General features: G+C 45.8%; 1 protein-coding gene across 1 annotated transcript; it reads right to left on the reverse strand.

The window, feature by feature from the left end:
- Positions 1–22,726: 22,726 nt before the first annotated feature.
- Positions 22,727–54,285, reverse strand: LOC115078604 (eotaxin-like). Its single transcript, XM_029581538.1, has 4 exons — positions 54,166–54,285; positions 35,259–35,379; positions 30,552–30,740; positions 22,727–24,165 (listed from the first exon to the last, which is right to left on the reverse strand). The coding sequence occupies exons 1-4, from the start codon at positions 54,221–54,223 to the stop codon at positions 24,156–24,158; spliced, it is 378 nt and encodes a 125-aa protein (XP_029437398.1). The 5' UTR covers positions 54,224–54,285; the 3' UTR covers positions 22,727–24,155.
- Between the last annotated feature and the right edge of the window lie 17,804 nt (positions 54,286–72,089).

Here is a 72,089-nt window from a genome sequence, read left to right on the forward strand (position 1 = left end):
ATGGTAGTGAGTAGGATTTCCTTCCCTTCACCCTAGGAAAAAACAAAGGGGACTGTGAACAAGGCTGGCAGTATCTACAAATATAAGAACATAAGAACATGCCATGCTGGGTCAGACCAAGGGTCCATCAAGCCCAGCATCCTGTTTCCAACAGAGGCCAATCCAAGTCACAGGTACCTGGCAATTACCCAAACACTAAGAAGATCCCATGCTACTGATGCAATTAATAACAGTGGCTATTCCCTATGTCAACTTGATTAATAGCCATTAATGGACTTCTCCTCCATGAACTTATCCAAACCTTTTTTGAACCCAGCTACACTAACTGCACTAACCACATCCTCTGGCAACAAATTCCAGAGCTTATGTGTGCGCTGAGTGAAAAAGAATTTTCTCCGATTAGTCTTAAATGTGCTACTTGCTAACTTCATGGAATGCCCCCTAGTCAATCTATTATTTAAAAGTGTAAATAACCAATTCACATCTACTCGTTCAAGACCTCTCATGATCTTAAAGACCTCTATCATATCCCCCTCAGCCGTCTCTTCTCCAAGCTGAAAAGTCCTAACCTCTTCAGCCTTTCCTCATAGGGGAGCTGTTCCATTCCCCTTATCATTTTGGTTGCCCTTCTCTGTACCTTCTCCAGTGCAACTATATCTTTTTTGAGATGCAGCGACCAGAATTCTACACAATATTCCAGGTGCGGTCTCACCATGGAGCGATATAGAGGCATTATGACATTTTCCGTTTTATTAACCATTCCCTTCCTAATAATTCCTAACTGTGTTAATTAGCTTTATTAAAAAAAAAAAATCAATGCACCCTATTCTGTGAGAAGGAATAGAATCTATATTCATTCATTCTGAAACCTTGCTTCACTTATAACTTACAAAGTTGCTATTACTTTGCTATTTAAAGATTTCACTGCTCACAGACGAGTGCTTCTCTGTTGCCTTAAATTTCAATTTGGCAACTTTGTTTGTCATGAAGGGATGTATCATGAAAGTAACTGTCACTTTCTTTTGTTTCTGGTCAGCTTTCATTTATAAGTTAATCATTAATCAAACCTCTTTTGCAGAGCTGACTCAGAGATATTTGGGCTGTGACAGTTCATTTGTCCCTTAAATCTTCCTTTGCTCACTGTGTGTGAGTTTTCCTTCGGACATATGTTTCAGTCTTACACCTGTTGATCTAAGCTGCTCAGAATCCCGCAGTGCAGCATTAACTTTATCAGTAACTCTGCTCTATTCTTCCCCTTACCTTCATAGAAACCATTGTTCTAAACACACTCAGGAGTAGAGAGATCGGTAAACAGATCGGTAAAAGGAAAAACATTCTTTATTATCACAGTATGAAGGCCAATCTCTCTACTCCTGGTTGCTACATTGCCATATTGGATCGGCTTCCGTTTTGTTTTCTGGGACCATTCTAAACACACTCATACATTCTTCCCAGTCATGCTCTATTTTTATTTTTACCATTCCTTCTCTTTGTTTTTTTTTTTAATATATTTGTTTGAAACTTTTACTAGGCCTGGGGAGCCGAGCACTACATCAGCACTCCTCCTCAAACAGCAGTCAGGATTTTGGGGGTTTTTTTTTTCCTTGATTCTAAACTGTCAAGTAGCTTTATTAGTGAGCTGGGATACCCGCCTGCGATGACATCACAGCTCTGGGAACTCTGTGGCTTCCTGATGCTTCCACTTCCACCCGTCAGCCCACTCCTGCCTTGCCAGACCCGGGACCCAGATAACCTTCATGTCTCTTATAACTTTGGGCACCCTATTTACTTCTTCCCATTTTTACTTAAAGGGGACACACGGTAAACCACCTAGTGCACATTCCCAAATGACCTTCCCATTAGTTAACTTATTCCTAGAAGTTAAATGACATTCTGAGTAATAAGATTCCAAAATACCAAGACATTTTAAGTTATTTTAGCTGCCACTCTTCATTTGATTTAGTTCTCTTTATAATGATTTTAGTATTACACTATTCATGCCACTATATGCACACTAGCTATTTCTTGTTCTGGATGAATATTACCACCTGACATCTCATTTGAGGATAGGTTGTTCTACTATAATGTTAAGGTAACTGCATCAGTCCTTTTTCTGAAAGCCAGACCCTTCCTAATCATATGTTCCAAAACATCCACACTCTATCCAGCTGTGACTTCGGAGAAAAAGCTCAGGCTAGCTGCTACTGACTACAAGGAGATGTAGGAACATTTAATGATACCGAATTTATTTCATTGGTACAGAAATTCACCAGTGTCTAGGCAACTTTCAAAATGTTTGATGTCAACCAAGCGCAAACCAGTTTTGAAATGCTCAATGACATCACAGTGTGCCCTGAGCCAATGGATGTGTTTCAGGCCACAGGTTAGGGCAAGGGTGACCAATTTCAGTCCTCGAGAACCACAAACAGGCCAAGTTTTCAGGATATCCACAACGAATATGCATGAGAAAGATTTACAAACAATGGAGGAGGCAGTGCAGGCAAATCTTTCTCATGCATATTCGTTGTGGATATTCTGAAATCCTGGCCTGTTTGTGGCTCTCGAGGGCCGACGTTGATTGCCCACAGATTATATAGAAACATAGAAATGATGGCAGAAGAAGACCAAACGGTCCATCCAGTCTGCCCAGCAAGCTTTCACTTTTTTTTTTTTTCCCCATACTTATCTGTTACTCTTGTCCCTTGTAAGTGACTTTTTTGTTCTATTTCCCTTCCCCCCCCGCCAAATATCTATTTCCCTTCCACCCCCGCCATCGATGTAGTTATCAGTGCTGGAGCTGCATCTAAGTGAAGTATCTAGCTAATTGGTTAGGGGTATCAGTGCTGGAACTGCATCTAAGTGAAGTATCTAGCTAATTGTTTAGGGGTAGTAACCGCCGTCATAGCAAGCTACTCCCATGCATGTTTATCCAGCCTGTGCAACTCAGTCCTTGTTGGTTGTTGTCTGAATATAAATCATCTTTTCATCATTCCCCCTGCCATTGAAGCATAGATCTTTTCATCATTCCCCCTGCTGTTGAAGCAGAGAGCTATGCTGGATATCATTGAAAGTGAAGTATCAGGCTTATTTGGTTTGGGGTAGTAACCGCCATATCAAGCAAGCTGCTCCCCTGCTTTTTTGTGGATGCAGATCCTTTTTTTCCCCCACATTTCCTCTTCCCGTTGAAGCATAGAGCAATGTTGGAGTCGCATTAACCATGTATGTGTTTATTGAATAAGGATATTAATCTCCAGGTAGTAGCCGTCATTCCCGCAAGCTGCCCCCATGCCTCTTCACTTCATTCACATCCTCTAGACTTTATGGATCCACAGTGTTTATCCCACGCCTCTTTGAACTCCTTCACAGTTTTGGTTTGATTAGGGCAACCTCTGGAAAGAGAGTGCGCAGAGTCAGATTAAAGACTGCAATTTCCATAGCCCACTTTCAAGCTGGAAACTCCTTTCCTCTTCTTGACATCATGGAGCTAGATGTAAATATAAATAGGGATTTGGGATCAGTTCTTCCTGCTACTCAGACCAGACTTTGCAATTATTCTATTGTGGTCGCTTCAGTTTACACCACAGATATGAACTGAGTAAACAGTTATTATATTGGTAATTATAGTTTTATTAAGCTCACGCACACACATATATATACTAAGGGGTATTCTGGAATGCTTTAGGCTTTCTAAACATGCCGTCAGGATGATGCCCCACAATAAGGGTCATCTGGAGGTGCACAGAGTAAACTGGATTAGCAACGAAGAGCAGAACCTGACACGGAAGGGTTTAGAAAGCTTGTGGACATGGTTTTAAGGGGATCCCTCAGCAGGGCTGAAAGCAACAGATACACCTTCACACTCAAGAGACTTTCAGGACCATATTAAATGGTTTGTCCAGCTAAGTTCTGGATTTAGCTGGACGAAAGACAGGTTTTACAACTTCTGCCAGTTTTTCCAGATAAGCCAGTGGCGTTCTGGGAGCAGAATAAAGTTAGCTGGCTAACTAAGCTGGATAACGCCAGTATTCAGCATTATCTGACTTAGGGGGTCATTTACTAAAGGTTTTCTCCCATTCTCTGTCTATGGGGAAAATGCTTAGAAAATGACCCCCTAACTTAGCCAGATAACAATAGGACTGCCTCAGAAGTCTGTTTTGCCTGTGGAACTGAAGTGAAGTTTCCTGCTAATATGTGGATTCTGTGTAGAATGGAACAAGGCATAGGATAAGCACAGAAGAGCCTTCATTATGAAGGAGCGACTAGGAAGACACAGATCAACTGAGGCCTCCAGCAATACAACAGGAATTAGAAACTGGGCAAACTAGATGGGCCTCCCAGTCCTTATCTGCTGTCGTAGTCTACGTTTCTGACATCTGATTCTGTAACAGTCCAACTTGTTGTGTTTTCCAGTAGGGGCTCCCTGCAGTATTTGCGGTGTTGCCTTTTGATAGCGAAGGTTGCTGCTGTTTGAGTTCTGGCAGTTAGTGCTGTTAGGGTACGGCATGTTTGCTGTACAGCGTTACATCACAAAATGCCCAATAATGGAAGGAGTTTGCCTTGCTATTACTGAGGTGACAACAGAGTATGATTTTTTTAAAATTTTTATTTAGGTATGATAAGCAGTAAGGTAGAATGTCCTAGTTCTGCTCTGCACACATTGTTGGCATGTGGATGGGGGCATTTGTTTGCTGCACTGCAAGTGCTGGGTTTCTCTAGGGGGGTTCTATAGATTTTGGGCTTAAAGACAGACTTGGTTGAGGGATGATTATACAATGAGGGCAATTTTTCAGAGCCATTTCCCTGGCTCGCTCAGTCCAGCTGAAAGCATGCACGGGAGGTCCACAGTGACAGGACTCTGCGGTGAACTGAGCTTCCAGGGGCGTGTTTTGAGCAGAATCAGAAAATAGATACTCGTAGATCATAATTCCCAATCTGTGCCCATTAATTCGCTACTCCGCTAGCCATATACATGGACAGTTTTGTGATAAAGAAACCCGCGGAGGTGTTGAATTGTTTGAAAAGAGCAGGAACTGAAAAAACAGCAGTGCCCTGGCCTAGCTCACGAAGGTGGATTGGGGAACCTCTCGCAGGAGCTCCCAAAAGCAGCGGCGAATGACAAAACTCAGAAACAGCAATCATCCTTGGCTGAGCTTCATAACAAGTTGGAAAATCAAAAAACCCTGATCACTGCCATCGATCTGAAACTGTGCCGACACAAGGAGCGGCCAGACTTGCTCAATGAGACAGTGGTGCAACCTTCAGAATCACAACCAGCAGCTAGAGGAGAAAATGGACGACTTGGAGAATTGCAGCAGATGGAACAAAGTTGCACGTTCTCGGCTTCCCTGAGTCACTGCAGAGTGAAGCCTTGCTTAAGTGGTGTGAAACGAGCCTCCCCCATCGGTCGGGGGTGGATATTTCAGAGCCACCAGATAATAATTGAATGGGCGCACTGTTTGGGGCTCCTCTCTACTGTCCGCTCAAAAATCCTGACAGTTCATCCTGAAATTTCTCAACTTTATGAAGGTTCTGAGCGCAGACTGCAAGAAGGAAGAGGTTCTCTTTGACAACTCCAAGACATTGCTGTTCCCAGCTTGTGTTGCTGCGGTCATGGAGAAAAATAACGCCATATTGTTCTCACTTGTATCGTAAAGGTGTCAGACTTGCACCCCAGTATCCGGTGCACCTGAAGGTGTATCACAACGGGGAGGTCAACATGTCAACAGAAAAGAAGAAATCCAAGCCTTCATGAACACTGTTGGTTGAATTTGTTGAGCCCACGATATTGACCGTTTTTTATGTTTCCTTCGAGACCATCCTGCTGATTTTGAGTGTTTTTTGTTGATTCCCAGAGCCCTCCCCTTCATGATCTGAGGAACGCATGGTATGTAAAAGAAACACCAACGGAGCAGGAGAATGAGGAGTGGCGAAATAAGTCGGTGTAGCGAGGAAGGGAAACTGAAATCTTCTGAATGACACGCTGGGGGAGAAAATTGTGGTTTGAGGAGTATGGATGTGCAGGGTGTGCACGTGTTTGGGCTGTGTCTGTGTGGATGTGCATGGCTCTGGCTAGTCATGTTCAGGCAGGCTGGTCTCCCGTATTGAATCTGAAATCTGAAGAGGGGAGCCTAGGCTAGGAGGAGGCACCCCTAAGTCTAAAATGAATTGAATGTCCGGAATGGGTTGGGCAACGTCTGCATGCTTTTGTTCATAAAGTATGCAGCACAGACTCAAGTACATACACGTTATTAATAAAGGTTTTCCCAATGTGTGACATCGTGGCATTGCTGAACCCCTGATGCAGAGCTGCCGTGCCTCGAAACATAACGTTGTGTCAGGATGTCTACAGCAGCTGGACCCAAGAATCACTTATCAAGAAACGTGCTGGTTTTATTTGCAACAGTACCTGAATGCGATCTGCTCTGAAGCGCTGAAAAAAGTGTGAAAAGCAGAATATAAAAATCTCTAATTAAAAAAACAATTAAAAAATGTTTGAATTTAAACAAAAGGGCTGTGATGGTGGATCAGTGATTATATATGACCCACCAGATAGGTGAGATTGTTTCCACCAGTATGGATGTTATGATGGTCCTTGCTTGAAATTTGCTTCACTAATACTCGTTGTATTGATTTTGGATGTCATTGTTTTTTATCAAGAAATTCTAAAACGTGCTTTGAATGCTTGAACTGTAAGATATATACTGGTCAACATATATGCCCCTAACCAGTATTCTCATGGGTATTTTACCCATTTGCTAGCCATAATGAATCACTGGGAGGGATTTTCATTGATTGCCAGCGGAGATTTTAATATTACTGACAACCCCAGAGGTGGACTGCAAGCAGTCCACCTCTGGGATTGGAAAGAAATATGCCCCCCCAAAATGCGAAGAAAATGCCCCCCCAAAAATGCGGGGAATATGGACTTGGATTTTTGTCAAAAGAACTGTGCTTATTTGACTTCTGGCGTACTTTACTTGGATTCTCTTCTTCCTCCCAAGTGCACAGTGTCTATTCTGGTATAGACTCAATGCTATCATTGACTGATGAGTTATTTAACAGACTCCTGGGCAGTGATATGCATGGGGTGTCTTTTTCAGATCAGGCCTTGCTGGTGGTGCACTTGTCTATACTTGATGGGGGCACTGAGTATTTTGCTTGGAAAATGGCACCATGGTTATAGGAGGACAAGGATTTTGTTAAGTTTTTAAAGGACAAATGGGAGGAATATGTGCAGTTTATCCATTTTCCAGAGATCAAACCAGCGACATTTTGGAATGCTGCTAAGGTGGTTCTGCCTGGTCCATATTCTCTCCTACAAGCCCGCAAGCGCAGAGAAAGTAATTTAAAATATCCAGAACTAACTAGGAGACTGGCTTTTTTTGAGGCGACCGCATTCTCAGACCCTGACAACTTTTATTGGGCAGCAGATGATTGAGATGAAAAGCTAGATCCATCAAAAGCTAGATCCAATCTCAGAGGTCGATTCTAAAACGAACGCATGCATCCATATCCGGGCTGGTGCTAGCTTTTTTGCTGCCCTGCCCTGTGCCTGTCCCCGGGCTTATCAAATAAAGCCCAGCTCCGACCTGCAATCTATGTTTTTAAAAACTGACAAGCTCCCCCCGCCCAGAACCCATGGATAAGGAAGTGTATTAGGTACCCTAGGCAAACCTTACAGCCTTGCACACATGCCACACACCCCCACACATCCCCCCCACACACACCCTTTACAGACAGACATAATATGCATTTATAATGCATTTAACATGAAAAAGAACATTCAAAAGTACAGTCTGCTGAAGGAAAAATAACACACCATGCATATTCCATTTACATGCACTCCTGTGGTGCCACCCAGAAAAGTTTTAAGGTTTATTCGGTTTTCTATACCGTCATATCAGTTGGGACCTTCATAACCGTTTACAAACATTTAGCAAGGAAAGTACAATAATGTTATAGGAGATATAGCTCCTATAGAATTAGACTTTTTGTAATGCGTATTGGGTGTGAGCTTGGCCCTCAGAAAGCCAGGAACAAACATTACAATATAGTAGGGATGTGAATCGTTTTTCTAATGAATTAAAATATCGTACGATATTTCTAAATTCGTTAATATATTGGGTAAAAAAGAAACGATCACTTTTCCGCCCAAATTTTCGTAAAAATCGGTTTTCGGGTTAGTGCGCGCTGAGTTAGTGTGCACTAACTCCCGTTAGCAAACTGTTAATTTTGTTAATTTTTGTTACTTTTTGCTATTTTTGTTAGTGCGCCCTAACATGAGTTAGGGCGCACTAACCCGAAAAACGATTCTTCACTAAAAAAAAAAGGGGGATCTGCGGGAAAACGAGATTTTCCCACAGCCAGACGATCCCGAAATCGAGAACGATCGGGCACCCGATTCACATCCCTACAATATAGTAAACCTCCCATACCAAAACAACTCTAACAACCTTATCTTGAAAAGGCAGCACTGCACACATTACACCAGGCCCTAGAACAGCAATAAAACTCTTATTAGGAAACCAGGCTGCTACAGATCCCTACACAGAAATTACATGCCAGCAAAATACCTCACCTCGGTTACATATGCAGAACACAGAGAGACCCTGACCAAATACAGAATAAAGAGATCAGAAAGTATAAACAGAAAGGCGCTGAGAAGAACTGAACTGGAACCCGCAACAAGCCACAGCAACAATGGAAAAACAGAAACATTACCATCAACCTAATAAACGAAGGTTGACCGACGTGCCGCAAATGCGCAGTAGAGAGCAGCTCTACCGCGCATGCGAGCACGTCGGTCAGAGTGTGCCTCTTAAAAATAAAAATGGCGCTGTAGGAGCGGCGGCGGCGGCAGCACACCAGGAGTGGCAGGAGCGGCGGCGGCACCGGCCCGAAGAGCAGGAGCGCGCAAGGGAGGGAGGGACAGACGGACGGAAGGAACACCCCAGAGATCTACTGAGGGGAGGAGGGACTGAGGGGAGGAGGGAGGGAGGAGGGAGGAGTGACTGAGGGGAGGAGGAGGGGGGAGGGCGGGGGGAGTGACTGAGGGGAGGAGGAGGGAGGAGGGAGGAGTGACTGAGGGGAGGATGGGAGGGGGGGAGGGGGGAGGAGTGACTGAGGGGAGGGGGAGGAGTGACTGGGGGGAGGGGGGAGAGAGGAGTGACTGGGGGAGGGGGAGAGAGGAGTGACTGGGGGAGGAGGAGGGGGAGTGACTGAGGGGAGGAGGGAGGGGGGGGAGAGAGAGGAGGGACTGGGGGGAGAGAGGAGAGAGTGGGGGGAGGTGGGAGGGAGAATGAGGGGGAAGGAAATGATCCAAAAAAATGTTAATGTAGCCCGTTTTAACGGGCTTAACGGCTTGTTCTTCATAAAACATTAAATAATAAAATCAAGAAATACAAAACATCAATCTTAATAGTAAAATCATATTCACGAAAATAATATTTCAAACCAGTTAATGAATAGAATATCAAAAATTTCCCAAACACCAAAAACAATTTAAATGTTCTTTTCCAACCCCCAAAAATAAATAGTTAAAAAAAAGCAGAATCATCCAATTACAGTCACCAATGCAAGTAATAAGGATTTAAAAATCTGCTCTCCATACTTGGGATCTGATTTCCAGTCACCCTGAGATTGTCGTGGATTGGGGGAGATAGGGCCGCACACATTTTATCTTCTCTCTCACACACACGCACAATAACACATTCACTCTCTCGCATACTCCCTCTCTCTAACATACACAGCCTGCCTCTCCCTCACCCTCACAGATATGTTATTTGTGTGTGCGTGTGTGTGTGTGCATGCCTGTGAGAGCCTATAAGTCTCACAGGCACATTCACAGACATATTCACAGGCACACAGGTTCTCACACAGACACACACCTAGGCTCTTACACAGTCACAGATGCACACACACCTATAGGATCTCACACAGATACACATGCATACAGGCTCGCACTCGTTCACACATGCATACAAGCTCACACACGTCACGGTCTCCAGTTGACTTCGGGCGGAGGTGGGATGAGCTCCACCATGGCCCCGAGGACCTCCTGCTATCTTCGGGCCGTACGGCCCACCGATCTTCCTGCTTGGCGGGGGAGGGGGGGGAGGTAGTGGAATGTGTGCGCGGGCGCACCGTCAGCAGCAACTTTCTGCGCTTTTATTGGCGGCGGCAGTGGATACGACGCCCTTATTCTCCTATTTTATGGCACCGTGTCAGAGCTGATAACAAGAGTTTTTCTTCTTATGTGTTTTGTATTTTGCTATGGTCATTCTGGTTTTTTTATCATGTGAAGGATTTTACGATTGTAATTGACTGAAATCCACCCTGAACGTAATTTGGCCTGAGAAAGTGCGGAACGTGCATTTTTAATACATTCAAATTGAGGAGTCAGTGCTCAGGGTGATTACGTGAGAAATAAAGGGACTGGATCAGTGGTGAGTATGGGGAGGGGAGGAATCGGGGATGGTGGGAATGGGGTGGGGGATGGGGATGATGTGCCAATCTTCCTTCCACCTTGCCTCAAATCCCTCCCCCTGTTCCCAGTGACCTCTCCCTTCCCCACCATGCTTTTCCCCAGTCTGTCCCCCACACTGTATCCCCTTAGTCCATCCCTACCAATCTCTATCTTCCCCACCACTCTCTCCCCACAGCCCATCCTCACCAGTCTCTCTCATCACCTCGCACTGATCTCTCCTCCAGCCCATCCTCACCAGTCTCTCTCACACCCCCCACTGATCTCTCCTCCAGCCCATCCTCCCCAGTCTCTCTCATCACCCCCCACTGATCTCTCCCCACAGCCCATCCTCACCAGTCTCTCTCATCACCCCCCACTGATCTCTCCTCCATCCCATCCCCACCAGTCTCTCTCATCACCCCCCACTGATATCTCCTCCAGTCCATCCTCACCAGTCTCTCTCATCACCCCCCACTGATATCTCCTCCAGTCCATCCTCACCAGTCTCTCTCATCACCCCCCACTGATCTCTCCTCCATCCCATCCCCACCAGTCTTTCTCATCACCTCTCACTGATCTCTCCTCCATCCCATCCCCACCAGTCTCTCTCATCACCCCCACTGATCTCTCCTCCATCCCATCCTCACCAGTCTCTCTCATCACCCCCCACTGATCTCTCCTCCATCCCATCCCCACCAGTCTCTCTCATCACCCCCCACTGATCTCTCCTCCATCCCATCCTCACCAGTCTCTCTCATCACCCCCCCACTGATCTCTCCTCCATCCCATCCCCACCAGTCTCTCTCATCACCCCCCACTGATCTCTCCTCCATCCCATCCCCACCAGTCTCTCTCATCACCCCCACTGATATCTCCTCCAGTCCATCCTCACCAGTCTCTCTCATCACCCCCCACTGATATCTCCTCCAGTCCATCCTCACCAGTCTCTCTCATCACCCCCACTGATATCTCCTCCAGTCCATCCTCACCAGTCTCTCTCATCACCCCCCACTGATATCTCCTCCAGTCCATCCTCACCAGTCTCTCTCATCACCCCCCACTGATCTCTCCTCCATCCCATCCCACCAGTCTTTCTCATCACCTCTCACTGATCTCTCCTCCATCCCATCCCCACCAGTCTCTCTCATCACCCCCCACTGATCTCTCCTCCATCCCATCCTCACCAGTCTCTCTCATCACCCCCCACTGATCTCTCCTCCATCCCATCCCCACCAGTCTCTCTCATCACCCCCCACTGATCTCTCCTCCATCCCATCCCCACCAGTCTCTCTCATCACCTCTCACTGATCTCTCCTCCATCCCATCCCCACCAGTCTCTCTCATCACCCCCCACTGATCTCTCCTCCATCCCATCCCCACCAGTCTCTCTCATCACTTCTCACTGATCTCTCCTCCATCCCATCCCCACCAGTCTCTCTCATCACCCCCCACTGATCTCTCCTCCATCCCATCCCCACCAGTCTCTCTCATCACCTCTCACTGATCTCTCCTCCAGTCCATCCTCACCAGTCTCTCTCATCACCTCTCACTGATCTCTCCTCCATCCCATCCTCACCAGTCTCTCTCATCACCCCCCACTGATCTCTCCTCCAGCCCATCCCCACCAGTCTCTCTCATCACCCCCCACTGATCTCTCCTCCAGCCCATCCCCACCAGTCTCTCTCATCACCCCCCACTGATCTCTCCTCCAGTCCATCCCCACCAGTCTCTCTCATCACCCCCCACTGATCTCTCCTCCAGCCCATCCCCACCAGTCTCTCTCATCACCCCCACTGATCTCTCCTCCAGCCCATCCTCACCAGTCTCTCTCATCACCCCCCCACTGATCTCTCCTCCAGCCCATCCTCACCAGTCTCTCTCATCACCCCCCACTGATCTCTCCTCCAGTCTATCCTCACCAGTCTCTCTCATCACCCTTCACTGATCTCTCCTCTATCCCATCCCCACCAGTCTCTCTCATCACCCCCCACTGATCTCTCCTCCAGCCCATCCTCACCAGTCTCTCTCATCACCCCCCACTGATCTCTCCTCCAGTCCATCCTCACCAGTCTCTCTCATCACCCTTCACTGATCTCTCCTCTATCCCATCCCCACCAGTCTCTCTCATCACCTCGCACTGATCTCTCCTCCAGCCCATCCTCACCAGTCTCTCTCATCACCCCCCACTGATCTCTCCTCGAGTCCATCCTCACCAGTCTCTCTCATCACCCTTCACTGATCTCTCCTCTATCCCATCCCCACCAGTCTCTCTCATCACCTCGCACTGATCTCTCCTCCAGCCCATCCTCACCAGTCTCTATCATCACCCTCCACTGATCTCTCCTCCAGCCCATCCTCACCAGTCTCTCTCATCACCCCCACTGATCTCTCCTCCAGCCCATCCCCACCAGTCTCTCTCATCACCCCCACTGATCTCTCCTCCAGCCCATCCTCACCAGTCTCTCTCATCACCCCCCACTGATCTCTCCTCCAGCCCATCCTCACCAGTCTCTCTCATCACCCTTCACTGATCTCTCCTCTATCCCATCCCCACCAGTCTCTCTAATCACCCCCCACTGATCTCTCCTCCAGCCCATCCTCACCAGTCTCTCTCATCACCCCCCCACTGATCTCTCCTCCAGTCCATCCTCACCAGTCTCTCTCATCACCCTTCACTGATCTCTCCTCTATCCATCCCCACCAGTCTCTCTCATCACCTCGCACTGATCTCTCCTCCAGCCCATCCTCACCAGTCTCTCTCATCACCCCCCACTGATCTCTCCTCCAGCCCATCCTCACCAGTCTCTCTCATCACCCCCACTGATCTCTCCTCCAGCCCATCCTCACCAGTCTCTCTCATCACCCCCCACTGATCTCTCCTCCAGTCCATCCTCACCAGTCTCTCTCATCACCCCCCACTGATCTCTCCTCCATCCCATTCCCACCAGTCTCTCTTATCACCCCCACTGATCTCTCCTCCAGCCCATCCTCCCCAGTCTCTCTCATCACCCCCCACTGATGTCTCCTCCAGTCCATCCTCACCAGTCTCTCTCATCACCCCCCACTGATCTCTCCTCCAGCCCATCCCCACCAGTCTCTCTCATCACCCCCCCACTGATCTCTCCTCCAACCCATCCTCCACAGTCTCTCTCATCACCCCCCACTGATCTGTCCTCCATCCCATCCCCACCAGTCTCTCTCATCACCCCCACTGATCTCTCCTCCAGCCCATCCTCACCAGTCTCTCTCATCACCCCCACTGATCTCTCCTCCAGTCCATCCTCACCAGTCTCTCTCATCACCCTTCACTGATCTCTCCTCTATCCCATCCCCACCAGTCTCTCTCATCACCCCCCACTGATCTCTCCTCCATCCCATTCCCACCAGTCTCTCTTATCACCCCCCACTGATCTCTCCTCCAGCCCATCCTCACCAGTCTCTCTCATCACCCCCCACTGATCTCTCCCTCCATCCCATTCCCACCAGTCTCTCTCATCACCTCCCACTGATCTCTCCTCCATCCCATCCTCACCAGTCTCTCTTATCACCCCCCACTGATCTCTCCTCCATCCCATCCCCACCAGTCTCTCTCATCACCCCCCCACTGATCTCTCCTCCATCCCATCCCCACCAGTCTCTCTCATCACCCCCCACTGATCTCTCCTCCATCCCATTCCCACCAGTCTCTCTCATCACCCCCCACTGATCTCTCCTCCATCCCATCCCCACCAGTCTCTCTCATCACCCCCACTGATCTCTCCTCCATCCCATCCCCACCAGTCTCTCTCTTCATCCCCACTGATCTCTCCTCCATCCCATCCCCACCAGTCTCTCTCATCACCCCCCACTGATCTCTCCTCCATCCCATCCCCACCAGTCTCTCTCATCACCCCCACTGATCTCTCCTCCATCCCCATCCCCACCAGTCTCTCTCATCACCCCCCACTGATCTCTCCCCCATCCCATCCCCACCAGTCTCTCTCATCTCCTCCCACTGATCTCTCCTCCATCCCATCCTCACCAGTCTCTCTTATCACCCCCCACTGATCTCTCCTCCAGCCCATCCCCACCAGTCTCTCTCATCATCCCCCACTGATCTCTCCTCCATCCCATCCCCACCAGTCTCTCTCATCACCCCCACTGCTCTCCCCCATCCCATCTCATCCCCACCATTCTCTCTCATCACCCCCCCACTGATCTCTCCTCCATCCCATCCCCACCAGTCTCTCTCATCACCCCCACTGATCTCTCCTCCAGTCCATCCCCCACCAGTCTCTCTCATCCCCCCCCCACTGATCTCTCCTCCAGCCCATCCCCATCAGTCTCTCTCATCACCCCCCCACTGATCTCTCCTCCAGCCCATCCTCACCAGTCTCTCTCATCACCCCCCACTGATCTCTCCTCCATCCCATCCCCACCAGTCTTTCTCATCACCCCCCACTGATCTCTCCTCCAGCCCATCCCCATCAGTCTCTTTCATCACCCCCCACTGATCTCTCCTCCAGCCCATCCTCACAAGTCTCTCTCATCACCCCCCACTGATCTCTCCTCCAGCCCATCCCCATCAGTCTCTCTCATCACCCCCCACTGATCTCTCCTCCAGCCCATCCTCACCAGTCTCTCTCATCACCCCCCCACTGATCTCTCCTCCATCCCATCCCCACCAGTCTCTCTCATCACCCTCCACTGATCTCTCCTCCATCCCATCCCCACCAGTCTTTCTCATCACCCCCCACTGATCTCTCCTCCATCCCATCCCCACCAGTCTCTCTCATCACCCCCACTGATCTCTCCTCCATCCCATCCCCACCAGTCTTTCTCATCACCCCCCACTGATCTCTCCTCCATCCCATCCCCACCAGTCTCTCTCATCACCTCCACTGATCTCTCCTCCATCCCATCCCCACCAGTCTCTCTCATCACCTCCACTGATCTCTCCTCCATCCCATCCCCACCAGTCTTTCTCATCACCTCCACTGATCTCTCCTCCATCCCATCCCCACCATTCTCTCTCATCACCTCCCACTGATCTCTCCTCCATCCCATCCCCACCAGTCTCTCTCATCACCCCCACTGATCTCTCCTCCATCCCATCCCCACCAGTCTCTCTCATCACCCCCCACTGATCTCTCCTCCAGTCCATCTCCATTTGTCTCTTTCATATGACTGAGCAAAGGCTGAACACACTTTCAGTTGGGTTAAAAAGAGGTATTCCCGGAGTGGGGGGGGGGGGGGGGTTTAGATCGGAGGAGTAAATGGCACAATTGCGTGTGATTTTCCAAACGTACCCGTCGCTGTTTTAACCCCATCAGCTACCCGCAGCTAATTTTCAGAGAGAAACGAGCCGGGTGGGCTCTCTTTGCAATGTATCTGGAAGGTGTGTTATGTACAAAAGAACACGTGTACCTTATGTAGAGATCCCCTGCATCTCCACTAGATGCCCATAACTGGGACCTCTCAGGGAATTTGCATCAGTCGCAGGGTCTCAGGGCCTCTCTGTATACAGCTCAGCCACTCCCCTTCCTCAGTAAGCCTGTGGGGCGAGCCTGGAGAGAGGCTGCCATACTCGCAAACCTCAGGCCGCGGCTGTGATTTCAGAACTCGGGACTCACTCCGCTAAGGGTAGAGTGGGGATGCACAAGTCATGGAGCTGAGACTTATAGGGGGGGGAGGGAGCAAAGAGAGTGCCGGGGTCAGGGAGAGAGGAAGGGGAAGCTTGCTGGATCATCTTGGGAGGGGGGACAGGTGATGGTGATGGGTGGGAGAAAAAGTTTGTATTAGTTGGGTGAGGTGGGGGGGGGGGGGGCAGTGGATGAGAGAAAGCTGATGCATATTATTCCCACCCTCTGCTAATCAGGGTGACCACCACTCAAAAGTTCCCAGGTCTGTAGATGTCCCTAGCTCAGGCTTTGAGTAGGGAGTGAAGAGGGGGCGTTCCCTGAAGATGCTGAGGATGGCGTCTCCCACCTGCTTAACTGCAGGAGGTGGTTGAGTTTGGAGGAGGAGCAGTCAGTGGAGTATAACTGCCCGATACGAGGGAGAGATGCAGAGGCAGCTCCCTGGCCCAGTACCCAACCGGTCTGGCAGAGTTGTCTCAGTTTGGAGCAATTTTGAAACCTTTTATTTTTGAAGGGGTTTTTTTTTTTTTTTAGTGGATTCCTGTTCCTGTCTCGGGAGGGGAGGGGGGGGGATTTTCCCCCTTAGTTGTAAGAGGGTTGAAAAAAGAGGATCTGAGCTTCTGGTTCTTCAGTTCAGGAAGGGAAAGCTGTTTCCTTGTTGTTGGGAAGGAGATTTTTGTTCCATTTTGGTCGGGAGGAATTTTTGTCACCGTTCCTGTCCGGGAGAAGGCGTAAGGATTGTATTTTGCTGCAGTGTGGACTTTCTAACTGAAAGGTCCAGTAATGACCGCAGGAGAACAGGAGAGCCCAGTATCCACACTAGGAGCCTGTTTTCCACCACTTGGTGTTGCGGTCTCGGTCGCGACCGGTCCCTCACCTAGTTCCGGCGACGGACGCGCCGGTCGGGCCCCGAATCCTCTGGCCCTGCCTGGGCCTACCTTGCGGCGCTCCCGCGAGGGAGACGCCACCAAACGCCGTGGTAGCCCCGCCCCTTAGACTCACGCGCGTGCAGAGGGAATACTTTTAAAGGGCCTCTGGCGCGAAGAGCAGAGCCGGCCCCTCGACTAACGTCAGACGACGAGGGAGATTTAAACTCGGCGTCTGACTCCTGTTCCTGGCCTTGCAACGCGGTCAGCTCGTTCGAGTGAAGAGTTGCTACCTGCCTGATCCTGCCTGCCTGATCCTGTCTGCCGTCCCTGTCTGCCTGAACCTGCCTGCCTGATCCAGCCTGCCTTGATCCTGGTCCGTCTCATCGTTCATGTCTTCAGCCGCCTGCCTTGATCCTGGTCCGTCTCATCGTTCACGTCTTCAGCCGCCTGCCTTGATCCTGGTCCGTCTCATCGTCCACGTCTCTAGCCGCTCTCCTAAGTCCCAGCGGCCCGGGTCCCTACGGGCTCCTCCCAGGGGGACCACAGGCTTCCAGGGCGAAGCCACTTAAGTCCCAGTGGTCCGGGCCTCCACAGGATTCGCCTGGAGGGGCCGTGGACTTCCAGGGTGAAGACCATCGACCTTCTGCTGCGGCCTGCCTTCCGACCTCTTCCATCTGCGGGGAACCTCTTCTCCACCAGTTGGACTAAGGATCCACTTCCGGACTCGTAACACTTGGAGGGCTGGGTTTTTTTTTTTTTCCTAACGCCTGCCATCTTGAGGGACACTCACTCAGATGAGCAGGACTGAGACCGAAAATGCACTCGGATTGTTTGGAAAGTGACTTTTAGAGTACCAGCTGATTGAGTTTGAAAATGCTGTTACAGTAAAATTTGAGTTTGGAATACCCAGTTCAAGTGTCCGGTGTATTTTTGGGGTTGCAGGTGGTCCCTGCAGCAAGGTCATCTAACTGTGAGTTCAACCATGTGATAAAGAGAGTGCGAGATGTTTCCCCCATACACCTTGGGCCTGGAGTTCAGGCTTCACTCCCCACCCACTCACACTCACACGTACACTCGAAGAATCCAAGCCCTAAGGTTGAAAGCAATGGAGACAGTAAACTTTGAATATTGTGCACAATTTTGGTCATTGCATTTCCAAAAAGATTTAGCAGAATTAGAGAAGGTACAGGGAGGAGTGACCAAAATGATAAAGGGGATGGAACAGCTCCCCTATGAGGAAAGGCTGAAGAGGTTAGGACTTTTCAGCTTGGAGAAGAGACGGCTGAGGGGGGATATGATAGAGGTCTTTAAGATCATGAGTGCCAAGGTCAGACCTATTTTGAAAAAAACGAACTTAGATCCTGATGTTTTAGATAATTACAGACCTATCTCCAACCTTCCGACTTTCTCTAATATTATTGAGAAGGTCGCCTTGAATTAGCTCCTTGACTATCTTAACAAGACCTTTGTTTTTCATCCTAAACAACCAGGTTTCAGGGAAGGTTTTAGTACAGAAACAGCACTCGCTGCCTTTTTAAATGAGATTAGTCTAAATTTGGACAAACCTAGAGGAAACTTAAAACAAGTGCGCAAGCGCCCATCTATGCAGCTGTATGGACACAAGTGACATGCACATATATTTTATATTGCGAGCACATGATATAGAATACACTTAAATCTACCCAACAACGTTTGCATATTTAAAAGATACGCTGCGTGTATTTTAAACATTAGCTGGATAAATCTTAAACAATGCAACTTATCCGGTTAATATAGGTGGATAAGTAAAAGAAAAGCGCTACTTAGCCGGATAAGTAAGATAGCCGGATAGCTAGCATTTGAACACTTATCCGGTTATCATACTTATCTGGCTAAGTATTGCTTTTGAAGACGTATCCAGATAATTCAAAATGTATCCGGATAAGTGGTGCACATCTGCTCTGCACACTAATTTTAATCATTTACCCAAGGAATTTTAACGCGTGTATCTTTCTTAGCACTTATTTATTTATTTATTTATTTTTATACACCGAGGTTCTTGTATGAAATACAAATCACTCCGGTTTACATAAAACATTGAAATGCCCAAAAGGGAGGGGCATATACATACATATTACATGTAACAATATGTTACATGTAACATGTATGTCACTTGTCACTTGTCAGCTTTTACACCTGTAAACCATCAGATTTTGTAATATGCACGCAAGAAGGAAATTTCCAGTTCTGCCAATTAGTCCACCAGGTTGCCCAGTCTATCTATGTGAGCAAATTTATTCGCGCACCTTTACTTGCATGTGTTTGAGGTTTATAAAATAGATCTTACGTGAATATTTGCTATCTGCGTGCGTATGTGTTCATTCTTATGTGCGCAACTCTTTTAAAATTCACCTTAATGTTTTAGTTGTCATTCTTGACATGTCATCTGCATTCGATACCATCAATCATCTTCTAATTCAACATCTGGCTGACACTGGTATTAATAAGGGTATGTTTTTAAATTGGTTTGTTTCATTTTTTTCCAATAGAACTTCTCATGTTGTCTGGGACTCTGAACGGTCTTCGGTGCATCATTTAGCCTATGTTGCCCTACAAGGAGCTATTTTATCTCCCATGCTTTTTAATATCTGTATCGCCTTTTTAGATCCATTTGTTCTAAAGACTTTGACCCATGCTCTTGGCCTTAGCAGGATCCACTACTGCAAGGCTCTTTTTCATGGCCTCACCTCACATTCAATCCAGTGCCTCAAATAATTGCAAAATGCAGCGGCCAATTTTATATTTGGTAAACCCAAGCATGACCACGTGTCTCCCCTGCTATAGGATGCTCGCTGGCTCACCATTGCCTCTGGGACCCAGTTTAAAAGTCTTTTTTTTAAAACATTTTCAAACACCTGCTTTTCTCTTCAACTTAATTACTTCTTATTAACCAATGAGATCCCTTCATTCATCTCAGCTACACTTGCTAAAGTTCCCTTATCCTAAGGAAGATATCCTGGAACATGCGTGTGAAATATCATTTACATTTCTTGCCCCCTTGCTCTTGTAGTCTCTACCTCTGCCCTTATGGCTCGAGTTTGATTATTAGAAGTTCAGGAAACATCTCAAGATCTGGCTGTTTTCAAAGCTTTTCTTGTAATGTTTTCATTGATTTACAAATGTTAAGCTGTTTATACTCATCATTTTCTTGGTTGTATTGTTTTAGTTGATGTACAAATTTTAAGCTGTTGTATATTTTGTTTTATGTTGGTTTGTCTTTTCTTTTCAACAATTATTATCTGGCTTCTTTATTATTAAAACTTTTTGTTATTTCAATTTTTATTGTTTTTTCAGAGTGTTATATTGTTTCTTTTATTATGTTTTTATTATATTTTATGTACATTGCATTGATATGAGGTATGAAATGGGATTCATCAAATAAATAAACTAATGGGTAAACATGATTCAGTTATTTACTCTTTCAAAAAGTACAAAGACTAGGGGACATTCAATGAACATAGGAACATAAGAAATTGCCATGCTGGGTCAGACCAAGGACACATCAAGCCCAGCATCCTGTTTCCAACAGAGGCCAAAACCAGGCCACAAGAACCTGGCAATTACCCAAACACCAAGAAGATCCCATGCTACTGATGCAATTAATAGCAGTGGCTATTCCCTAAGTAAAATTGATTAATAGCCGTTAATGGACTTCTCCTCCAAGAACTTATCCAAACCTTTTTTGAACCCAGCTACACTAACTGCACTAACCACATCCTCTGGCAACAAATTCCAGAGCTTTATTGTGCATTGAGTGAAAAAGAATTTTCTCCGATTAGTCTTAAATGTGCTACTTGCTAACTTCATGGAATGCCCCCTAGTCCTTCTATTATTTGAAAGTGTAAATAACCAAGTCACATCTACTCGTTCAAGACCTTTCATGATCTTAAAGACCTCTATCGTATCCCCCCCTCAGCCGTCTCTTCTCCAAGCTGAACAGCCCTAACCTCTTCAGCCTTTCCTCATAGGGGACCTGTTCCATCCCCTTTATCATTTTGGTTGCCCTTTTCTGTACCTTCTCCATCGCAACTATATCTTTTTTGAGCTGCGGCGACCAGAATTGTACACAGTATTCAAGGTGCAGTCTCACCATGGAGCGATATAGAGGCATTATTACATTTTCCGTTTTATTAACTATTCCCTTCCTAATAATTCCTAACATTCTGTTTGCTTTTTTGACTGCTGCAGCACACTGAGCCGACGATTTTAAAGTATTATCCACTATGATGCCTAGATCTTTTTCCTGGGTGGTAGCTCCTAATATAGAACCTAACATTGTGTAACTACAGCAAGGGTTATTTTTCCCTATATGCAACACCTTGCACTTGTCCGCATTAAATTTCATCTGCCATTTGGATGCCCAATCTTCCAGTCTTGCAAGGTTCTCCTGTAATGTATCACAGTCCGCTTGTGATTTAACTATGAATAATTTAATATCATCCGCAAATTTAATAACCTCACTCGTCGTGTTACTTTCCAAATCATTTATATATGAAATTACTAGGTGATACATTTAAGACAAATAGGAGAAAATATTTTTTACTCAATGCATAATTAAGCTATGGAATTCATTACCAAAGGATATGGTAAACGCTGTTGGTGTAGCTGAATTTAAAAAAGATTTGAACAAGTTCCTGGAAGAAAAGTCCATAAACCATTATTAAGGTCAACTTGGGAAAATTCACTGCTTTATCCCTGGGATAAGCAGCATGGAATCTATCGACTTTTTGGGATCCTACCAGGTACTTGTGTCCTGGATGGATCACTGTTGTAAACAGGATACTGGGCTTGATGAACCTTTGGTCTGACCCAGTATGGAAAATCTTATGTTCTCATATTCTAAACTGGGACTTAATCCCGGGACTGAACGTGTCCTCTGCAACCAGTTCATCCCTGAACACTAAAATAGGAGGCTACACTTAACACTAGATGGGCTAGTGAAAATTGTCTCCTCAGTGCCCACCTGGCCGGGCAACCTATGCCAGGACACTTTCTCAGAGCTCCCCCACTGAAGTCTGGGCCTGAACTGACTTGGGGAGGATTCAGAGACAACAAGTCCTCTGCCAGACATGGCTCCACGTTGCCAATGTCCAGATCAGAGGCACTGTGTGTGTCCCATTCTTCTGGCTGACTCTCAGCCTGTAATCTCAGGATAGAACTGCAAGCAGCAGGATGGAGACTGTGCTCTAGTCTGTCCAGGTCCAGTCCTCAGGTCTTGCATGTGTCTGCTGCTGCTGTTACCTCTGCCATTGAGTAATGGTGGGGGCCGCACACTTGTTCTGCCGCTGGCACAGCTTCTGCTCATGGTGCCACCACACCCCCACCATCCTAACTGGCCCAGGCGGGCAGGGAGCACATCAACTGGCTGCGAAAATGGCTTGAAACTGTGAGGCAGCCCAGGACCTAGCTGGCGTCTGTGCTCAGATATTATTCATGATAGGAAGGAAGGGGAAGGGGAGGGAGAGTGAATCTGGAGGGCTACTGGGCATCGGTCAGGAGGTGGGTATTGCATCTGCCCAGGGGTGCCACAAATCTTGAGCCAGCCCTGTCTCCACCCCTCCACATCTGCTGGACCAGGGATTGGCTAACGATAATAGCCGCAAGAGAACCATCCAAAGATTTTCAGCCTCAGACGAAATCTAGGCTGCCAGGCAAGACACACCACACTGGGGGAAACCTGATTTCTTTGGCCTTGCCATTCATATCTATAAATGAAGACAATGCTGAAAGTAACATAGATCATTATATTTATCTGTTTTATTTTATATGGAAACATACAAAAAAAGGCTTCAGTGAAGGAACAGAGTGATTACAATATAGAATATAAAAGAAAGCAATCCAGTGCTTGTTTGCATTTCTAGCATAATTCCTCTTTCATTTTATTGCATGATTCTTGCATTCATCAAGTGAATAACACAAACATTTTATTGCCTTTTTGAAGTCTATTCAGGTTACTGACCCCCTTAGGGAGGGTAACTGTCAGCAGCCCGCTTATGGCTAAAGTCAGTGAATACAAAGTAGCCACAGATTATAGCCTGAATTTTCAAAGCGGCTTTATGCGCACTTTGAAAATCGCCGGGCCGTGCCAGCGTGCACAGGAAGCAAGCATAGCTTCCTGGGTGTACACTGACGCACTTATTTTGAAAAATGAAAATAGGCCAATCAGTACTTCCCCCCCCCCCCATGAGTGCATGGAAAAGTATCTGAGTAATCAAGCAAAGTGCATACTTTTCCCCACACAACTCCCGGAATAATTTTCAAAAGTCAATTTCCCGCGGTGTGTGCACACAAGTCCTTTTGAAAATCACATCCAAAGAGCTTTCCTGCTCGTATGGGAGCTGCCGTGTTGGAAAGAATGACATCATACAACGAGAACAAAGGGCTAGAGGGTATTAGGGCAGGCTCGCAGGCCGATGTAGTAAAGGTGCTCTCGGTTGCTTGTACGCATGCTTTTGTGCGCAAAACTTTATTCCCAATTTAAGAAGGAGAACAGGGGATTTATGCAGACACCTGAGGTTTTTTTTAACGAGTAGAGAGGGCTGATGGCTAGGTTCCAGAAGCGCTGGGACATTAGCATCCCAGTGCCAGAATAACGCAAGTGTTAGGCCGTTTATCATGTGGCAAACAGCGTTTACAGTGTGGTAAATGGCCTAATGTGACTTTGGGAACGAGGCCCTGAGTTTGAACCTGTGGCAATGAAGGCTGAAGTGGCTTTGCCACAGGTCCCAAGAAGCAGCAGCAGCAGCAGCAGCAGGATTTGAACCCTGGCTTCTCCGATTCATAACCTGTTGCTGTAACCACTAGGCTTCTCCTCGTCTGAGAGGCACCAAGTCTGGTCTAGGGAAATGTGTTGCCAGTGAGTGTGAGACCAGGAGAGATTTCCCGTTCTTCAGGGGAACGTTAAAGCAAGGAGAAAAAACCCCCCAAAACCTGAGGGATGTTGAAGCAAGTTCCAGAGAACGCTTGGGGCTGGAGGGCTGTTGTAGAAGAGTTGAGAAGAATGCCTATTTCCAACCCAAAATATGTGACCATCCCACCAAAGGCAGGACGGTCAACTACTCTGGAGGAAGAACCACAGCAGCAGAGAATCGGCAACACGTCATTGACGCCGTCCATAATCCACAGCGCGTCTTCTCCAAGAAAGCTAAGAGGAGGGAAGCTGGATCACGTTCTCCTGGGGAGGGAAAGGACGTTGCAGAGTTAGTCTGATGTAGTGAATGAACACAGTGACATGAAAACATAGGCGCACATCTTGCCCTCTCCCTAGATCTCCCCCACTGCAGGGTGCCCATGTCAGAGAAAGGCAACTGCTACATTCCTGTCAGTGTTTGAAAGGTTTGATTTAAGGAGTAAGAGGGAGGGTCTTAGTTTCCTGTTGAAGGATCTACTTGGAGAGAAAAGGTGGAAAAACCCCCCATAGTCATATTTATTTTTTTGCCAAATAAACGTTTGCTTTCCTTCTGTGAACTGTCCTTTCTTAAGTTAGGTCGTAAGGTACAGAGGCTGTTTAGAAGACTGTAACAAATGACACACAGAAGCTGACACTTAACTGCAATCTGCTTCACCCAGTAACCTGTAGCGAACTGCACTGAACGTTGTACCTTGCTGTTGCCCCTATTTTATGTTGCTGCTGTATGACGGGGCAGAAAATAGGGGCAACAGCAGGGTACAACGTTCAATGCAGTTCGCTACAGGTTACTGGGTGAAGCATATTGCAGTTAAGTGTCAGCTTCTGCGTGTCATTTGTTACAGTCTTCTAATCAGCCTCTGTACCTTACGACCTAACTTAAGAAAGGACAGTTCACAGAAGGAAAGCAAACGTTTATTTGGCAAAAAAATAAATCTTACATTTTCTTTACTCACATGGTAAAAACTGAGATAGTTCCTATTGCAGTAAACAAATGGGAGTTTAAAAAAAGTGCACTGATCCATAAATGTGCACAGAAAACATTTTATTTATTTATTTATTTATTTATTTATTTAGAACTTTTCTATACCGACTTTCCAATAACAGAATTACTGATCAATTCGGTTTACATTTTGAACAATAACAGTGACAAGCAAATGTCTTACAGAGAACAGGAAGAATAACTTGGAAATGAATATATGGGGTTAAACAAAGAAATACAATATACATAGCCTAATATAGGCAGAGGCAGATAACTTCTGTGTGGGGTTGTGTATAGCTTTTAAGACTGTCAGGAGGTTGGGAATTGCATTTTGTACTTTTGGGCTGCCAAGGAGTTAAAGTTGAAGAATTCTTTGGGGAATTCTTTGTAATGTTCTATGGAATTCTTTGTGTTGTTCTATGGGTATTGAATAGGGGTTCAAAGAGTTTTTAGAATTGAACTTGTCTAGTTCTTGTATAGTTCTCTTATAGGTTGTTGACAACAACTGATGTTCTTATATAGATTCTCTTATGGTTTGATTGAAAATGATTTAAAGGGGGACCTTGGCAGAGAAGCTTGTGCTGTCTGATGTTATGGAAAAGCTTGGTGGAAGAGCCAAGTTTTAAGTCTTTTTTTGAAAATAATGGGGCATTGCACTGATTTGAGTTCCGGCGGGAGCGTATTCCAGAGTTTAGGACCAGCTGTGGAGAACATAAATGTGCACGGAAAACATAGGATACATGTGCATTTTGCGCACACCAATAGTGTCTTCTGTACATCAACAAATAAAATTGTATGCAAAGCATCTTCCCTGCAAATAAAGCATGCTTCATTTGTGTACTAGTTTGTGTTTTACGCACATAAAATTTAAAGTACAGGACCCCTGTACCATGAACGTTGAGTTTGGTCCCGTAGAGTAACAATAGCCCAAGTAACTTTACTCCATCTCTGATCTGGAGTTAAATTTCCAGCATTAGGAAACCATGCGTCAAGCCTGTGCACCTCTCTGTATCAGGGAGTAATAGCCAATGCCTTCGTTAACATGGGATTTAGACGGAGCACTAATTAGCGTGCAGTTTTACACTGGTTTGTGTACACATTTTTTTTTTTTGCACATCTTGCTTGCAGAGTAAAATCTGTGCACAAAAAATGTATGTCCAGGGAAAAAGTGTACACGCAGCCCGGCGTACATTATTTTATTTATTTATATTTATTTATTGAAGGCTTTTATATACCGACTTCTTGATACAAATCAAATCAACTCGGTTTACATCGAACTAAGCAGTAAATATAGATAACCAATCAACAAGAGACAATTTAAGAAGCATAAAGTTACATTATAACAAGGATGCCTTAACTAGGAGTAGGAAATAAAGAGGGAGAACGAAGATAAATACTATAAAGTGAGGGAAGGCAAGAAGCCGACCTCTTAATAGCTGGAGAACATGATTTGGTGAATTGTTTATTTACATGAATGAGTGAGGAACAGTTCTAAATCAGGCTGTGGAGCTTGAAGTGGGGAAGGCTCGGCAGAACAGCCATGTCTTTAATTTCTTTTTAAAAGTTAGTAGACAGGTTTCTTGTCTGAGTTTACGGGGGCATGGTGTTCCAGATAGAAGGGGCTGCAGTGGAGAATGACCGATCTCTGATGTTTGAGTGGTACACTGCTTTGATTGGAGGTACATTATAGGATCCCTTATAGGCATCCCTTAAGGGTCTGGCCCATCGAGTGAAATTTGAGAGGGTGAAGTAGATCAAGAGGGGTCTGATGGTGGATATTTTATGGATGATAGTGGAGGGATTTATGAAGAATCCTGAAGCTTACTGGGAGCCAGTGAAGATCTTTTAGAATTGGGGAGATATGCTCTCTCCGATTGGTATTCGTCAAGATTCTCGTCGCGCATTTTGGAGCAACTGGAGAGGTTTTATAGTAGAGGCAGGTAGACCTAGCAAAATGGAATTGCAATAGTCGATCTGGGAGAACAGAATGGCTTTGGAGGACGGATCTGAAATCGTAATGGAATAGGAGGGGTTTGAGTTTTTTGAGTACTTGTAGCTTGTAGAAGCACTCTTTTGTGATGTGATTTATGAAAGCTTTAGGTTCAAGTGACTGTCAATTAAGACTCCAAGTTCTCTGGCGTGGGATATTTGTATATTAGATTGCGGTTGGTGAAGGAAGAAATTGCCTTCTGGAGTGATTAGTAAAAGTTCTGTCTTGGACGTGTTGAGCACCAGATTGAGGTTTGAAAGGTGATGGTTGATCATATGTAGGTGGGAGTTCCATAACCTGATTGTAGAGTCTATCGAGTTGGATATAGGAAGTAAAATTGAACATCGTCTGCGTATATATAGAATTTAAGATTGAGATTTGCGAGTAGGTGACAGAGAGGGAGTATGTAAATATTAAACAGGGTGGGTGATAAGGAGGAGCCCTGGGGGACCCCGAATGGTGCATTTGTGAGAGAGGATTCCTTGTTTTGATTTTTATCTTATAGCCTCTATTGCTGAGAAAGGAATCGAACCAACTTAGAGCTGAACCTGCAATTCCTATGTCTGCTAGGCGCTTTAGAAGAATTTTATGATTTAACGTATCGAAGGCTGCGGAGATGTCGAGGAGAGCTAAGAGGAAAGACTGTCCTTTATCAAAGCCAATGTGAATTTGATCGAGGAGTGAGGTGAGGAGGGTTTCAGTATTGATGTTCTTTACGGAACCCATATTGTGAAGGATGTAGAATGTTGTGGTCTTCCAGGTAATTTGAAAGTTGCTTATTAACAATTTTCTCCATGATCTTAGCTACGAACGGGAGATTTGAAATCGGGATGGTGTTAATTGTTGAGGTCCTATGGGTTCCAGGTTTGATTTTTGAGTATGGGTTTGAGGGTAGCCAATTTGAGAGCGCTCTTTCGGAATGTTCCTTGTGAGAGAGAACCAATTGATGATATCAGCTAGATATTTGGAGATGTATTCTGCGTAGAGAATATCAGAAATTTGGAAGCGAATTTTGCGTCCAGAGGGTGGGTTGACGGTTTCATTCATTTTATCGGGTTCTCTACCTCTATAGTGGGGTAGGCTCAAAGGTTTTCCAATCTATGTCTGTGTGTCGGTAGATGAATAGTGTCCGGAAGTAGTGTATTAGGACTGGTAGGTAATCTGGGCAAGGGTGTTGGAGATTTTGTTTTGAAAGAATAAGGCCAGATCATTAGCCTTCGATTGGGCTGTATCGTTGGGATTGTAGGGGAGCAGTTTTGTAAGTCTCGATACGTACAAGAAAAGGGCCTTCCGCATCGTACACTCATATCGTGGATGCGGTGGGCATAGAAGTCTCTTTTTGTTCTAAGTGTTGCGTTCTGTACGGGTGGAGAGCAGTTTTGTATATGGTTAGTGAAAGTGGATTGGGATTCTTCCTCCATTCTTTTCTTTCCGTCTTAGTTTTTGCTTCGGTGGGGGGAGTTCATTAGAGAACCATGGCTGTTTGTTTTTTTGAGAAGGATTTATATCTTTTTTTGACAGAGGGCATAAATTGTTGGCTATCATTTCAGTAATTATTTTGCCAGGATAAAATAGCTGAGTTAGGATTGGATAGATCCAGGTTAGAAAGTTCTTTGAACATGATTACATCAGGGGCCTCATTAGGGCTGGTAATTAAGCATTGTGGAGACAGCGGCTACCCGCTCACTTGTTAAGGTCCCGCTGTTGTTAGCAAGCCGTTAATTAATCCAGCCCACTACTTGTCATGACGTGAAACTGTATCAGTGCCAGGAAAATCAGGATATGCCAACTGGGCTTTGATGTCTTGGACTGGGCAAACCAGAATATTTTGAGGGCAGTTTTTCCGACTGGTTCAACAACCTTTTTTTTTTTTTTTTTAAAGAAAATCCACAGTTGCAGCAGATGTTTGTCCACGATTGCCAGTAACAGAGGGATCCCCCTCACGATGATGCAAATGACCACCGTAAACCAGCACTAATGCGAATAATGTCTAGTGCACAATGGGTTTAATCACCGGTCCCAGATCAATTTTCCCAGACTTTGGAGTGACGCAGTTAAAAAGCGTGCAATAAGAAAGAAGACTTCTTATCTCTTGAAACCAAATCATCGTCAAATAAAGACGCGGTCTCATCAGGCATCCAAGGACACGAGACGCGTGATACATGATGGTCACCTGCATAATATTCATTTAACTGTGTGGTCAGCTGTACTGTGAGGGGATCCCTTTATTAGTGATTTCACAGTTCCGCTCCATAATCTGTTTTATTGGGTATTGGCCACGACTACTGACCTGCTCAGGCCTTTTGGATTTATGTAAAGTAAATGTGCATAAGACAGACACAAAGTGGGGAAACAAATCCTCCGTTTGCTATGATTCCTTTTGAAATACATTTTGCCCATTCAGAAGTTGCAAACTTAACATTTGTGACTCCCAAAATTGTGGAAAAAATTTAACCATTATAATAATTTAATAGCCACAGGCCACCTACAACCAACCACCACTTCTATCAAGGACACTGTCATAAGTGCCATGTATTATTACTGTAATTACTCTGGGAATAAATAACAGCACACCTCTATCATCATCAGAACACATCACATAATTATTATAGTGAAAACTCAAAACAGCCTACCACAGTATAGCACCATTGCCATCACCTAAACGACCATAATATCACAATGCAACAATTATCACCTCAGCATACATCACCAAGCCACAATTACCACTATCATCAATATCATGCATCCACAATCTAACACTACTGTCATCACTACCAAAAAAAATACCAGTCTCCCCTAGCTTACATCATCAACTTAAGCCTTTAGACACAATGGGGCTGATGCCAGTGCGCTCAGCCGAGCACACTGTTTGACCCATGGTTGGACACAGGTTGTTAACCCGTGACTGTGCATAGGTTAGAAAAACGGACACTCATAAAATTGAGCGTGTCTTTTCCTAACCCGCTGACAGCCACCTCTCCTGGGCTCCCGCTGCCGAGGAAGCGCTAGGGGCGCACATTTGTCCCTCGCGCCTCCTTGGTAACGCGACCCCTCATTTAAATATTCAATCTCGGGCCCAGGAGAGGTGCTGGGCGTGCGTTAGGAAAGCGGACGCTCAACACTGAGCGCCCGTTTTTCACGCTGATTTTTTAATTTTTTTGCATCGGCCCGAATGATTGGCAGCACTACTGCTGAAGTAAATCAGCGCTATCATCAGCACACCATCGCCATTACCCTTACTACCACCATCATCGACTACAATGCACCAGCTCCATCCTCACCACTTCCTCACAACACATAGTAACACAGTAACGACAGCAGAAAAGAACCAAATGGTCCATCTAGTCTGCCCAGCTAGTTTCTTATGGTAGTGACTGCTGCTTCGTGCGGATCACCCCCAAGCCTTATGTTAAGGGTAGTAATATATACAGTCATAACCAAGCAACTGTCAAGCCCCTAACAGAATTTTTGCTAGCAACATTTTTATGGGGTGAACAGCCTTCTTTTTTCCCTAATGTCTGTGTATCAGTACCCCAGACCGTAAAAGTCGATAAGGGTACCGATATGCAGTTATTAACGTCACCATTCTACCTTGCCATGTAGCAACACCGCCCTCATCCCCGTGAGCTCGGTGCCTTTCCCCTGTCATTGCCGCCGTCACCCCTCTACCACAGCCCATACCTTGAGCTCCCTCCTTCTCTTGTTGCTGGAATTCCCTTTGATGTTTTGGATTTTTTTTGCTTCTTCTTCCTATCCTTTCCTTTTCTCATATTCGGATTTATCTTCATTTTGTCCAGTTGCTTCATTCGATTTTTGACCCACTTGGCATCAGAAGGAGCGCACAGTCTTCGGTTTGTCTTTGTGATGAAGCTAAAACAAGTAAGAGAAGATGTGGTACAATTACTTCCTGCTCTTCCGTAGTATTTATTGCTATAAATATCAGATACACGTCTGGACTCACATGTCATGAGCATGAGCAAGCAACTCCACTCCTTGAATCTGGAAAACTAGTCAAACTTTTACAAAAGGAAGGGGGATCTAAGGCAAATTTATTCTATTCCTCCCATTGACAATTACTATGACCATGGGCAAGTTAATTTACCTGACATAATTGTTGGATCTCAGAGAGAAAAGGCAGGGTTTCTGAAGTCCCTTGCTTCAGATTTAAAGAAAAGCTTATTTTAAAAACACTTATTTAGGTTAATTTACAGAAGAAAGCAAAGTGTGCTGTTGAGTCATTCATTGACAATATGCCTAGACTTAGTTTGGGGTGATACCAAGTACCAGGAGAAAATCTGTATTCTCTGTGTGCGGTTACGGTGTATATCATCAGTTTAAGACTATCACTAAAGCTGACACATTGTCAATGGCTGCAAGAAAGATACAGAGATTGTCTGTTTCTTGTGGCATGTTTGTGCACTGCAATGACAAAGAGTCAGCCTCCTGCTTTCTCTGTGTAAAAAAAAGTAATTGTGCTAGCTAGTCTACTAATTTTTGTGCGTGTGATTCTTTCATTAAGTTTGAGGTATTTTCTTAGTGTACCTAGTCACTCAGCAAACATCATTAAATCACTCATTGTGCTCTGTTTACAACAAAAGTGACTGACTGGTCTGCTGTCTGTGTGTGTTGTAACACTAAAACCCCCTAACTATTGATTTGTTTTAATAAATTCTAACATGTCACTCTTATCAAGAGGCAAACATGGCAGTGGGAGAGACAGAGAGAAGGCTCTTCCTCAAGAGACATCTGGGGCAAGCACAAGCAGCAAAGGAATTGCATTTGTTTAAAACAAAAGTTAAAAATTTAACGAATAAGAATAATTTGTTACTCTTGGGGGGTCCTGAACCAAATTGGGGCCCCACGAATGAAACAAGGCTTATTAATTTGTTTTAAACTAATGCATCAGACTTGGACCTAAGCCAGAAGCTCGGGGCCTCGCCTAGGGCATAGGCTGAGGCCCAAAGCAGGAGCCAAGGCCTATGCTCGTGTGTCTCGCCTGCGCCTCGACCTAGGCCCGAAGCTGAGGTATTGCCTAGGACCTAGACTGAATCCCAAAGCAGGGGCCGTAGGCTAGGCCCGAGCATGACGCTGGGGCCTTGGCAGAGGCACGGGTTGATGCCAGGGCCTTGGCCGAGACCCCCAAAATTAAAAAAGGAAAAAACTTGCCTGATCCGTCAGGTATCCGATAAAGGTCGGGTCCTGACACTGAGGCCTCGGTCTAGGCCAGGGCCTGGACCCAGGCCCAATGCCGCGACTCGTCCCAAAGGCCTCTAGTTGAATTTTTATTTATTTATTTATTTTTTTATTTGTGTTTTTCTATACCGGCATTCACGGCAGTTCGTATCATGTCGGTTTACATAAAACAAGGGGTGAGCAATACATTATAACGTACATAGCTAAAACGTAAGAGTATACATTACAAAAGTATAACAAGTGCGTAGAAGAAAAAGTTACAATAAAACAGGGGTTATTCTAACTGGGATTAGAGTTAGAGGAGAGATAAAAAGTTTAACAAGAAGTAAAACATTGTAGTGATTGGTTGGTATTGTCTGTTTCAGTTTAATAGAAGATGCTCAGTGTTGCTGCATTTGATGGAAGTGAATCATTAAGGGTCCGGAAATGCTTTCATGAACAGCCATGTTTTAAGTCTCTTCCTGAAGGTTGGAAGACATGGTTCCTGTCGTAATTCTAAGGGGATTGAGTTCCATAGTGGGGGACCTGCTGTGGAGAAGGCCCGATCTCTCAATGTTATATGTTGGGTGGTATTGTTGTGAGGTACTTGTAGATATTCTCTATATGCTTCTCTGATGGGTCTGTTGGAGGAATGTTTTTTGAGAGCTATTTGTAGATGGAGTGGAGCCAGTCCATGGATATTTTTGTAGATTGTGGTGAGGGACTTATGAATTATTCTGTAGTGGATTGGTAACCAGTGAAGGTCTTTGAGGACTGGTGTAATGTGATCTCTTCTCCTTTTGTTTGTTAGAATTCTTGCTGCCGTGTTCTGTATCATTTGGAGAGGTTTAGTGTGGGATGATGGGAGGCCTAGAAGGATAGAGTTGCAGTAATCAATTTTCGCAAATATTATTGCTTGGAGCACTGTTCTATAATCATGGAAATGAAATAGGGGTTTTATTCTTTTTAATACGTGCAGTTTGTGGAAGCAGTCTTTGGTTGTTTGGTTGATAAACGATTTTAAATTTAGCCGGTTGTCTATAGAAACTCCTAAATCTCTTACTTTTGAGATTTGCAAGTTGGCTGGCGGGTTTGTAGTGATTTTGCAATTATCTGGAGAGAATTGTGGCATCAGATCTGGGTCTGGGCTGAGGCCCTGGCATCGAGACCCGGCATCTGGGTCAGCTCGCAGCATTGGGCCTGGGCTCGGGACTCGGCCTCTGGGTCAGGTTGTGGCATTGGGCCTGGGTCTAGGCCGAAGACTTGGCATCGGGACCCAGCCTCCGGCTTAAGTTGCTGCATCGACCCTGGGTTTGGGCTCCTACCTAGGTGGAGGCCCAGGCATCAGGACCCGGCCTCTGGGTCAGCTTGCAGCTTCAGGCCTGGGCTTGGGCCAAATTCCCGGAGCCAGGACCCGGCCTTTGGGTCGGGTTGCGACTTTGGGCCTGGCCTTGAGTAGGCCGAGGCTGTGGCGACCTACTCTGGCCTCAGCCTACACAAGTGTGAGGCTTTGGTCTAGTCCTTGCCGGTGGATCCCCACTGGACTAGTCAAGTGGGTGCTTGGGTGGGGGAACCTGTCCCCGGCATTTTTCTGGAAGGGTGGGAGGGAGTCTTTACTTTCGTTTTTTTGGCCTTTTTTAAAATTGCTTGGATGAAAAAAAATCTACAATCCAGGAACTGGAATTTGTGGGGGAAAAAACGTCCCAAAAACAAACCGAATAACGAAAACAAATTTTTTTTTCCCCTGCACATCCCTACAAATAGCAGTGATGATGATGAAAGGCATAGTATGAGGAACAGGAGTTCTCCTACCACGATCAGAACACCTTTTTAATGAGGGAAAATCCATCTAGAGATGCAAGGTTAGTTGGGAAGATGCAACAGCAGCCACTTGCGCTCACTTCCACTGTTGATACGGTGCAGGAACAGAGGAAGGCAAACTCAGTGGAGGGTTGCAGCAGCAGTGGGAGAGGTCTAGGAATGGAAACGGCACTCCCTGTTCTGACCAATGTCTGCAGGAGATCTTTGCAAACCTTACTGATCCAGATGAATCATGTGAGGAATTTGAAAAATTAGAGGAGGGAGATATTGAAAGTCTAGTAGCTGAGGTGGGTTTAGAGAGCCTAGTTACTAGCGCGATATACAGTGTGCAGCTACAAGCAGTAAGTGATAGGGATGTTCGCTCATTTAACATGAATAAGTAATCCACTCTGAATCAGGAAGATTTCATTTTGAATTTGGGAAAATGAATACAAATGGCTAGTTCATCCATGAAAATGTTTGTTTGCATTCATTTTTGTTTCCTATTAAAGTCTATGGGACAAGCAAAACTATAAGCGTTTATTTTAACTCAAGGCAGGTAGCACAGTGCTTTGCAACTAGTAATGTCACACTTAACCCTAGATTGACGTGAACTGGGGGCAGCAGGAACTAGATAGAAAACAGGACCAATCAAGGTGAATCTTTTTTTTAAATCAGCCTATCCTAGCTGGCATCTGCATGGATTGTCAGTGACTTTCTCTTTTTTTTCAAGCTCAAAATGAAAGGAAGTTTGAGCCCAGTACCATTTTATCTCACTTGTCTCTGGCTTGCAGGACAGGTTAGGTGCTAGTGTAGATTTCTGAGAGCTGAAGAAAAATTGAGAAAAGGCAAAAGATTGACAAGACTTTGACTAGGAGGAGAAGTAAAGAGTGAGTACAGGCACACAGTCTGCTATTGTGTGTATCCATTTTGTAGTAACTGTGGCACAAATTACAAAAGGAAAACTCAGTTAAGCACCGAGGAGTAGTGGGTGCAAGTCAGTGTATTACTACATGGACTGAGATTTTTAAACTACAGCAGTGCACTGCAGTGTGTCTGTACTGACTAGGGAAACAGCAAAGCTTGAATGTGTGCGTCTCTAAATCACAGGTTGGAGTGAGAAAGATTCTAATCTTGGTGTATGCGGTGGTGTGCTGTTTTCCCACAAACTGTGTCTTCATCTGTGGGAAAAAAACACCACGGTAGTACCACTACTACCAGATACAGGAACAGGGTGCGAGAGTAGTGAAAAGAGCAGTATACGCACTATCAATTCACCACAGTACTTGTAAAAACAAACAAACCCCTTTTCCTAGGCAGTGGGCGCTGTGTGGTATTGCAACAGGAAGGAAAGAAACTAGGTGGGTCTTACTTGTCATCTGCCGTCCTAGTTCAATTTTCCTTTCAGGCACTTACACAACTGCTTTAGAATGGCAGCTCCCTTCCGGCCTCTGGATTTCATATGCCTGCAGTCTGCCGATGGGGATGTTCTCATCGCGGATGCTCATGCAGCAGTCTATGGGCCTGCTGTCGCTGCCTGTGAGAAATGTAGAGGGAGGAGAAGAAATCCCTGAGCAGTGGCAAGCTTCTTCAGTACTAATATGAGCTTTGAAATAAGGGAATGGCTAGGAAGAAAAATCTGCCCTAGTCACCATGTGCTCAGACTCAGCATGGCCCCGTGAGAATTTCGTCACCGTGTTGTGGTAACAAGTAACTACATTTTGCAAAAAAAATAAAATAAAATGACCAGAAAGACATTGTGAGGGCAATTTTCAGACTGTCCACACAGCTGAAATACCTCTGGGAATTGTTTTACCCGTGGACTTTGCACACATTTTCAAAGTAAAAGTACACACATATCCATACCTTTTTTAAATACAAAACATCATCAACGTATGTACAGATGAGGAGTTCACCCGCCCAGCAGAATTCGATCCGGATAGGTATCAAATCATCCCCTCCCTACAGAGATCTAAATTAGTGTTGCGTTCATGGCTGCTCTACTCACTCACTCCACCCTCTCTACCTCTGTGGTGACTCCCTCTGGGTCTGATGGATGGTTTGCTGCTGGGTCAGCCAATATTCTCTTAGTTGTTGGTAGACATCTTGCTCTCCACAACCACAGCAAACATAATTCCAAGGTAAAGGTTAGCCCCACCCCCCAGGATCTCCAAAGCCATTCTTCCCAGACTCCTCATTACAATCCATGGCGGAAATTTAAAAGGCCCCATATTTTATTAAGAATGATATAAGAGAAAGATAAGAGTACTCTCTCTGAACAGAAATGATATAAATAGTAAACTTCCCATACCAGAATAGCACCAACTTCCAGCACTCAAACAGTAACCACCTTACCTAAGAAAAGGTAACACTGAAAATATTACACCAGGCCTTAAAACTCCATTACTTCTGTTAGGAAAATGGAACAAGCCAGGCTGTTATAGAGCCCTACCCAGAAACTACATACCAGCAGAATACCTCACCTCAGTCACATATGCAGACCCTCACCTAACAAAGAATAAAGACCATAAAGCATAACTAGAAACATTCAGAAAAAAAATGAACTGGAAACCTCAATAAGTCAGAGACTCAGAATACAGTACAACAAAGGAAAAAGAGAAACATCACCAGTCCTCATAAAACAAATTAAGAAATATAACAAAATATTCAAAACAGCTGATGAATGGAATATCCAATGAAACCCACCTCTCAAGGGAGACGGAGGTAAAAGAGCATGCTACCATTTAAGTGAACTGCAGCAGAGAAAAAAATAGGACAATACAGCTATGTAACATGAGCCACCAGCCCAGGAAACCCAGAGTGAGACTGAATAGGTTGCCAGACCCCTTCCTATGAAGGTGCTTAAATGACCATTGAATAGTCAGAGACTCAGGTAGGGAATTTGAATGTCACAATCCCCTGGACTACTGTTGATAACTTGTAGTGAAATATCACTTTAAATCAAAGGATAGAAAAATCCTGAATTACAGAACTATGAATGGAAAAGTCCTACATCGGAGAATTCTGAATGAGAGAGGGATTTATGAGAGAAATACTGAAAAAACAGTCCTAGGAAGCAAACAGATTTTCACCCTGACAAGGGTGTTATGGTTTGGAGGTGTTTGGTGGATTCTTAGGTGCTGCAGTGATGGCTTCTCTCACGGGGAGGCACTCCATGGGGAACTGCAGTACCAGGCTAGACTCAGATACACAAACACAGAGATAGTTTTTATTGTATTTATTTATTTATTTATTTTTGGTTTTTATATACCGGAAGTTCCTGTATACAATACATATCACTCCGGTTCACATTTAACAGAAAGAACTATCGCCGGGGAGGCGGTTTACATGGAACATATCGAATATAATGAATGGATAATAGTCAAAAAATCTATTATGAAACAACTATTATGAAACAACAATTGTACAGCTTGTAGAGTTCACCAGAGGTGGCAGTAGTGAGCAGATTCCTGTGGCAATAGTCTTGGGTCCTCGACTGAGGAGACCTATCCCACAATGGTGGTATAGGTAGCTCTGATGCAGGTTCTCAATGAGGAGCTGTAGGTAAGACAGACTGGTAGATGTTAGTTTACTCATACTCTTGTAGTTGTAATGGTGGAGTTCCCAGCAGGTAGAAGTAATGGTAGCAGGCACCAAGGTAGACAGCTCAGGTCCTCGAGGAGCAAGTACCTGGATACTGGATAGGCACCTGGAAAGAAGCATAGGGCCCCCGAGGAGTGGGTATCCAAGTTAGTAAAAACCCGGAGGGTAGAGAGAGCTTCCAGTATCAGTGAGAAGTGGCAGAGCAGCTTAGACCGGACGAATCCAATCCTTGCTAACTCAAAGTCAGTCAGCAAATGGGCAACCTAAATACCCGGATGATGTGACGCCTCTCGAGGGGGACGCCCCCGAGGTTCATGCCATCGTTGGAATAAAGACGTAGGTAGCTCACGCACGCACCCTAGAAGGCTCTCAGGTGAATCATGGTGGAATGCCTTGCCATAGCTGTCCCAGGGACGCTGAGAGAAGCAGCAAGCAGATGCGGTGGTCGCCATTTTCCCGAGGCTGGTGGAGAAAGCGAAAATTGAGGTGAGGAATGTGGGACGAAGCCATCTGATTCCGATGGACGCAACAAAGGGAAGTCAGACCCTTCGGTACACAGTTCTCAGACAACAGAAAAAAAGGCCAGGCAGAGTGGAAGGATGTGCACACATTCTCTTTCCATGGTCCTCCTTGGGTCTTGACCTTTTTCCTGAGAGAAGGTGACAGATGCAGGCTGGGTAACAGCGAATGACTGCCATGAGTTTAGTAGAGTTAAAAGCACTGAAGGCTGAGACTGTGGAGGATCTGAATCACTGAACACTAAATAAGTCATGAGCTTAGTAGAGCTGTAAACACAAGCCAGGAAAAACCCTCCTGCCAAGGGAGAAGAACCAAAGGACAGTGGCAGATCCAGAGGTGCAGCGGTTCCCCAGGAGGGTGGTGACCCAAGTGGCAGATCAAGTGGTCTCCCAGGAGGAAGGGGACCACAGTGACAGATTGGGATGTGATCCTGGGTCCCCCTTGAGCAAGAGAACCCCAGCAGCAGATTGTGCTGTCCCCTAGGAGGGTGTGCACCCCAGCAGCAGATCAAGCAGTCCCCCAAGAGGAAAGGGACCCTGGCAATAGATCAGGTTGTGACCCCTGAGTCAGCAGCAGATCGAGTGAGCCTCCAAGAGGGCATGGACCCCAGTAGCATTCCAGGAGGTGGAGTCAGGTCTCCAGGAGGGAGTGGACTCCAGCGTTGGATTGGACCTTTCAGCGGAGTGAAAGTGGCACCAAGGAGATGACAACATTGTAAATTACTCTCGCTTATTCAAGGTCGATGAGTATTGCAGAATAATTGTATGATCTACGTCAACTATTGTATGATCTACGTCAACAATCCAAGGACACAATCCAAGGACTCCTCTAAAACATCCAGCCATTAATCATGCCATTTGCACATAACTTGTAATTTGACTTGTATATCGTTTAACCATTTTATTCTTTCCTATTTCTTCCTCTTCACCAAGTTTTGCTACCCATGTTAATTGTAACTGTACCTGCGGTCACCTCAGTTCTAGTTTGATGTATTTAATGCACTCCCGTTTCATGTAAACCAGCAAGATATGTTCTCATGATTGCCGGTATATAAAAACCTTAAATAAATAAATAAAAACTAACCATTGTTTTGAAGTGTTTCAGAAAATCAACAATTTTTTGGGGATTTAGTTCCAAAAAAATTGTTGATATTCTGAAACACTTCAAAGCAACGGTTAGTTGACGTAAAGCATATATCAGTTTAGATACAACATACCACAGGCCAACACTGCCCACCAGCCCAGTTCATCTTTTCACATGGTAACCTAGGTGCCTGATCTTCCTTTCCAGAGATTTTTCATTCTTCCTCCATTCCCTATTAACATGGCTGGAAAAAACTAATAATGTGCCGTCACAGAACTGGCTTAAGTGCCTCCCAGATTATTATGGGGGACTAGTGGCCCTTTTGTGGATCTGCTTGTATTCCTGAATCGCCTGATGTATCACATCACAGGACTGGACATTTCCCATGAGAGTGGTATTGAAATGCCACTGTTTATTTATTTCTAAAACCTGAGAGACATTCAAAGGAAATAACACCAGGTGATGGTCAAACATACTACAGGTCAGCATATCCAATTTCCCCAGCATCTGCACCAGAGGAGCCGTGCACTAAAAATAATAATTTATGCAACTATTAAGTGCGGTGCCTCGGTGAAAAACAGGTATAATCTCTGCTGGAGGGATATTGAATTTGACATATATCAGCGAGCACCTCAATAGAAAGTGAAGACATGACTTCCGGGTATGACATCATCGAGTTCGGAAGCCTGATCTGCTAGCTCCAGGCTCCTTCCCCCCCCCCCCCCCCCTTCAATCGAGCGACATCACCGGCCCGACTGATCCCCTGAAGCTCCGGATGGAGCCCCTGATGTCCTTGCACAGAGGGCTGTAAAATTGCCAGCTTTTTGCGCAAAATTGACGGGTGGAAGGCGCCGTCAATAACATGCGCGCGCTGCCACATGTGCGTGGCAGCGCGCGCATGTTATAAAATCGGGCTTAGATTTGTTTGCGCCGGGTTGCGAGAACAAATCTACGCCCGCGCATAACTTTAAAAATCTACCCCACTAGTTTTACTTTTTGGTCAGATCCTGCTGTTTGGATGGTTCTGTTTAAGGCGGGGCTGAGGAGGGGGGGGCTAGAGGAAGGGCCTATGAGTCCCGTGTTCGTGGGACTGGTGGGCACCTTGTGCCTCTTGGAGTGTGGAATGTGGTTCTGGGGCACGTGTTAGGATGGAGATACGAAGTGTATGTATGTGTATGTGTATGTGTGTGTGTGTGTGTGTGTGTGTGTGTTTGTGTGTGTCTGAAGGTTGCCTGGCAGCTGGGGGGAGGGATCGGGGGAGGGCAAGGAGTAACCAAGGGAGACCAACTGAAGAAGTGGGGACGGCCACAGGAGCCAATAAAAAAGTAATGTCTTTCTGTGCAGGCCGAGGCTCAGGCTGGGGAGCGTCGGGCCTACTCTATATCCCTGGATTACTGTATCACTTGATGGGAGGCTGGGACCCAACTTAAAGAGCTGAATTGGCCACATTAAAGGTACCTTCGCTAAACGTGGATGGTACACACTCGCTCATTAAAAGGAAGAAATTGCTCTCCCTGTTTCACCGGCATTTTTACAGGAGCCCCATGTAACAGATACTGAGCATGCTAAATTAAAAAGGGAATGGGTGGGCAGCTGTTATTACTCTTCCTAGTCCTCCCGAAAGAGGGGTCTAGCGACTTTGTTCCATAAACAATTGGCATTTCAGCTGGATAAGGTGTGGAAGGATACGGAGGGGCGTTATCTTGTTGTTACAGGCTTGCTCCATCAGCAGAGAGTAGCTTTTTGCAATGTTTATGCCCCGAACTCCTACTCACACAAATTTTTCACCCACATTATGGCCATCCTGGCTAAATTGTCTAACCATTAGGGATGTGCAATGTTTTTTCCGAATTGGAAAATTTCAAATAGTCCAATTCGGAATGGGTCTTAGCACCTGAATCCCGAGACAGATTTTCCCCGAACTTCGAGAAAATTCGTTGTTCGGGTTAGCACAGGAGGGAGGGGCACATTTATTTAAAAGAAAAACCACAAACCCACCCCAACCCTTCAAATTTAGTTAATTACAACCTCCCTACCCTCCTGACCCCCCAAAAACTTGCCTAAAATCCCTGGTGGTCCAGCGGGGGTCCCGGGAGTGATCTCCCGCTCTTGGGCCATCAGTTGCCAGTAAACAAAATGGCGCTGGTGACCCTTGGCCCTTACCATGTGACAGGGGCTACTGGTGCCATTGGTCGGCCCCTGTCACATGGTAGGAGCAATGGACGGCCGGCAAGGGGTACAAAACATAAGGCGATTGATAGCGGCCCTTAGCTGAGGCGCTGATCCTAAGTCTAGATGCAGAAAAAACGTTTGATTCCTTGTCTTGGGATTATTTGTTTTGGGCGCTCCAGTGCTATGGGTTTGAAGGCATTGGTTACAGGTGCTTTATGCCAATCCTAGTGCTCAACTGCAAATCAATGGTGCTTTGTCCTCGCCCTTTTCCCTGCACCGTGGGATGCGTCAGGGATGCCCTTTCTCTCTCCTATTATTTGTCTTAGCGTTCGAGCCTTTAGCTGCCATACTTCGAATTGACAATGAGTTCTGGGGCCGGAACATTGATAATCAAGTGTTGAAAGTGGCGATGTTTGCTGATGATCTTCTTTTGTTTGTGGGTCACCACCTGATGAGCATCCCCATCATAGTTTCGATTTTCTCACAATTTCAACAGATAGGTAGTAGAGGAGGACCGGAAGGCTCATCTGCATACGACTCCCAGCATCCCCTGAGAGAGGAGTCCAGAGGTCACCGCAAGTGATCCAGGGATTGACTTCCAGAAGCCCCGAACCCTTTGCAGTAGAAGAGGACTGGAAGAGCATGCCTAGCGGTGCGCGAATCTCAAACCCTTTAATTAACTGAGTGAAGATTAATTTAACCGTGGTTAAAGAGGATTGGTAAGTATAGCTTTCAGAAATTTTTGGACATAAAAGTTTGGTGAAAGGTGAAATTGAATGATATATTCTTTAGCGTTTGTGTGTGTCTGAGGTAATAAGCAAGCCAGAGATAATTAATTCTAGTATCTGTCTTTCCCACCCACTGAACCCTTGATTTTTAGCAACGAGATACTTTCTCATTAAAAATCAATCAGGGTCTTATCTAAATCATACTATTGTACCAGCCCTTATCGAAAGTTTAATCATCCCCTTATAGGGCACTAGCTGATTAATTAGTAAATTCACCTGTAAATTTAAAGTACTCTCATTCCAACTCCCTTAGTATCCTAAACTTAACTAGGAACTTAATAAAACTAAGATGAAGGCAGCAGTCCAGCAGCAAGAGGGGGGCTTTCCAATCTTTGACATTGAGTGTCACATGTATGATTTTTTACCTGCAGGTGAGAGATTGTATGTGTGCACTCGGTGCAAAGAGCTCCTGGCTCTCAGGTTACGAGTCCAATCTCTGGAGGCTAGAGTAGCAGACTTGGAGGAGCTGAGGCAGACAGAGAGGTACATTGATGAGACCTTCAGGGACATAGTAGCCAAGTCCCAAATCCAGTCTGGCATCCCCAGTGCTCCCTTGGATCAGAAAGGTCTCCCAGTAGGAGAACATCACCCTGGTGTAGCAGGAAGTGATCCTGTAGCAAGGACCTGCTCTCCAGGTGATGTATTGTCCTCTCGCACCGAGGACAAGTCTCCCAGGGATACTGCCCAGGAGAGAAGGGTTAGGCCAACCATCATAGTTGGTGATTCAATTATTAGAAATGTAGATAGCAGGGTGGCTGGTGGACGTGAGGACCCCCTGGTAACTTGCCTGCCTGGTGCGAAGGTGGCAAACTTCACGCGTCACCTAGATAGGATTATAGACAGTGCTGGGGAGGAGTCGGCTGTTGTGGTACATGTGGGCACCAACGACATAGGAAAATGTGGGAGGGAGGTTCTGGAAGCCAAATTTAGGATTTTAGGTAGGAAGCTGAAATCCAGAAACTCCAGGGTGGCATTCTCTGAAATGCTTCCTGTTCCACGTGCAGGTCCCCAGAGGCAGGCAGAGCTCCAGAGTTTCAATGCATGGATGAGACGATGGTGCAGGGAAGAGGGATTCAGTTTTCTAAGGAACTGGGGAAACTTTTGGGGAAGAGGGAGACTTTTCGGAAAGGATGGGCTCCACCTTAACCAGAGTGGAACCAAGCTGCTGGCACTAACTTTCAAAAAGGAGATAAAGCAACTTTTAAACTAGAACAAGGGGAAAGCCGACAGTCACTCAGCAGTGCATGGTTCGGAGCAATGTATCCTTGAAGGATATTAATGAAACAGGAGAGTTAGGGCATCCCAACAGTGAGGTTCCTATAAAAGTAAACATAGTCCATATGCCTATAGGTAAAACATCACTGAAGCTAATGATTTCCGAATTATCCCTAACTGAAAAGCAGGTTGTTAATACAAACAAAAAACACACTTTGAAATGTCTGTATGCCAATGCCAGAAGTCTAAGAAGTAAGATGGGAGAGTGTATAGCAGCAAATGATGAGATTGACATAATTGGCATCACAGAGACTTGGTGGAAGAAGGATAACCAATGGGACAGTGCTATATCAGGGTACAAATTATATCACAATGATAGGGAGGATCAACTTGGTGGGGGTGTGGCACTTTATGTCCAGGAGAGTATAGAGTCCGACAGGATAAAGATCATACAAGAGACTAAATGCTCAGTAGAATCTATATGGGTAGAAATCCCATGTGTGTTGGGTAAGAGCATAGTGATAGGAGTATACTACCATCCACCTGGACAAAATGGTCAGACAGATGATGAAATGCTAAGAGAAATCAGGGAAGCTAACCAATTTGGTAGTGCAATAATAATGGGAGATTTCAATTACCCAAATATTAATTGGGTGAATGTTACATCAGGACATGCTAGAGCAGTAAAGTTCCTAGATGAAATAAATGACTGCTTCATGGAGCATCTGGTACCAACAAGAGGGGAAGCTATTTCAGACCCAGACCTTAGTGGAACACAGGATTTGGTGCGAGAGGTAACAGTGTTGGAACCACTTGGAAATAGTGTTCACAACAGTATCAACTTTGACTTAATAACTGGAGGAGGCACACTAAAGAAATCTGCTGTGACAGCATGTAACTTTCAAAAGGGTGACTGATAAAATGAGGAAAATGGTTAGGAAAAAACTGAAAGGAACAACTGCAAAGGTTAAGAGTTTAGCTCAGGTATGGACTTAGTTTAAAATAGCATCTTGGAAGCCCAGACCAGATGTACTCCACGCATTAGAAAAAGTAGAAAGAAGGCTAAATGACTACAGGCATGGTTGAAAGGTGAGGTGAGAAAAGCTATAAAAGCTAAAAGAACATCTTTCAAGAAATGGAAAAGGGATCCAAATGAAAACAGGAAACAGCATAAGCACTGGCAAGTCTAATGCAAAGCATTGATAGGGAAGAAAAAGAGAGAATTTGAAAAGAAGCTTGCCTGCGAGGGTGTCATTTGGGCTATTAGATGATCAAGGGGTAAAAGGGGCACTTAGGGATAAGCAGCTTGGAATCTTTTTACCCCTTGGGATCCTGCCAGGTACTTGTGACCTGGACTGGCCTGGTTGGAAACTAGGATACTGGGCTTCATGGATCTTTGGTTTGACCCAGTATGACAAGTCTTAATGTTCTTATGACCTGTGGCTTTGATGCTGAATTGTCTTTTGTGGCGTGTCTAGCTCATCCTTATCGTGAACAGTGACTGGCACATTCCCCTACTTTATACTACATGACCTTGCTGCTAAGCCACACAACTTACTAGGGATCCCAGTGGAGACCTAGAAATGACTTTAGGATGATCACCATCTTAACTGTGTTAGGATCTCCAAATTAGTGCCAAATTTTGGGCAACTTTCACCCGGGGGGAAAAAGTGCTCCACCCACCTGATAGTGCCCCCTAGGGCTTCTCTTTCACCACGGTGGAATGCAGTGCGCTGCAGCCATGAGGCCTCTCTTCAGCTATGGCAGGATAGCATGTGCCATGGCCATCTGGCCTCTCTTTGGCCTCAGCAGGATGGGATCCACTGTGTTCCCACTGCCGCAGGATGGGTGATGTTGGCAGTACTCAGGACGCCCCCCCCCCCCCCAGCTCATGGTGCCCCAGGCAACCACCCAGCTCACCCACCCCAAAATGCAGTCCTGTTTATGGTTTACAGGGCATGTTCCATTACCCCCTTAAACCAAGACTCTTGGTTGGTTCTGCTCTGGGTGTGCTCCGGGATTCTGAGCGCGCTACCAGAAGATGTGAGCGTTTGAGGGTGTTGGTCTGACAGAAGTGAGCCAGTATGGAGTGGTGGTGGTGGTGGTGGGGGAGACAGCTCCCTTGCTGAGCTACCTCAATGCTGCTCATGGAGAAGTAAATGCAACACATTCAGATAGACTCTCCATTCCGGAGGAAAGCACATGCCTGAATGAGTGAGCACCATGGAGCTCCTCTCTTGTTAAGGCTTCATTACCTCTCTCCGTGTGTCGGGGGTTGGGCCGGGCTGTCTCGGGCCTTGCGGCGTGTCGGTCTCCAGTTCAGCCTGATTGGGACCGACGTTGCAGGCCTTGCCCGTGCGCGGCGCGCGCGCGACGGTGACGTCATCGGACGCGCGCGCTTGCTGATTCTTGGTGGGAATTTTTTCGTCCCTGTGCCATGTTTGGTGTGCGCGCGCGCGTCGGTGACATCGTCGCGCGTGTGTTCGCATGCCAAGGGGGGGGTTTGGTGGTGATTGGTGCAGGGAGTCAGCGCGGGACGGAGAGCATTCCTCAGCTGTTAAAGTTAACAGCTGAGGAATATAAACAGCGTCGCTGAGCGTTCTGGTTGCCTTGGCAATAATCAACATCGGAGACAGGCTGGTATTCAATGTGCTTTTGCCTGTTGCCTTTGTTAATTTAGTTAGTTATTTTAATTCAAGTTAATTTGTTATTTCTGAATGCTTAAATGTTTTTGCTACTTATTACTTCATTAATTAATGGACTGTGTATTTGAATATACTTCTGTTCTGAAGCTAGCATGTATCTGTGACTACAGACTTCAGTCTGATCCTGAATATACTTTTGTTCTGAAATTAATATTTTTCAGTGACAACTACAGATTTCACTCAGATTCCTGGTTTGTTTTTTAATCTTTTTATCTTGTCTGACTGTTCTGATTAAACCTCGTATTGCAGTGAAATTAAAGTCATTTTTATTGAACTGTTTCCTATTTTTCAAACCGCCCATCATCTGATCAATTCATATTGATTAGTTGAACTAAGGATCCACTAAATACTTTATAACATCTCTTTGGAGAAGAAAAGCGGATAACAATCTCCATTGAAGATAAAGCGTCAGCCACCCACTATTATTCCCGAAAAAAGCAAGTAGGTGCTGGCACAGTGCCAGAGATGTTTCCAGTTAAAACCTGAATAGTTGAATTGCTCATCACAGAATTTGGGAACTGAAACTTAATCCACCTGTGAACTGCAAGCTATGTAAATAAAAGTAGATAGCTGGAAACGCTCCTGAGTCATCATAACTGCAGCCACATTGTCCTTTTAATAAATCATCACCGGGGATCACTTCAGCAGCTGACAGACTAATGGCTGAAAGACTCCCATTGCTGTAAGGCGAGAGTTACCATGAATAACAGCCAGGGTCGGTGCAAGGGTATTAGGCGCCCTAGGCGAACCTTCTGCCTTGCGGACCCCCGCCCAGGTCCATGTCCCTGCCCCGACCTCCCCGGGCCCAAACACACAAGTAAAAATTATGCCACAATAAAATGAAGACATAGAAAACATCAACCATACTAGTAAAAGGAATATTTCAAAATAGCAGACAGAGTGACATCCAATAATGAAAAACTCAAAAAAAAACAAACCCCAAAAAACACTCCAGCTCATACTATATTCCATTGGCTTCTGAAGTCAATCTCACTGTCTAAGGATGTACCAGCGACAAGAAACGGAAGTCTTTTTGAAGAACTGCAAGCACAAGCTTTTGGTATAAAGTTGGCGTCATCTCATTTCGCAGGCCCGGCGTTAGAATTCAGAACTTCATTTTGGTACATGAAGTTGAACATTTTCGTCATCTCGAAGGACTGATTTCAAGGTCTACCTACTTGGCAGGATTTATAACTGTTTCGTCACGTGAATTTGAAGAGTTTTTCCATTTTGAGAGATGGATTTCAAAGTCTATTTTCGTGTGTTTGCAAGACATGGAATTAAGATTGAAGTGGTTGCTTTCAACTATTTGTAGATTGCACGTTACATGGGATATAGTATGAGAGGGCAAATGAGTGCGCATGGTGTGAACGTGGTGGTGTGATAAATGCAAAGGAACTTTAGATTAAACATGTTTTTATTTTTTACCCTAAAAACATTAAAAGTTCTAAATTATGATGAGACATTTGACATGCTGGACAGGCAGAAAGTGCATCAAAGAAGCCTCTACCGGGCCTGTGCAAGCTCCAGTACATCTTCCGCAGAGGAGGAGGAGGAAAGATTGTCTCCAACATACAAAGGGCTCAGCCTATCCTCACTCTGTTTTTTTTATTGCAATAGGATGGAAGATGCAGCCTTGGAGCCACAAAATTTTCAGAAGGCCCAAACGAAAGGAGAGAAGCACAGGAGAAATCACTGTGTGGAAAAATAAGTTTAATCGGCCCCGATGGAGCATTATCCGCCTGCAAGGTGCTGCTCCACTTGGAATGAGGTTGTACATTTCTCCGGCCCCAGTGCCAGCTCTGCTCGACTCTGAATCTGCCAATGGAAAATGCACCTCTGTTGTAACCACTGCCATGGGCGCCAGTTTTGATCGGCCTATTCGTCTCCTGTAGGGGTTCGAGTGCCAGGGAATGAGGATGCCGGAGAAAAGTCAGCAGGAGCTGTCCGTGGCCTAGCCTCTTCCCCATCTTCTCTCCCGCCAAACAGAATCCAGCTCCCAGCTATTATGGTGGAAGCTGGACAAGCCCAAGGAGCTGGGGGAAGCAGCACCATAAGTACGAGGAGAATCATAGAGGGCATGGTAAAAATTGGTATGCCGAGAAAAAAGAAAGAGAGGCCAGCCAACCAAACTGGAATGAAAACAATGTCAGAAGGGGCCAAAATATGAAAAGAAAATCAGAAATGTACATGTACAATGCGAATGGAATCATTTTAATGAAACATGAGCAGAAGGATATGCCAGATTGCTAAACCCATCATATCGCTGTGAAAATAGTTAGCCCATCAGCCAAAATCACCCCAGCCAGCCAGTAATCTAGACCTTGCCCTTAATTCAAAGCCCCAAATACTCTCCACACCACTCAAGAAGAAGCAGACAGGACATGGCAAGTGGCGTTGGAAGTGTGTGTGTGGGGGGGGGAACGCATGTGCTTATTTTCTGCTGATTCTTAAAGGGAAGGCTTTGCCTTGAAAAGTTGCTCCAGGTACGACGCAATCGCGGTCTCTTGCACCTGCTGTTCCTGCAGGGAAATAACCTCTCAGTGAAGTGCACATGGTGGAGGCCTTTTCACATCTGTTCAAGGCTGCTGAGATGGTGAAGGTTCCTCTCAGGCCTCGGCCTGTAAAACAAGTATGGCCTGCCTTTTCCTTGTCAGGTTCCTCTCAGGCCTGGCCTGTAAAACAAGTATGGCCTGCCTTTTCCTTGTCAGGTTCTTCTCAGGCCTCGGCCTGTAAAACAAATATGGCCTGCCTTTTCCTTGTCAGATTCCTCTCAGGCCTCGGCCTGTAAAACAAGTATGGCCTGCCTTTTCCTTGTCAGGTTCCTCTCAGGCCTCGGCCTGTAAAACAAGTATGGCCTGCCTTTTCCTTGTCAGGTTCCTCTCAGGCCTCGGCCTGTAAAATAAATATGGCCTGCCTTTTCCTTGTCAGATTCCTCTCAGGCCTCGGCCTGTAAAACAAGTATGGCCTGCCTTTTCCTTGCCAGGTTCCTCTCAGGCCTCGGCCTGTAAAACAAGTATGGCCTGCCTTTTCCTTGTCAGATTCCTCGCAGGTCTCGGCCTGTAAAACAAGTATGGCCTGTCTTTTCCTTGTCAGGTTCCTCTCAGGCCTCGGCCTGTAAAACAAATATGGCCTGCCTTTTCCTTGTCAGGTTCAGCCGTGCAGCGCTGGTGGAGAGACCTGGAGCCAGGAGGTCCTCAGGAGTGGACGAGATAGGATCTGAAGGTCCGGTTTGAAATCTGATCCCAGGGGATGCTATCGTAGATGAGTCTGATCCTAAAGTCGTCTTAAACGCTTCCATTTGTTCCAGGTTATCTGGCAAGTGTTCAGTGCACAAGGGTAGGGTGAGGGGAGTGAGGGGTTTTTGTTAGTATGTCTGGGAGCAAGAAGTATGATTTTTATGTTTGAACCGGAGATTTATTTCTTTAAAAGTTTTTTTTGTAAACTGCTTATAACAAATCAATCGAGCTAAGCAGTAAAACACAGACCATAGAATGTTCTGTGTTTCATTTATAAACTAAAAAAAAAAAAAAGTTTATGACTTGCCTGCTTTTCTACTGAAACCACATGTTGATTAGTTTTCTGTGTAAATGTATTCGTGTTTCTCCCCTACGGGGTTGGCAGCAGGATACTCCTCAGAGGAGGATTTCTGCTCCTGCAGCTTGCAGGGCACACAGGCTCTATGGCATTCGCCCACTGACGATTCCCATCGCTGCCACCGGGAGTGACATGCCAGGGGTCTGTAGCGATTGTTTTTTCAGAGGTTCAGAGGAACTGCTTCTGTTTCCTAGTCCCGACTGTAAGAGTCAGGGGGACAGACATCAATTGCAGACCAAGTCCTTGATCGGTGAGGATGAGATCCAGCTGCCAGCACACCAGGGAAAACAGATACCGATCCACCTGTTAGGTGTTCCTTTGCTCAAACATACCCTAAAATGCCTCTCCCTTCTAGCTCATTAGCTTCTCCTGGTCTTACTCATCGTGCTTCCTGCTTTTATTGAGAATTGTGCTCCCGCTCTCTTCTGCTCAGTCATACCTGGCACCCAAAATCCGCACTCTACACACTTCCTACATAAATGTAACATTTTTTTTTTTATACTATCTACCTCTTATCTGCTGCAGAACAGAAGGTTATCTAAAGATGTGTAGTACAAACACATTAACAAGAATGACACCTATCCTGTGACTACTCATAGCACTAGGTGGCAGCATTCCATTCCATCACATGCCTATCACACACATACTTCACTCACATCTCTCCCTCACACCACATGCACATCTCCACTTACAATTCAACACTTAAGCCTACCAGCACACACAGCACAACCCTGAACAGTTTATAGAGGAACTGACGCCACACGTAAAACAGTAACATTTTTAATTTATAAAATAGAAAACTTTCAAAGCAAAACCATACTCAAATGCTTTTCTGACAGGGCACAGGGATGGGGAGAGTCGGAGGGTGTGCCTGGGTCATTTTCTGGCCTCTTTGGCTGCTGCTCGAGGAAGCTTGGTGGTCTTTGGGAATCCACTGGCTGCTGCTGCTGCTCCTACAGCATTATGACTATGCCCTGTTTTCCAGCCTCTGACACCGCTGTTCAGCCCTCCTCCCTCCCACGTACCTGCCACCTTTGTGCATCCCTCCTATTTCCTCCCTCCCCTACCCCCTTATTCCATCCACCCTCCTACACCCCTGTATTGATGTCATGCTTCATCGCCCCTCCCATCCATTCTTCTGCTGACGCCTCCTTCATCTCAACCCCCTTCACTCACATCACGGTTCCCCTTTTCTCCCCCCCATATCCCCTGCACTGTTCACCCCTCATCCTTACTGCAGTGCTCATACTGCTACTTACCCTACTTCCATCCTACCCCTCTGTTCTGATCCTCCTCCATCCCTCCCCCCCCCCCCCCCCCACGCACGCATCTCGTTCTGCTATTGGTCACCTCCCCCTCTCTGTATTCAACGTCCCTCCCTCTCCACCACCACCCTCTCCTGCACTCATGCTGCAGCCCCACCTTTCCACCATCCTATGCTACTACACTGATACACCCCACTGTTCCCCCCTACCCCAAATCCCTCTTGCACTTACATGTGGCTGGTGCCTCCTCCCCCCCACCCCCCCACGCCCATGCTGCAGTTCATCCTTCCTTCTTCCTAGGCTGTTCATCCCTCCTCCCTTTCACCCCCTACTATGATGCCCACATTCATTCACACCTCCTCTCTCTACACCAGCCCCTGGCAGTTATTTATTACCATCACTTCGGCTTTCCCGCCCCCCCCCCCCCCCAGCACTGACATGCTGCTCACGCCTCCTTCCTTCCACGCCCAGAACTGCTCACCTCTCCCACCTCCTTGCTCCTGCCACTGACACCGGGGCCTCACCTCTCTCACGAGGTCTTGACACTCTCTCTACAATGACCCTCCCCCCTCAATCTCACCGCTGTACATGTCCATTCACCCCCTTCTCCCTCCCAGTTCGATTGTACTCCTACCCCTGTTACCTTTCCTCTCTTGCACACTGCCACTCACAGCACTTCTCACCCGTCCTCCCTTCCACTTCTCCTACTCATCTGCCACCGTTCACCTCCTTCTCCCTCCCAGTTTCCCCTGTACTCACACCACCGCTCCCCCTTCCTCCCTCTCATCCACCAGCAACGGACACCACTCCCTCCCGCTGCGCTTTCATCACCATCCCTTGCACTCATTCCTCCTCCCTCCAGTCTCTGTGCTGTAATATTCCCACCCCTTCTTCCATTCCCAGCATCCCTTTCCTGCCGTGACGCCACTGCTTACCCCTTCTCCCTCTCAGCATCCCTTGCACTCATAAGAACATAAAAAATTGCCATGCTGGGTCAGACCAAGGGTCCATCAAGCCCAGCATCCTGTTTCCAACAGAGGCCACACGAACCTGACAATTACCCACACACTAAGAAGATCCCATGCTACTGATGCAATTAATAGCAGTGCCTATTCCCTAAGTCAACTTGATTAATAGCCGTTAATGGACTTCTCCTCCAAGAACTTATCCAAACCTTTTTTGAACCCAGCTACACTAACTGCACTAACCACATCCTCTGGCAACAAATTGAACGTTGAGTGAAAAAGAATTTTCTCCGATTAGTCTTGAATGTGCTACTTGCTAACTTCATGGAATGCCCCCTGGTCCTTCTATTATTCGAAAGTGAAAATAACCGAGTCACATCTACTCGTTCAAGACCTCTCATGATCTTAAAGACCTCTTTCATATCCCCCGTCAGCCGTCTCTTCTCCAAGCTGAACAGCCCTAACCTCTTCAGCCTTTCCTCATAGGGGAACTGTTTCATGCCACTCAACCATTCTCCACACCACACACCGCACACACATTTGCTGTCAACATTCACCTACCTCTCCCCACCTCCCCCCATACTATCGTTATTACTGCCCTTTATTCCTTCCTCCACTCCCTGCAATCATGGCACGTGCCCCCTACACTGACATGCTGCTCAGCCATCCTCCCTCTTTCTCTCCTATTCCCTTCACATTACATTCATGCCACTCACCCCTCCTCTTTCCTCCTCGCTTCCAGTGATCCCCCATCTCCCCCCCCCCCCCCCCCCCACACACACACACACTATCTCATGCTGCTAATCCCCCTTACCCCATCCCCCACTGCCTCACAATTCCCCTGGGAGCAGCCATATTTGGAATTATGTCACAAATCTCCTCTCAGGGAATAAGATCTGATCGGTTCATGTGTGTATGATGTCACTGTGATATCAGAACCAAGATGGATAAATCAGATCCAGTGAGTGTGAAGTCATCTGTGACTCTTGCTGACCTGGCTAATGCCAGAACTTCTTGGAATGTTTCATTTGAAAATGACTTACCAGTAAGATTGCTTTTTAATTGCCACAGGTTATCGTTACCTGCTATGTGCTTTTGAAATGCTGCATAGTACAGTAAGGGGCAGATTTTCAAAGGGGTACGCGCGTAAGATACGCGCATACCCCCCCGAAAACCTGCCCCAAATACCCGCGGTGCGCGCCGAGCCTATGTTGAATAGGCTTGGCAGCGTGCGCAAGCCCGGGATGTGCGTAAGTCCCGGGGCTTTCCTGGGGGCGTGTCGCGGCGGTGTGTCATCCGGGGGTGGGGCCGCGGGCGTGGTTACGGCCCGGGGGCATTTCAGGGGCGTGGCCGAGGCCTCCGAAACTGCTCCCGGGCCGGGGAATCACGCGCCGGCGGCTGGCCCAGCACGCACAAGTTACGCCTGCCTTGGGCAGGCGTAACTGCCAACAAAAGTGGGGTTAGATAGGGCTGGGGGGGTGGGTTAGGTAGGGGAAGGGAGGGGAAGGTGTGTGGGGGGTGTGGAAGGAACGTACCCTCCGAGGCAGTCTGCGCGGCTCGGCACACACAGGCTGCCAATTTTGCACAGCCTTGCTTGCGCTGACCCCGGATTTTAAAGGATACGTGCGGCTACGCGTGTATCTATTAAAATTTGGCGTACTCTTGTTCGTGCCTGGTGCGCGAACAAAAGTACAAGCGGGCATACTTTATTAAAATCTACCCCTAAGGGCACAGCTTTCTCTTAGACACTTGTATCTGTATATTAAGGGGACAACTTTCAAAACAGCCCCAACCCAAGTGCAAAGTCCCCGAGTGCTTTGCCCCTATGGATGCCTCCCAGGTTTTTAAAGGGACAGTCCATGTGCATTCTCCCTCTGAAACTTGCTCACTGGGGCAACTGGCCCGCGGACTCTGTGCCTGTGTTTTTTCTCACACGGGTTAAATTTGACTGGGAAATAGTACGCGTATATCTGAAAATGCTCTGCACATGTGCTATTTCCCAATCTCGTCCGTAACACTCCCCTGGACGTGCCTCCCCGTAACCCTGCTACTGAGTGCACGCACCGTGGAACCCTGCACATGCCCTGTAGCCAGGGGCAGGTATTTAAATGGGTAAATAGCTTTTGAAAATTGTCGTCTGAGAAAGATTCTGATTGAACATTTTTCACACTCGTCTGAAGGGTGCAGAAAAAGGCAGTGTTGATCTTTGTGCCATGTGCTGCTGTCTCCTGCTTATGGAATATATGTGTTGCCCAACAAAGGCCCATCTCACCCTATACGTGACCCCTAAAAACGAATGCGTTTGGTGCTTTTGTAGGCGTGTAGACAAAAGAACCGAACGCTGGCGAGGTGAACAGCCGGCGCATCCGCGGCATTTTCCCTGCTTTGCTGTTCCCCTGGGTGTGGCTTACCTTGCACGGTGGTAACGCACAGCAGAACAGCCAGGACTGGGAGGATCCAGACGGACATCCTGGCAGGCTGGGGATGGCTGGCTCTGGTCACTGGGGTCCACCTATCAAGCTTGCAGTGAACTCTGCAGTCAATGTGTCCAGGGAGCTGGCTGCTCCTCTATTTATACAGTAGGAGGGAAAAAAAAAAAAAAAAAAAGACATTCAGCTTCCACTTTCTCTGCATCCAGCGTGCCGCCTCCTCTCTTATCCATCCTGGTGCATGAATCACCCACCCGCTGTGCTGCTGATAAGCAGTGCTTAACTTTTCAGATGGATATCATAATTATTTGGCTAGCGTGTGGCAGGTTTTCTTTACCAATTCCCTGCAGTCGTTTATCATGATGGGAGCTGCAGGACCTTCATCAAATACACTGGCTTCCAGGAAGCTTGCTAGCAGCAACAAATCAGGACAGAGGAAGAGGCTGATGAAAGTGGTTTTAAAGTGTAGTATTTCATTTTGCTCAATAAAATTATTTGAACATAAAGTGTAGCACATAGTGGGAAGATTTCATGCCTGCTGCCGGACTGGATGTGCAAGTTCCCTGCCTCCAGCATCAATTGGAAGAGCTGAGTCTGCCAGCTGAGCTACTATGAGTTGCTTATCGCTCATTGCTCTTCTCTTGCGACCTGTACGTCACCTTGACTATTTGTACAACTGATCTTGAAACATGTAAGTACACAAGACTTGCCATACTGGGTCAGACCAAAGGTCCATTAAACCCAATATCCTGTGTCCAATATTGGCTAATTCAGGTCACAGGTACCTGGCAGGATCCCAAGGGGGTAGAGAGATTCCATGCTGCTTATCCCAGAGATAAGTGGATTGCTGCGCTCCTCCCGCGGCTGGAGCCACCCTCTGTCCTCCGTGCGTGGCCCGGAGGCCGCCTCTCACGTCAGGGCCTGTCCTGAGTCCCAGCTTCCTCCTGCTCCAGCTCCTGCGTCTTCAGCGGCAGGGACGCCGCTGTCCAGGGTCCTGCCCAGCTTTCTTTAGGGGCGGGCCCGTCTCTCTTCCCCTGACTTAAAGGAACAGCGTAGGTGTGGTCCACCTGGTAGCTCCTCATAGGGAGTTGCCTCTCTGCCCTACAAAAGGGCCCTTCAGCCATTCCTTCAGTGCCTTGGCAAGGAGCTAGTCATCTGGGACCAGTCCTCCCTAGGACTCCACCGCTCCCTGTTCCTGCCTGGCGTTCCTGTTCTTGGATTCCATATCTCGTCTTCCTAGTGATCCTATGCTTCATCTTAGAAGTGATCCTATGCTTTGTCTTCCAAATGGTCCTGATGTTTCGTCTTCCAAGTGGTCCTAATGTTTCATCTTCCAAGTGATCCTATGCTTCATCTTCCAAGTGGTCCTATGCTTCGTCTTCCAAGTGGTCCTATGCTTCGTCTTCCAAGTGGTCCTGATGTTCTGTCTTCCAAGTGTTCCTGACGTCCTGGGCTACACAAGTGTCCTGTTGATCCCGGCTTTTAACCTCCCTTCCACTGAGTCCCGCCTCAGTGCTCTGGCTCAGAGTCCCATCTCGAGCTTCTTCCTTGAACTGTGTCCAGGACTTCAGAGCTCCTTGCTCTTGCCTCCGTCTCCTCCATGTGTGAGTTCCAAGTCCTCGTCTTCATTCCAAGATCCAAGCTCCAGTGCCTTTGGCCTTCATCTATCTATTTATTTATTTATTTATTTGGAGCTTTTATATACCGACAGCTGTTTGCACATCGTATCGGTTTACAAATAACTTAAAACTGTGATAGCGTAGCTATCGTATAGGCATGGCCTTTACAAGGAACAATTAACAATTTTTTACATAAGAACAATGGAAGTTAAATATGAGAAAATATATAAACGAAGGTACAGAATAAACTGGATATAAGTTATAGCAAATAAAATAAAATACTATGTACAGGGTTGTGGTAAAAAGGATTAAGGGAGCATCAGGAAAGGGGATAAAGGGATAAGGTAGGAGGGGGGGGGGAGGGAGAGGGAGGGAGAGGGAGGAGGGTAAGGAGGTCAGGAGAGGTTGACAGGGGTGGTCATAGGGAACAGATTATGAGGGAGACACCCATGGAGATGTCTCTCGCACCAAGGTTGTAGGGATGTGAATCGTTTTAGGACGATTAAAATTATCGTCCGATAATTTTAATATCGTCTTAAACCGTTATGGAACACAATACAATACAGATTCTAACGATTTATCGTTATAAATCGTTAGAATCGTGAGCCGGCACACTAAAACCCCCTAAAACCCACCCCCGACCCTTTAAATTAAATCCCCCACCCTCCCGAACCCCCCCCAAATAACTTAAATAACCTGCGGGTCCAGCGGCGGTCCGGAACGGCAGCGGTCCGGAACGGGCTCCTGCTCCTGCATCTTGTCGTCTTCGGCCGGCGCCATTTTCCAAAATGGCGCCGAAAAATGGCGGCGGCCATAGACGAAAAAGATTGGACGGCAGGAGGTCCTTCCGGACCCCCGCTGGACTTTTGGCAAGTCTCGTGGGGGTCAGGAGGCCCCCCACAAGCTGGCCAAAAGTTCCTGGAGGTCCAGCGGGGGTCAGGGAGCGATTTCCCGCCGCGAATCGTTTTCGTACGGAAAATGGCGCCGGCCATACGTGTATGGCCGGCGCCATTTTCCGTACGGAAAATGGCGCCGGCAGGAGATCGACTGCAGGAGGTCGTTCAGCGAGGGTTCCGGCGCCTCGCTGAACGACCTCCTGCAGTCGATCTCCTGCCGGCGCCATTTTCCGTACGAAAACGATTCGCGGCGGGAAATCGCTCCCTGACCCCCGCTGGACCTCCAGGAACTTTTGGCCAGCTTGTGGGGGGCCTCCTGACCCCCACGAGACTTGCCAAAAGTCCAGCGGGGGTCCGGAAGGACCTCCTGCCGTCCAATCTTTTTCGTCTATGGCCGCCGCCATTTTTCGGCGCCATTTTGGAAAATGGCGCCGGCCGAAGACGACAAGATGCAGGAGCAGGAGCCCGTTCCGGACCGCTGCCGTTCCGGACCGCCGCTGGACCCGCAGGTTATTTAAGTTATTTGGGGGGGGGTTCGGGAGGGTGGGGGATTTAATTTAAAGGGTCGGGGGTGGGTTTTAGGGGGTTTTAATGTGCCGGTTTTTCGATTTTTCGATTTTTTGATTTTTTAACGATTTTTCACGATATTTTACCCCCCCAAACGGCAACAATACGATTCCCTCCCCCTCCCAGCCGAAATCGATCGTTAAGACGATCGAGGACACGATTCACATCCCTACAAGGTTGTGGGAGAATGACAGGATCATGTCTAAGCAGGGTTCAAGTGTATACAGCAGCTACCCAAAAGGACAAATTGGATCTTGCAGGACAGACATTGGCAATTGTTAGCAGTTATTCAGTAACTATACAGCAAATGTTTAACTAATAGTCAAAGAGGTGGGGTAGAGTTAGACGGAAAGGCTTGTAGAAATAGCCAGGTTTTAAGTTTTTTTTTGAATTTGGGTGTGGAGGTTTCAATGTGTAAATCAGGAGGCATAGCTATTCCTACAAGCCTTTCCGTCTATCTCGCTGGAATCTTTGTGTTACCTCTCTGTATCTTTATGTCAGTGGCTGGAATCTTTGTGTTACCTCTCTGTATCTTTCTGTCAGTGACTGGAATCTTTGTGTGGTCTCTGTATCTTTCTGTCACTGGCTGGAATCTTTGTGTTACCTCTCTGTATCTTTCTGTCAGTGACTGGAATCTTTGTGTGGTCTCTGTATCTTTCTGTCACTGGCTGGAATCTTTATGTTACCTCTCTGTATCTTTCTGTCAGTGGCTGGAATCTTTGTGTTGCCGCTCTGTATCTTTCTGTCAGTTCCTGGTATCTTTGTGTTACCTCTCTGTATCTTTCTGTCAGTGGCTGGAATCTTTGTGTTACCTCTCTGTATCTTTCTGTCAGTGGCTGGTATTTTTGTGTTACCTCTCTGTATCTTTCTGTCACTGGCTGGAATCTTTGTGTGGTCTCTGTATCTTTCTGTCACTGACTGGAATCTTTGTGTGGTCTCTGTATCTTTCTGTCACTGACTGGAATCTTTGTGTTACCTCTCTGTATCTTTCTGTCACTGGCTGGAATCTTTGTGTTACCTCTCTGTATCTTTCTGTCACTGGCTGGAATCTTTGTGTTACCTCTCTGTATCTTTCTGTCAGTGGCTGGTATCTTTGAGTTACCTCTCTGTATCTTTCTGTCACTGGCTGGAATCTTTGTGTTACCTCTCTGTATCTTTCTGTCAGTGGCTGCTATCTTTGTGTTACCTCCATGTATCTTTCTGTCACTGGCTGGAATCTTTGTGTGGTCTCTGTATCTTTCTGTCACTGACTGGAATCTTTGTGTTACCTCTCTGTATCTTTCTGTCACTGGCTGGAATCTTTGTGTTACCTCTCTGTATCTTTCTGTCAGTGGCTGCTATCTTTGTGTTACCTCCATGTATCTTTCTGTCACTGGCTGGAATCTTTGTGTGGTGTCTGTATCTTTCTGTCACTGACTGGAATCTTTGTGTTATCTCTCTGTATCTTTCTGTCAGTTCCTGGTATCTTTGTGTTACCTCTCTGTATCTTTCTGTCACTGGCTGGAATCTTTGTGTTACCTCTCTGTATCTTTCTGTCAGTGGCTGGTATCTTTGTGTGGTGTCTGTATCTTTCTGTCACTGACTGGAATCTTTGTGTTATCTCTCTGTATCTTTCTGTCAGTTCCTGGTATCTTTGTGTTACCTCTCTGTATCTTTCTGTCAGTGACTGGAATCTTTGTGTGGTGTCTGTATCTTTCTGTCACTGACTGGAATCTTTGTGTTATCTCTCTGTATCTTTCTGTCAGTTCCTGGTATCTTTGTGTTACCTCTCTGTATCTTTCTGTCACTGGCTGGAATCTTTGTGTTACCTCTCTGTATCTTTCTGTCACTGGCTGGAATCTTTGTGTTACCTCTCTGTATCTTTCTGTCAGTGGCTGCTATCTTTGTGTTACCTCCATGTATCTTTCTGTCACTGGCTGGAATCTTTGTGTGGTGTCTGTATCTTTCTGTCACTGACTGGAATCTTTGTGTTATCTCTCTGTATCTTTCTGTCAGTTCCTGGTATCTTTGTGTTACCTCTCTGTATCTTTCTGTCACTGGCTGGAATCTTTGTGTTACCTCTCTGTATCTTTCTGTCAGTGGCTGGTATCTTTGAATTACCTCTCTGTATCTTTCTGTCAGTGGCTGGTATCTTTCTGTTACCTCTCTGTATCTTTCTGTCAGTGGCTGGAATCTTTGTGTTACCTCTCTGTATCTTTCTGTCAGTGGCTGGAATCTTTGTGTTACCTCTCTGTATCTTTCTGTCAGTTCCTGGTATCTTTGTGTTACCTCTCTGTATCTTTCTGTCAGTGGCTGGAATCTTTGTGTTACCTCTCTGTATCTTTCTGTCAGTTCCTGGTATCTTTGTGTTACCTCTCTGTATCTTTCTGTCAGTGGCTGCTATCTTTGTGTTACCTCCATGTATCTTTCTGTCAGTTCCTGGTATCTTTGTGTTACCTCTCTGTATCTTTCTGTCAGTTCCTGGTATCTTTGTGTTACCTCTCTGTATCTTTCTGTCAGTGGCTGGAATCTTTGTGTTACCTCTCTGTATCTTTCTGTCAGTTCCTGGTATCTTTGTGTTACCTCTCTGTATCTTTCTGTCAGTTCCTGGTATCTTTGTGTTACCTCTCTGTATCTTTCTGTCAGTGGCTGCTATCTTTGTGTTACCTCCATGTATCTTTCTGTCAGTTCCTGGTATCTTTGTGTTACCTCTCTGTATCTTTCTGTCAGTTCCTGGTATCTTTGTGTTACCTCCATGTATCTTTCTGTCACTGGCTGGAATCTTTTGCCTTCTCTTCATTTCTTTTTTTCTGAAACTTCTTCTTTTTTTTTTTTATGGGCATTATGCACTAATTGCACAAAACAAAATACCTGAATCTGTGAGTTATGCTGTGATTCCTTTAGATATTTAGCTCATGCAAATACATTTCTTCAACGCACTTTTTACGAAGCCAAGTTGGTATATATATTTTTAAAATGTATATACATTCACCCTCACAACAAACCAAACCACCAACTGCCCCTAACCAAAAACTTACCCTTGTCCTTTCCCCAGTGGCGTAGCAGAATTGAATTTTTTGGGGGCCCAAGGTTCACATGGGTGGGCAGTAGGCATAGAGGACATTGGATTTTTATGAAATCTGCAGCAGCCATCATGCATCAGAGCGTCACTTTAAAATATTTTGTTTCAAGCACTTACCAACATTAAAAATAGCTTATTGATCTGTATTAATTTAGTTTATATGTATTGCAGTTTATAAATACACAATATCATATAAAAAGCAAACATCAGATCCAATCAGGTAATAAAGCAAATGTCAATGAATGCTACTACAATAAAACAGCAATAATCATAAGAATCATAAGAACTTAAGATTTGCAATGGGTGCAGAGCAGAACTAGGATTGCTCATACTATAACCCAACATGCAAAAAAAAAATATATTCAGATTCTGGTGTCACCTCTTAACAGCAAAACAAACTCCCTCCACCGCCAAGCACTTTGTGAGTAATACAACCTCCTACAAAAATATAATAAAAAATATCTAGACCCTTTCCATACCATACCTTAGCAGCAGTAACTCTCAGGACTCAAACAGCAGCAACCTTATATATGAAAAGGCAGCAAAGGCAAACATTACCCCAAGCCCTAGAACACTAATACACCACCTACTGGGCAAAGAGAACAAGCCAGACTGCTACAAATCCCTACACAGAAACTACACGCTAGCCAAAATACTGCATCTCTGTCAGACAAGCACAACACAGACAGAATAAGAAAGTATAAATTAGAAAGGGAAACACACAGACAAGACTGAAATGGAAAACCCAAGAAATCAGACTCTTCGAATAGTGGAAAACTGAAGAAAAAGTAAAATACAAATATATAAGAAATGCACATTCCCAAAGATGGCATATTCCAGTTGCTGAAAGGGAAAATAATTTTTTTTTAACCTTCGTTGTCTGATCTTATTTTTCTAATCAGTTGGCCACAGTCTCTTTTTCCCCTTGTCTGTCTTTTCTTAATTCCTTTTTCAAGGACTCTTATTTTTTCTGTTTCTTCTCCTGTCTTTTTTCTTCCTCCGTCATACAGGCTTCCCCTCCCACAAACTCTCTCTTACCCAGGCTCCCACTCACATGCAGGCTCTCACTCATATACTCTCTCTCACATAGGTTCCCACTCCCACACACAGGCTCTCACATGCAGGCTCCCACTCCTACATGTTTGCTGTCTCTCACATCCCCAGGATCTCATGCCCACATACTCTCTCTTTCTCACACCCACTCAGGCTCTCCACTCCACATGCTCTGTCTCTCAAAAGCACATACAGACTCACTCCCACATGCTCTCTTTGTCTCTCACACACACACACGACACACAGGCTTCTCACGCTCAACCATGCTCTCTCTGTTACAATCACATGCATACTGGCTTCTCCCTCCCATGCACTCTCTCATATATACACACAGACTTCTCACTCCGTGCTCTCTCTTATGCATAAACACAAACACATAGGCTTCTTGCTCCCATGTTCTCTCTCATGCATACACACACACACACACACACATACTCACATGCTCCTCACTCCCATGCTCTCTTTCATGCATACACACACACACACAGGCTTCTCAGTCTCATGCTCTCCCTCCAACATACATACAGGCTTGTCATTCCTATGCTGTCTCTCATGTATACACACACACACACAGGCTTCTCATTCCTACACGCTCTAACAGGGCTCTTTTCTCTCTCCTGTGTCTCCTCGCTGTGACAGGCCTCCTTCTCAGCCGCACGGGATAAGCTCTGTGATGGCCCTGTGTCAGGCCTCTTCTTCTCGGGCCACATGGGATGAGCTCCATGACGGCCCTGCTTCGGTTTTCCTCTTCTCAGACCGCACGGGATGAGCTCCGCGACGGCCCTGCTTTGGACCTCCTCTTCTTGGCGCCAGGCAGTGCTGAGTGGGTGTGCTTGAATGCAAAGTGGGTGAGCCACGGCCCAACCAGGCCCACTCGTGGCTACGTCACTGCCCTATTGTTTTAGTCATTACCCCAGATTCAGTCTCTTGTCAAAAATTGAAGACCATGTCTCACATCAGTTTTCTGCTGGCACATATCTCTATCTATCTATCAAAATTAACATTCAAAAGCAACTTATGCAAGTAAAAAGTGTTTTTTTCCATGTTAATTGCCTGACTGAAAATGATCCTGCCCCAGCGTGGCTAAATGCTTGCTCGCTGTTCCACAGCATTGCATGTGCTCGCTGAATTTTGTGGAAGCTTTCCCGAGAGATGTTTAGGATTGTTGGGGATGGGGAGGACCATGGGGGGTGAAGGATGGAGAAGTACACGCGCAGATGGCATTTTTGAATCTTGGTGCCTGCTTTTTCCATTCAAAAATCTACACACAAGGAAAGCAGGGCGCCAGCGAGTAGGGCAAGATTGGAAGTGAATGTCCACCTGCGGGCGCACTTTCTCCTCAAGAATCGCTACGAAACCCGTGGAGAAACTACATGGAGATAACATGAGGTATTTCAAATACCTCACATTATTTAGCTCCCAGCACCAGGCATATTAAAATGAGCTGATTAGCATGCAAATGCATGCTACTCTGCTCTTTCATTTCTTGAACTATGCAAATTTAATAACGTGGCTTAGCTGAAAAATCGCAAGCCGCGTTGTATGAACTCAAGAGTTGTAGCTAACTTCTCCCTGACGCATTAGGACACTAACACACATCCCAATGCTCCCAGGGCCATGGTCTAAAGGGGCTGCTTGGATCCAATTACCTGAAGACTGGAGGATTACCGATGTAACGCCAATTTTTAAAAAGGGATCAAGAGATGATCCAGGAAACTACAGACTAGTGAGTCTGATGTCTGTGCTAGGCAAAATGGTAGAAACTATCAAAAAGAACAAAATTCCTGAACATATAGATCGGCATAGTTTGTTTTTTTTAATTTTGTATTTATCAATTTTCAATTTGCACATCAAGAAAACAATCTTGTGTAGAAAGTATTTTACAGTAAATACTGTATACACAAAACAAATACTCTCCCATATCATTATGCTTTTAAAGTCCTCGTCTAAGGGGAGATTCTTAACACAACCTTAGGAAATACATCATTGTATATAAGAAAAAACAGGGCCTTATACGGGATTATTATATATTTCTATACGGATCCAGCTGAAAGCTCTTAGTACTTTAGCCTTCCAACAGCGGAGAAGATGTTAATATCTCAAGAGAGTACGTTTTAAAAAAATTCTCTAACTGTTCAGGTTGAAAGAATATATATGAAACGTTTCTATATTTTATGCTACATTTGCATGGATATTTTAAAATATACATGGCTCCCAACTTTGGAACCTGAGATCTCAGATTCAAGAACTGCTTCCTTCTGAGCTGCGTACTTCTTGCCAGATCTGGGAATATCCCAACTTTTAACCCCAAAAGCAATTCAGCTCGGTTTCGGAAATATGATCTTAAAATCCAATCTCTATCGGATTCGAGGAGAAACGTTTCTATCGATGTTGCAGGCTTCACTTGCTCCGTTTGGGAGGTTTCAATCATATTTGTTATATCCAGTGCTGGACTTTCTGATACTACAGGTGTCACCGGAGTCAACACTTGAAAGTCTTTTCCCCTTTCTTTCTCTTTTTTCTTGAAGAAAGGTATAATATACCCTAGATGTTGGGGGGATCGCCGCCTCAGGAATCTTCAATATCTGTAAGAGATATTGTTGCCATATAATTCGTGGGGTCACCATGGAATCTTTTGGGAAATATATTAAACGTAAATTTCTCCCCTTTATTTGATTCTCCATGTTTTCCATTTGGTTCATCAGAATGGTATTTTCTTAATTCAAAACAGTTTTATTGATTTTAAACAAAGGCAGATACAAATAGCAATATGTAGCACCATCAGTAAGTGTGTGACAGATGGAAAAGGTTAGCCAACAAGTATGGGAACAATGACATGTCAGTGCAACCCCTCATGTACAGAGAATATGTCGGCCCTCTGCCACCCTCCCTCCCCACTCCCCCCTTCATAATCCCCACCCCTCAGCTCTCTAGCTTCCGCCAATAGTCCAGGTAATCCCATTCATCAACATGTCCCACATGGAGTCCATATGCCTCAAGCATTCAAAATATAGCTCCGGATTCGGTGAGGTAGAGATTGACTATAAGAGTCCCAAATGTGTAGAAAGCGACGATCACGCTGAAAAGAGGTAATCGCCCACTGATTGTCCATCTTCATCAGTCGATGAAAATGATTCCTCCATTGCCAGTATTATGGGGGATCAGGGGATTGTCAGCTTAAGAGGATAATTTTTTTCCCCACTGCAAAGGCCTTCCTCAGCAATAACCGTGGTCCCTGTCCCCGGATTAATCCGGAGGGGATCTGTCGGGCCTGCTATGAATCAAAATGGTGGACGGCGGCTCGCAGCGGGGAAAGAGGAAACCGCCTCCCCTCATGAGCTTCGGAGGACCTTATCCCCAGTTTTTGCGGTACAGTAAATATCCCCAACCTTTAAATTCATACAAATAGAGAGCTCTTCTATTTGCTTCACATGAAACCTGGAGGGGGGAGAGAGAGAGAGAGACTAGGTATTTATACCTAGTTACTCGAGGTGAGGTTTAGGTATTAGTGTAGCTTGATGTTACCCAAGTAGAGAGTCTAGAGAGTCCATCAAGCTAGGTTGAGAGAACATTGCACAAATCTCATCTTTGAGTGAATTCCCTCACTCTGAAGGTCATCAAATCTTCACAAGAGAGCACTGTTCTGTTCGTACGTCTCACTCTGAATGTCAAAGTGGCCCCTAACCCCTACACCAATATCTAAACCTCACCTCGAGTAACTAGGTGGGCCTCCTATAGAGGTATAAATACCTAACTACTAGAATGGCCAACTAGTCTCTCTCTCTCTCTCTCTCTCTCTCTCTCCAGTGCAATAAGAGCTGGTTACCCTGTTTTTAGATTAAAGGTTTATATCTTTCACTTCTGATCACTGAGATCAAATTTTGGTAAAGACTGAGAACCGGGTTTAATCTTTTCTTTCCTGCTCTGCTTTACAAAACATGGAAGATTTATGTTATCATCTACCACAGTCCCGTGGTCTTGTTATTCAGTATTGTAATTGAGTTGGGGCTAGACAGAAAATGATATGGATTCCCTGTACAGCATAAACTGGAAAGTAGAAAACTATTTCAATAAAATAAAAAAAATACCAAACTCAAAACATAACAGTAGTAACAGAGAGGAGGCTGGAAATTACAGGTTGTTTAGTCAGATTTGGTGAAGGGTAAATTAGTGGAAACTCTTCTGAGTAAAAGCATGGTGAAGCATCTTGTATTCAGTGGGTTGCAGGATCCCAGGCAACACAGTTTTTCCAGAGGGAAATTGTTTCAGATAAATCTGATTAGATTGGGTTGGGCATAAGATGGGGGTCTATTTGAATTTCAGCAAAGCTTTTGATATTGTCCAGCAGAGGAGGCTCCCAGAAAACCTGAGTAGTCCCGGGGTGGGACCTATGGTGAAGGACTGGGTTGGAAACTGCTTCATTAAAGGGAGTTCACGCTGAAGAAAGAAAGGTGACAAGTGCAGTATCACAGAGACTGTCCTGGGCGATACTGCAGAGGGATTAGGAGGAAAGGTTTCGCTTTTTACGGATAATTCTAAGATCTGCAACCGAGTGGACACATCTGAGGGCGTAGATGGCATGTAAAGTGATCCAAGAGAACTAGAGGAGTGGTCAGCTGCATGGCAGCTAGATTTCAACACTAAACAATGTACAGTTTTGCCTTTGTGATACAGAAATCCAAGGGAGCACTGACGTCAACAAAGCAGGAAAGAGACCTGGTGGTGATTACATCCAAAGATCTCAAGGAAGCGAGACAAGGCAGGTGGCCAGAGCCAGAGGGATGCTAGGAGGGGGCAGACCTAGCAGAAAAAGCACGTGGTTAAGCCATTGTACAAGTCAGTGGTGAGACCAGTTCAGTTCTAGAGGCTGAACTTCTGGAAGGACAGGGAGTCGAGGCAGGCCAGAGAAGAGCTATCAAAATGGGGTATGGTCTGCATCAAAAGCCCTATGAGATGAGACTGAAGGCCCGAAATGTGTTCACTCTAGAAGAGAGAAGGGGGAGGATATGATAGAGACATTCAAATCCCTGAAAGGTGTTAATAATGCACGAGAAGTAAAACCTTTCAATATAAACAAAGTTTTAGGAAAAGGGGTCATGATATGAGGCTCGGGGGGAGGGGGGGGGGGAGGCAGACAACACAGCAATGTCAAAAAATATATTTTTTCACAGAAATGGTGGTGGACTCTCTCCCAGAGTGGGTGATGGATGCTAAAACAGTGACAGACTTTGAGAAGATATGGGACAGATGCAGATGATCCTTAGCTGCAAAAATGTGAAGAGACGGCAGAGGCCACATCCTAGTGACATTAGAGTCCATGGGGTTAGTCAACTTGGTACCAGCAGATTACAGCTCCACAGAGACCGGCTAGGATAGTGCAACAGGCTGGGGTGGTAGCAGGGTGTCCGAAAGCAGGAGGCTGATCCTGAGCAGGACACATTGGGCCAGTTCAAAGTTAGTTTGCATCTGAGGTCATTCCTGTGTTTTGGGCCAAGAAATGAGTTTTAGAGAGGCGGTGGTGAGAGCATTTAGAATTAGTGACCAGAAGGGGTACATGTGCACTCGCTGAAGATAAGTGCGATGACATGGGATCAACCGATGCCAAGTTTAAGATGTGAAGGCCTCTGCACATTTCATTCTGATTCACCAGGGTGATAATGACCTTGTGGACAGCAAGAAAGTCAAGGTCATAATATGAATTAGCAAATAAGCTTTATTCCTCCAACCGAAGATCATCTAATATCATCCTGAGGGGCGTATGGAGAATTAAAATGGGCATGAAATGAATGAAGTTGAGAAGAGAATGGATGAATTGGCAAGTATCTAAACTTGCTTAGGGATATGAGCACAGTATATATGGATGCAGGCTGCAATAATAGAATTAAACTAGCAGCCGGGTCTGTCTAACAGGATGCAAGTAGCATAGCACATGCAAATCCTAGGGAAAAAGAAGGCATTCACGTAGCCGGATCTGTCTGGCTACACAGGGGATCTAGGGGGCCAGATGTTTGGGCAATGACCACATTAAATTGGCAACTAGATTATTACAAAGCTCTGTGGTTAAACACGATAAAGGAAGGACGCTGGCCCTGGACCAAACAGGGGATCTCCTATGCTCATCTACCCAAGATGGTAGAGTACAAGGGAGGAAGATGGCAAAATCTATCTTAGAGGATTGATATCTCATAAGCACTCATGGTCCATGGTTGGCAGCAGGGATAGATACTTACCAAAGCAGACAGGAAGAGTTGGGCAGATGGTTTCTTTCTGTCGTTGTCTGCTATGATACTCCTTTACACCCTGCTCTATTCCCCAGAACTGAAGCACTATGTAAAAGTCCCACGCTCTTTGCACCACTCCCCAGTACGGCAGCCACACGCGAGGATCCCAGAGACCTTCCTGCATGCCCCCATACTGCAGCCGTATTTCCCTACTTGTACCCATGACCGTCTCTCCCTCCCTGGAGCACTCCCCAGTACTGCAGTCGTATGTAAAAGTTCCACGCTCCGAGCAGGGCTGCCCAATACTGCAGCCATATGTGAGGGTTTGCGTGTTTCTGCAGTATTATATATCAAGGGCATGGGAATTTACGGCCTTACACAATATGCAAGTTATTATAAAAGTCTTCATTTTACTGCTAATAAATCAGTCTGAAGAATCAATGTGAAGTCATCCTTTGTGGAATTATTTATTAGCATAATTATTCCCTCTGTTGAATTACAGCCTATTTGTCTTAGCCTCTATATCACTGATAATAGAATGTCCAAAGCTGAGGCACTAAGATACTTAACTTGAAATAGGCAGCAGACTTTGCTCCCACTTTGTTTCCAGGTCTCCGTTACTGACCAGGAAAACACAGTGGGAACCCTTTGTCTGAGTGACATGGGCCATGTCGTTCTTAAAAAGCCAGTACACATGTGGCCTTGAGCCAGCCAGCCAGCAGGTGGTGCTGAGCAACATCAAGGGTTCCCTCCATACAGGAGTCAGGTTAAAAAGAGTGTGCTGTGCTACTGGGTCATCAGATCCACCTAGCCTTTGTGGAGATTATAATCCTATCTCATGCATAGTGAATCTGCAGAACATGGTGGTAATTGTTGAATTGCTAGTCCAGGGGATGGCCAACTCCAGTCCTTGAGAGCCACAAACAGGCCAGGTTTTCAGGTTATCCGCAATGAATATGCATGAGATAGATTTGCATGCACTGCCTCCATTGTTTGCAAATATTATGGACAGCCTGAAAACCAGGCCTGTTTGTGACTCTCAAGGACTGGAGTTGATTAGTCCCTTGCTAGTCCATGGGAGTTCAGTCTCGTAAGGCGCATCACACCTTCTCTGTGAAAGGGAGACCACTCGCCAGTAATCAGGCAGCACAAACAATCTTAGTGGCCTTCAATGAAAAGGGAGCAACCCTAGAGGGTTTAAAAGAAAGTTCATGCAAAGTTAAAGACAAACTGTTTCATTCCTAAGAAAAACAAATGATCAGAAAAAGATGTAGAATGGATCCAAATTGCATTTAGGAAATTATATTATCGTTAGTGAGCAAAACAACATATGGGGCTATCATCATTCATCAATATCAGTAAAGTCCAAGAACCCAGCATGGTTTTTCGGGACGACTTTATTCAGCCATTGTTTATTTCTTCTTATCTTTATATCTGTTTATTTCCTGCAAGATTTTGTTCAATAATGTCTTCCCATCTGGTGCTCATCAGAAAGCCATCGTGTAAAGCCTGGAGAATTTTTCCTGTTTTCTCTCACATTCTTTCATGTGTACAGTCCAAGTCTGACGTGTCGGGGAGCAGGACGGAGCCGCGTCCCTTCGCCGTTACACATTTCCAGCCCTGCTTGTTGGCTGACTATGGCAAAATTCAAATATAAGGGATCAACACTGCTTCCATTGTCCATTGTCACCTGGTACTGGAGTGCAAAACCAGAAGCTTTCACGAAAGTAAAACAGCAGTTGACAAGAGCACGGGTACTCACGTTTTATGGTGTCAGCCGACGCACTGTCATAAGGGCCAATAGCAATAACTCCGAATATGGGGGAGTGCTATTTAAAGATCACAAGGGGGAATTAAAGCCAGTACTGTATTCCTGCAGAACCTTGATCGGTTCTGTTATTGCTCAAACAATTTGGGAATGTAAGAGCTTTTGATAGTATCTGTACGGGCTAGGTTCTTTTATACTCCAAAACAGATTGTAAACCTCTGGAACCCAGAATAAAGTGAATAATTTGGATTGTGTACCAACAATGTATCAAATGCTTCTTTGCCCGATGTGCTTTGACCTCCAGTGTATTGACCCAGCAAGAGAATTCTAGCAGTGGATAACAATTATCAAGAAATTCTCTGCAAGTTACAGATCTGGAATCCGTGCAGTTGGCTGAAGAAACTGAAAACCATGAAGCAACTCTACCAATTTGAAAAACAACATCTGACTCAATGTTTCAGCAGATAAGACACTACCATTACAAGAGATGCAGTCCTTGAATTAGTTCTACAGTTCTTGAGGAATGGATGGGCCACAGCATGTGAGGTCTGAGCTCAACCGGCCCTTTCCTTTCCTTGCAGAAGAAGGAACTCTTAAATAATCTAAGAGATTGGTCCTTATCGGTGACAGAATTGTCATTCCTCCAGAGATGAGACAAAAGATATTGAAGAGGCTCCACAAGAGTCATCAGGGTTTTGCCCACTGCCATGGTGGACATGCAAGAATGTCTGTCTGGTGGTCATAAATATGTCAAGGGCACAAAACGCAGATATAAAATGCAAGTTCTGCCAGATAAATTGCTCAGCATAAAAAAAAAACGCTAATAGTAACTCCATTGCCAGATAGACCTGGAAAAAAGTTGGAGCTGCAAGTCAAGATTGCAGGTACCTCGTTGCCATAGAGGACTTTCCAAGATACTTGGAGATAGTACGACATGAGCTTCTGTCATTAGCAACCTAAAGAATATTTTTGCAGAAGGTGGTACCCGGATAAACTTATATCTGACAATGGTCTTCAATTTGCGGGGGAAACAGTTTTATAATGCATGTTTACAGAAAACACATTACAGTTACTCTTTATTACCCAGAGGCCAATGTCGAGACAGAAAGAGTGGTTCAAACTGGAAAACATATCTTGAGATAAAAAGTCCTGTTTCTAAGCTACTGATCAACTCCCATTAACCCAACTGAATACAGCCCTGAACAGCTGGTAATAGGATGATAGCTAAGAATGCCAATTCTCAGCCGAGAAGAAACCCTGTACCCACAGTGGCCTGTTTTGAGAGACGTTTACAGAGGGATAGAAAGGCCAAAGCAGCCTACAAATTGCATTTTGAGAAATGCCATGGAGTAAGGACATCCATTACTGAGCTGCATGTTGGTTCTCGAATGAGAATAAAACCTGATGACCAGAAGAAGGGATCAGAACAGCCAGAGGTACAAAATCAATGCCCATCACCACAGTCCTACATTTTCTAGGACTGACAATGGCAAATTTGGGGGAGCAGAAATCATCTACAGCTTGTAGCAGGATCATGCACCACTGTCCAACAAAATGCGAATCCGTAAACGCATAGAAACATAGAAACATAGAAATGACGGCAGAAGAAGACCAAACGGCCCATCCAGTCTGCCCAGCAAGCTTCACACATTTCTTCTCTCATACTTATCTGTTTCTCTTAGCTCTTGGTTCTATTTCCCTTCCACCCCCACCATTAACGTAGAGAGCAGTGATGGAACTGCATCCAAGTGAAATATCAAGCTTGACGTGACGCAGTCACGGGAAGGATGAGATGTTTGTACAAGAACAACCACCAGAAACCCTAATAGCAGAAGGAGGAATTCTGATCAATGCTCACGAAGATAACACACAACCTCCCTGAATTCATCTTCCACCTTCAAGCATGAGTGAAAGTGATCTCCAGAGGGAGAGTGATCAGAAAGCCAGAGCGTTAGAGAAACTGAGCTTCACCTTTGTAGACTTTGGCTAGGTAGTGTGTGTTGGCGAGGGTGGGGGGATGAGAGGAAAGGGGATGGTATGGCTGCAGGTTCCTCTGTCACAGTGCCCCACACGTTACAGTAAAATGCATGCTATTTCCAGCTTCTCCTCCCTTGCAGGACTTAACAGTGCACGGATCCTAGCTCCAAGCCACCACGCCACTTTCCTGCTGTGTTGGTTTGTAAGCACAGCCAACCGTTTCCCCAGAGGTAGGGAGGAAGGATGAAGTGGATAAGTGATAGCTGGTCTTAGATTCGGGAAGGATGAGTCTATGCAACTGTTACCAGAAACTAAGCAATTACTGATCGTAATACTGTCCCATAAAAAAAGCACAATTTACAACTACCTTGAGCTAAATGATCTTTATTTTTGCAGGAACAGTTCCAGTTGTATCAGCTGCAGAGAAATGCAAGTTGGTGCAAAGGCAACGAAATTCCCCAAATATAGCAACATCTAATACATACTTCTATGAGACAATAGCCTTCCCTTCTTTTCTGTTCTTATTCATGGGTTTTCTCTTATGGGAAACAGGCAAGTAAACCATTGTTAGCATCCATGCTAATGACATTTTGTAAGTCCCCTTTAACCGCATATCCTTAGATTTTCTTTACAGGCACGCACTCTCGTACAATACAGGAATCGCGCGGATAAGCTGAAGCTTACATAGGGATGGTAACTTTAAAACAAGTGTGCCGGTGCCCATGTATGCACTTATGCACGTGC

Source organism: Rhinatrema bivittatum, chromosome 1, assembly GCF_901001135.1.
Source record: "Rhinatrema bivittatum chromosome 1, aRhiBiv1.1, whole genome shotgun sequence".
In the NCBI taxonomy this organism is placed as follows: Eukaryota; Metazoa; Chordata; class Amphibia; order Gymnophiona; family Rhinatrematidae; genus Rhinatrema; species Rhinatrema bivittatum.

Bases quoted from the DNA above. Each gene is read 5' to 3' on its own strand.
- LOC115078604 (XM_029581538.1), bottom strand. From the start codon at position 54,223: ATGTCCGTCTGGATCCTCCCAGTCCTGGCTGTTCTGCTGTGCGTTACC. The intron at 35,380-54,165 runs GTAAGCCACACC...CATTTCTCACAG, and splicing joins GTGCGTTACCACCGTGCAAG to GCAGCGACAGCAGGCCCATA. The intron at 30,741-35,258 runs GTAAGTGCCTGA...TACTTGTTTTAG, and splicing joins TGCCATTCTAAAGCAGTTGT to CTTCATCACAAAGACAAACC.